Raw genomic sequence first — 60,948 nt, 5'->3', positions numbered from 1 at the left:
GCATATTTGTGTAATATAACTTTTTTTTCTTTCCTACCCCATTAATGATTTCGCGACCCCTCAGGTTTGTCTTGTGACCCTTTGGAGAGACCTGACTGCTTACTAACTGATCAATCGATATAATAATTTATTAATATAAAAAAAAAAAAATCAGTTGTAGCACATAATGTATGGATCATTTTTATGCAGATACTTTTACTTTTGATACTTGAATGCATTTCGCTGAAAATACTTTATACTTTTACGCAGTTTTAAAAGCAGAGTATTTTCACATTGATATATTGGTTCAATACATAAAAAACAATAATATGATTCTTTTAACACAAATTTTTATTATGGGTTTGAATCTTTAGCTCATTTGGTGCTCTGTGTGCCACGAAAAATAAATAACTTTTCATTACAAACAGGAACTTCTTAACTTATTTTTGTAACTTATTTTACTTAATGGAAAAAACAAAAAAACATTTTATTACAACGTGTATGATTGTGATCGATATGGACAAACAGCGTGGTGCCAGATTGAACAATGAAGGCTGTTCATTACAAAGCTTTGAATGGATTTTTAACAAAAATACTGTTTATATAAACACTTTGAACACGTGGCAGCCCTTTCCATGCACTTCACAACAATTCAAATGGTGCATATGGTGGGTTAACTTAAAGACAGTGGATATAAAAAGACTGATGACAAGTGAGAAATAGGTGAGTGTGTGTGTAAACAATATGTCTGCCGATGTTTTTCACTCAGATGGCGAAGGCCGACCCTTAGCAAAGGGAGCTGATCTCGCTCTTGCTGCAGCCCCACTTGCAGCAGGCGTTGGACAGGCCCACCACCACGTCCCGGCCCTTGCGGTCGGCCTTGCGGAGGGCCTCCAGGATCTCCTCGGTGATGAAGGAGCGGGCCGGCCTGCTGAACACTCCCTCCTGGTTGTCTCTGGGCGTGAAGCTCAGATCTCTGTTCCTCTGGAGGATGCTCTCCACCACAGAGCTGTGACTCAAGCCCTCTGAGGACTCCTCCTGATGGGAGCTGAACGGGTCTTCTGAAACATCTGATGCAGTAAAATCGAGCATTAGAGAACAGGCATGTCTTTTTTCTTACACCCAGAGATGGAAAACGTTTGTCCCAGTCCATAATCTGTATTTTCATTAAAAAATAATTACTGAAGATGGCATGGTGGAAGATATTCAAGGGAAAAATGCCTAATTTACATGTTTTACTACCAATAGGATGAATAGGCTCAAAATAAACATTACTTACTCACATTTTTACAGGTAGCTCAACATAATACATCTAATGACATTGTAAATGAGAATTATAGCTCTCTGGTTGCAGCACAGATTATCGTTACTCTAAACTTGAGGTTCTCAGTTTTTTCCCAGCTAAAGAGCACTTACAAGAAAATACACCATGGATCCCCTCTTCTATGCCCCGTGGAATTATTTGATGTAGCCTATTTTTTAGACTTATACTTAGGAGAGTTGTCACAATACCAACATTTTAAAATGCCATACAATACTACTATTAAAAAAAAGATACGTGATGCCTCTTTCGATACCACGGCAAAAAGACGAAAAAGTCCTGGTAACACAGAATACAACAGTCCTGATCGGAGGTATTGAATGAGCACTAAGTTATTATTTTTTTTCACAGTAATGGTACTTTTATACTATCAAATCTTAGTATTTTATTGTTTTCAAATATGTGCCATTGAAAAAGTATTGATACTTTAATACTTTTGACAATTTTGCTGCTTGGTTATGTGAAAGAACACCAAAAGAGTCATGTATTAGAAAGATATTAGACATGTATTAAAATATTTGTACCATGTCAGTGCAGAATATCCATGCAGAGAGAGCCACCCTTAAAGGGATAGTCCACCAAAAAATTAAATTACAGTCATTATCTACTCAACCTCATGCTGATTGAAGGTCAGGTTTAATTTTTTTTAGGTCAAAAAACACTGCACACTGAAAAAACGTTGCAGAATCATCCAAAGAATTTAGGTGAATGGTGACCAGTTTTTAAACAGGAAAAGCAACTGGAAAAAAACATAAAATGTCTCCATAATGCTCATCTGGTGTAATCCAAGTCTCCTTAAGTCCCAACATGCCAGGTTGACTTGAAAGACGTCATCTACACCATGTTTTTAGCCTAAAACTTCACCAAAAAAATCTTCATGGACCCCTATTTGAGAACCACTACTCTAAACAATCATAAAGCCAACTATATCAAACACCATTACCATTCAATAAAAATGTAATTACTGATATTCTGTGTCAATCTGTGCGTAAAATTACATATGATTTCCTTCTTACATTGAAGTTATCGTTGGCATATGCTTTTCAGCACAATTGCACACAATCACGAATGAGCAGAATAAACTTCTTCATGGACATACAACTAATTCACAGGGATCCAGAGAAATCACACATAGTATTTGAAATTGAGTGTCCATGTGGCGCCCTCAGCCTCTCACCTGCACTCCTGACTGACCGTCTCCATCGTGAGCCTCCGCAAGTGAAGATGACTGCCCGGATGAACTCACGCCCACACAGCTTCACCCCATATGTTGGGTCATCCATGGGCTGAACCCCGGCCACCAGCAGACACACGGCCAGCACCACAGCCTTCCACATAGTACCCCGAGGAAAAACAGCAAATCAGAAGAGTGGTTAAAATGACAGGAGATTCTTTGCTTTGAGCAGCACTTGGCTTTCTGTCCCACTGTTTGCAAGAGCTATGACTTATGGGTTTATAAAGGGGTATGGAGCCCTGCAAGGGAGACACGCACACTGCGCATGCAGGCCTTTTCCGAGAGACAGATTCGAAAGAGAGATAGAGTCAGAGACCTTTATGGAGACAAAAAGCGGACCAAAGGTGGCATAATTAACGGATATGTCAGAGGCCTGGATGATCTAATTGTGTTTCAGCATCAGAAGCACTTTCGTCACCTTTAATGTTCCAGGATATTATGATGTCATCCAATCCCACTTAATATGTAAAACGTTCCATGATCACGGGCCACGTGACGAGTGTGAATATGAGGACCATATTACACATGAATAATATTTTAAAAAGGCAAAAAGTATGAAACTATGTCACACAATAAACTTTTAAATCATGTCGAACCATTACTACTTTTTCTCTATTTATAATCTTTTTTATTTTATTTATTTATTTGCTGGCACAATTAAAAAGAGCAGTACATATATGCAAGAAAGAAAAGGAGCAAATTGTGCAGGTGAGATTTTAAAAAGAGCCCTTGAGGTTTTTGGAAGGAATCTCACCTCAGTAAGCATTATACATGAGCAAATACAAAAGACATGCAATATGCAAAAGCTAGCAAACAACCAGCCATAGTGTCAAAGAGCAAACAAAGAGTAAGCTACATAAAAGAGAAAAAAAGTCTCCTACAGGACAGTCAACCCCAAGGTGGTCACAAGATCATTTCTGAGGGTTGCCAGATGGTTGTGGAGAACAAAAAAAAAATTGTGGCAAGAAGCAGAGAATGAGTAACCTGACAGACTAGATTGTTTGTTTAACAGGACCATCTGGGAAGTTGTCTTCAGAAACTGTTTGGAAAAGGGCAGGCACTTAAAAAAAACACTTGGCAGGTGATTGGATGAAGCGTCTGACTATCATGTCTAAGACAGGCTAACTTCAGCCAACCAGATCAGCGCTTCTGTGGGTGTTTCTTGCTGTCGTCACACTTCAAACCACACCTGTAGCCGCCACCGCTGCACCACTTTCTGTGCGGACACAAATAGATAACTTGAATGCTGGCAAGATGGGTTCTCTTGGTGGGTGATCTTGCGAATCCAGCTGCCTCGCAGGGTAACGGAATGAGAACCAGGAAGCAGCTCTTGGCGACATCAGCCCCTTAAGGAAATGCAGCATAAAGTTAAAGCACTCAAAATTATGCAAAATACAGCTGGCCTCAGGAAACGTAACAGCTCCTCCCCAATGGTTAAAACTACAAACCAGCATGAAAATTACAATTATTAACATAAATAACTATGTTATGGCCCGGTTAATCTTGTGTGTTGATCAACGTTGTGGGCCCCAAAAGATTTTCAGCTCTTCTATGACTTATCAAGGTCTCCTGTCCCTACTGATACTCTTGATTGTTGTGTCAGATGCATGAATATTCTACAAGCTAAATAAATTAGTCAAACAAATCAAAGCAAGTGCAATTATAATTGTAGAATGTATCTTTGAGATGGCAGTTGACATCAATGAATAGCATAGGGATACTCAACACATAGAGGTGCGTTTCATGATACTTCCTTTCAAAAATAGAAATGTTAAAAACATATGGTGAACTGACATTGCCTGAACACATGAAATTAACCTTTCAGGCCCGATTATGCATGTTAGCATCCAAACAGCGTGGTGCAAGATTGTTGTGTTAGCACTGCTCTGATAAGATTTAATATTTGCTGACACCACTACAGGGATATATTTAGACCACTGTGACCGATACCACAATTATTTACATCAGCTTTGCCACATTTAATCCACACAAGACCCTGTACTGCTTCCATATGTATAATTTCCCCTTTCTCTTGAAAATTGCGTATTTCTGTCATCTCTTTGTCAAAAGGTGAACTGGGAGAACTGAGACAGAACCAGTGACATTTTCAAAGTCAGATAACACAGAGGTCTTATTATGAGTCACACAAAAATAAAACACATTTTTATCTGTATCATAGTCAAAGGTCGCTCATTTAGGAAATTACAATGGGGGTGATGAATTTGTAATTAATGGGATGATAACAAGCAAACAAAATGGCATTTTCAGAGGGTGTCCACCCTGACATTCAACAGGACACAGAAGTGACCTGTGGAGGTCACAGGTGCAATATGAAAATTCAATTGCCTGTACTTTTTGTAAATGTGTTTACATGCGCATTAGTGGCCCTCTCCATGGAACATGAAAAACCGGTTTATTCATATCCCTGTATACTGTACATGATCATAACAGTATCCAGGTTTCTTCTGCCTGCAGGTGTGTTTTGATTTCTCACCATCAACCACTATGAGATGGTTCAGAAACTTGGATAAGGTGTGCCACAGTATTGTGTTTTCTATCGGAGTACTCCGGGTCGTATCCAGGTTTCTCAAAACCAGGATAAGGTTTTATCCAGGCATCATGGGATAATCCGCAAACGCAAAACATAACCAGGAAACTTCAAAAACCTTATCATTACCTGGACCTTACCCCTGGCTCCTTAATCAGGAAATGTCAGGGAACTAACCCTAACGCCTTGATAAAATTCCTCCTTTCAGAACACCCTGTCTCTGATGCACCATTCCTCCATCATTTAGCTTGTTAATGTGAAACAATTGGATACCTTTTGCTGCGACTGTGAAAAATTTTTACATTCTTGAAATGAAATATTGAAAAAAAAAACTGGTACATCACAAAATATATTGGAATGAACTGACTACTATTACCTAATATCTAGATAATGTTGCCCTTGATAATGACTGATATAATAAATATATATTATATATATTTATAATATATAATATAATATATACTTTATATATAATAATATACAAAGTACATAAAAATATTAATATATTAAATCCATTATTTAATTAAACACAATATTATATATTTTAAATATTAAATTAAAATGTATTTAATTGATTGCATTAATATTTTTTTTTATTAAAAAGAAGTATAAAATATAAAAAAAATTCTGAGACATTAAATTCCATTTTTATATTTTTAGCACAATGACTGATGGGTAATCTTGCAAAGGATACAAAATATACAGGGGACCCCCTCATGCATATTCTTTGGAATAATTTAATGTTGTTTTTTTTACATGTCTGTGAAAGGACAGTAAAAGAGACATGTTTTAGAAAAGTTATTAAACGTGTTACAAATATTTGCACCATGTCAACACAGAATACCCATAACAGAGACATCAAGAGTGTGTTTCACTCTTAGAGCATACACAAAATAAATGCAGCAGATTCTGATTTGCTAAAAGTGCAAATCAATAAAAATAAATACAGAAATGAGAGAAAATGGGCTTCTTTGCAATATTAGCACTGTATCTAGGATACATGTATGAGACGACTGTGTGTCCAATTTAGTTGTAGTAGTCAGAGTAACTATGACACTATCAAATCACTAACTGCAAAATTTTGACAAGCACTAAGATGAACCTATTACTTTCACAGGCATAGCACCCGCCTTAGTTGTAAAAATTTGATGTCTATGATAGACAGGGATGTTCCACAAATGGGCGTGGAAGGCTTTGTAGTAAAAATTCGCTGCCCCTGTGACTTTAAGACAATTTGGCAGTGCTCAGCCAATGGGAGCGAGGAAGGGGGAGGGAAGGGAGCGGGTGGGTAGCAACAGTTGCCCTGGTGAGGACGAAGCGCCATAGCCACGGTAGCCCTGGCGACAAGAGCCCAGCAACGAGAATCAACAACAACAACAACTGAATCCGCCATAAAAATAAAAGAAGATATTTTACCGGTGGGAAACACACACGTGGAACCAGAGGTGAAGCTCTTTACATATAGGAAATATATTTATGTCCAATTATGCTTCAGCGGAATTGTGCTATTGCTCTTTTCCCTTGTTGTTTCAGTAGCCATAACTGCCTTCCAGTGTTAGCAGAGGTTAGCCTGCAAGCTAGCCGTCGTACTGATAATCAGTCGAGTCCGTTTCTTGAATGGGCTAGTTTGTGGCCGCTGCTCGTTCTAGTGACGGCGAATTGTGCCTGCCATGACGACGCAGCCACAGATGCATACTCAAACAGGCCGTTGTTATGGCGATGTCAAAATGCAAAAGGTACAAAATGGCGGTTGTTGTAGAGACCAGTTAGCCTGCTGCCCGTGTTACCTTGCTAGACGGCTAGCTTCTGTGCTGTCACGACAGGCGTGTGCTCGTTACTGCTCACAGCTAACGAAACGAGGTTTAACATATTTTGTCTTTTTTTTCGGCTCAACGTAGAAACAACTCCATGAGTGCATAACGTGAGCCCCCGCAAAAGGAGAGCACATTAGGGTAGTTGAATTAAAAGTGTAACTATTTAGACAGTTGTTAGGTTGGTGTTTAGGCAAGGGTGGAGTTGGAACATTCACAGCCAACTGAAATATCGTTTTCTCAGTAATGGAAAGTTGAAGAAGCTGGGGCAGGTGGCAGACATTTAACATGTAATGGGCGTGGCGAAGGAGGGCGTTTTGCAGGTGCTTTGCAAGTCCGAGTTCCTGTATGAGCGAAGTCGTAGGTCTGTAATAAGGTTTCTGATTGCCAGTTAATCATTAACATCTATGTGTGGGTTTGAAAATACAGATGTAGCTAGGTTAGCTACATGAGAGGCTTTCAAAGTGGGAGGGGGAATCCCCAGGGGGGCTCTACTCAGTTTCAGGGAAGGTTCTGCATGCAAGTGAAAAAAAATTACAATAATTATTGCATTAGTTATCAAAAGAACATCGCATATAAACCGACATGTGTGTGATATGGTTGAAGAGGTGGTTCAGAGATACAGTAGCTACTTGTCTAGAGTCAGAAACTATCAAATGCTTTAGGACAGATCTTTTTTTTTATTTGGCAGAGTTCAACACTTGTGTTTTTCTCACTTGTCCAGTTAGGCAAGTGAATCAGAGATCTACTTGCCCGAAATCAAGTTTTACTTGCCCCTGTACAAATACTTTTATTTATTTGAGGTAATCAAATAACAACAAAGACTAAAGTTAATTTTCATGTTTAATCCAGAGCTGCAATGTCTATAAAATGTCAAAAAATAGTAAGAAATGTTCATCACAGTTTTTCAAAGTCCAATGTGATTTCTTTTAGGGCTGCAAATAATGACACACTGCACATAATAATGATTATTTTTGTAGTTGATTGTTCCGTCGATTATTTTCTCAATTAATCAATTAGTAGTTGCTTTCCTATAAAATGTAGAAAAATGTTGATCACTGTTTCTCAATATGATGGCCTCAAACGTCTGATGTTGCCCTCAGCCCAAAAAATTCAGTTTACTGTTATAGAGGACAAACAAAACCAGAAAATATTCACATTTAAGAAACTGTAATTGGAGAATCTGGGCTTTTCTTAAAAAAAAAAAAATACTCAAGATGATTAATTGATTATCGTAATAGGTTGCACTAAATTGAATAATCACACTAATGTCTTTAAATATCTTGTTTTTCGGTCCAAAAAGTTTAATGTGAATATATGATAATAAATAAAGAAAAGCTTGAAATCTCCATGTTTGTGAGTCTCAAAACACCATTTTCTGCCATGTTGCATGAAAAATGACTTCATCTTTGCAGTTAATGTATTTTTATTGAGAGAATTTCACAAATCATTCATCATTCTGACTTACAAAATGACTCTCAGTTGAAAAATTACTTTAATGATTAATTGATTATCAAAATAGTTTAACACTTTAATTGTTTTTTTGCCACTTGCCCAGATGGGTAATTGAGTTGTGAGATTCCCTTGCCCGACATGGCGCTTTATTAGCCTGGGGCAAGTGCGCAATCCTAATTGTTAAGCTCTGTTTGGTGTAGTCTCAAGTTATGCCAAATGAGGCTATTTTGGCTCAGTTGTTGAGTGTCTGTGGCAGTGATACTTAACTTACGGCCTGGCTGTCAAAACAAATTGATTCACAGTGTTTTTCCCATGAAGGAGGTGCAGATGTGTCAGTTTTGTGTGGTAGGATAAATGAGACTGTTGGTAACAGAGAAGGCTGACCTTTGTGCGGTGGCTTTTCAGGCTGAGCAGAGGGCAGTGGGATCAGATGGGAAGACAGCTTTTACCTGAAGAGGAGCCAAAGCAAATTCTTATCCCAATCCCAGCGGGAGCTGTTTCATATATAATCTGCTTTTCATCCTGTCCCTGTTAGGAGCAGTTTTTATTTCTGAATCATTCCAATATTTCAGTGAACGCATGATGGAACAGGTTCCAGCTATGTTTAATGTTGTATAAACTCTTTCAAATGTTACTTGAACATTTACAACAATGAAACTGCAATAAAATGCAGTTAATGCAGTGAAATATCTGCTTTATCTGTCAATCCCCATCCCAAGTTAATTTAAGCAATAAGTTAACTTAATAAGTCAGTTAATCAAAGGAAGATGAGTTATAGGCCTTTTAATGTTTATTCATTTTATCTGATTAATGACATTATTATTAATGTTTTTTATTAACTGGCCCCTGGACTCAATCATCATGATCCCATAGGCATCCAGGAATTGAGCAAAACTAAGCAAGTAAATTTAGGGGGCTGCCCTTTTTCATGCTTTGTTAGAGGTGAGACCCACAGTCTCAGACTCTGAAAACCCCTCAGCTAGATCATAACAGTCTGTCCTGTCCGTTTCAGTTATTACACAAAGATGAACAAAAGCATAAAGTTTATAGGTTAGTATCTAGGATATGCAAAAATACCACATGAAGGACAAGGAGTACATTTTATCTATTTTGTGTCATATTGTACATAACAACAGCCTGCATTGCAATATCAATGCTGGCTGGTAAGGGATTTTCCCAACTTGTGCTACAGGCATAACTGTATATGTGAATGGCCATAGGATGTGTGATCACATTACAGGTAATAAGACACTGAAATGCTTGTTCCCGTCAATGCTCCTCCCCCACATCTCCACATTAGTGGCATCGCCAACAGGTCAGCCACAGTAGTACTCTCAGAAACAGCCCTCTTACTCATTCAGTTAAATCAAGGCAGCAAATGTAGAAATATTCATAGTGCCTCCAGGATATTAACTAATGATCAGAGATTACTGTTACTAGGGAAAATACTGATCAGATCAGCACCTGATGTTGATCACTGTTCAGCTAACGTTTTTAGGAGATCATGCAGCAAACATCACTTGCCTCATGTCCCAAGTGTTGCTCATGTCATTGTACAACTTGGACTCCTTACTCCAAAATATTATTGAATTACTCATTCATTAGGCTGTATTTTGTTATCGGGGTTGTTCATGGTTTGGAAGTCCTTGATAGCACTTATATTATAATGTAGTGTTTTCAAGGTTTAAAAAGTGCATGGATTTTAAACTGCTTGAAACTGTAATTACATTACTTTAATAATGAATCGCTAGGCTACCTGACAAAATAGTGGGCCTTTTAGATAGAGACATAAAGTATGGCTCAGCAAGGTTATAAAGGATGCCAAGTCTACTTAAAGACAGGTTTTAAGCACTTTGCTGTTTTCCTTCAAATTGTCACCCTTCTGTAGGATGCTATCACAAACATTATTTTGGTTGTTTACAGCACAGTAACATCTAATTTAATGTGATGAGAGAAGTGAAATAATCATTTTCTGCGTATGTATATAAATATTTTATTTACCACAGCTAAAATGTGCTGGAAAAGTTTCTATTCAGTGGCATGAATGAGCAGTTGACATTTGGCTCCTCTAATCAAATAGAAACAGGAAACAGACAGTTCCAGGATGCATCTCAGGATGACAGATTAAGAGCATCCCTAATATTTGCTAATATGTATAACCAGTAGGCCTACACAATATAAGGAAAATCTGCAATGCATGATAACATTTTTTATATTGCAACGATAGATTGACTTATGATAAATAATATATAATATTGAAGTGTGCATATTAGCTTGCTTCCTCCAGAAATTGCCACAACTTGGTCTGCAATTAATGATTACTTTCACTGTCTATGATTTTCTTGAATAACTGACTGGTTGTTTGGCCTATACAATTTCAGAAAATTATAAAAAAGGCAACCACTGTTTCCCAAAACCCAAGATAATATGCTCAAGCCAAAGATCTTCAGTTAACAGACATAAAGGAGTAAAGACACCAGAAAGTATTCACATTTGAGAAGCTGGAATGAGATAATTTTGACTTCTTTCTCTTAAAAATACTCAGATTCTTCAATTATCAAAATGGTTAATTAATTTAATAATTAAAAAAATAACTAAATGAATTATGGATCATCATATTGTGATGATGATGAAAGTCTTATTAACTGTCAACCCTAGTAACCAACCTCTTGTTTTCTTTCTCCTAGGGTGATTCCTAGCTCTTGTAATGGCCACCTCAGGCTACGTAGGCGAGATCCAGCCGGCAGCCCAACCCCAGGGAGCCGGTGTTACCGTCACACCGGGGCAACCCGACGCCAGCTCCACCCCTCCAACTGCTCCTCAGTTTCTGGCTGAGATTCAGACCACAGTGGTCACTCCCACTGTAGTCACATCCACAGGCCAAACTACTCCTACTGATCAAGCCACCTCCATCGCCACTCAGAAGCCTGCAGCTGGTAGTCAGGCTCAGTCCACAGCACAGGCGCCGCCAGCTCAGACACAATATGTGACCGCAGAGATCCAGGGCTCCCCCACGCAGTCTGGAAATGCTCAGAGCACTCCTCAGTACATCGTTGTCACAGTCACAGGTAAGGACTGAACATGACATGTACAGAAGCAGCACATGAGTCTATCAATCCATATTTAACTGCTTACTTCTTAAATTGGGACTTCATAAAGACTTGCAAAGTTTTTTGTTTAAATATCTACAAACCTATTCGTTTAAAAAACCCAGGTCTGTCTTTATCAAATGTAATGACACTGTATGTTCTTAAGGGCAGTCAGTTAAATGAGACATCTGTAACACATTTACTGTACTAAATCATAAAATGACCATGATATATCATAAGAGAGTAGGGAAATGTTATAGGTTGAAATACCAGCATTACAGTCAGCATGTTAACCTTTGAAATTTGAAAACTGTAACTTTGAGGTTGAGACTTTGCCTGAATGGTGTAATGGACGAGTGCTCCTCAAAAATGACAGCACATCAACAACTTCATGACAGTAAAGTAATGAATGTACTTACATTCCCTCTTTGTCCTTCAGAGGGCTCCCTGCACTCAAGTGACAGTGTGTCAGACTCAAGCCCCCCACCCGCTGTGGTGCAGACAGGAGTACCCACGCAGGTTGTTCAGCAGGTACAGACGGCTCAACAGGTAAAATCTGCACACAAACACAGCATAAAATGAATGTTTCCTTGACTTAAGCAGTATCTTTATCTCGGCAGAGGTCCGTGGTGCAGGCCACCTCTCAGATAGCCAAAACTGAGCCAGGAACCCAGCTCAGTGTCACCACTCTACAGCCTGTTCATATCAGCCCAGAGGTAAGCCAGACTCACAAGGTAACACAGTGCATCATCAGTGGTCAAACATGTGATCCCTGACAATTACTTGTGTCATCACTGACCAACTCACATTTCACCACCTTGGAATTATAAGCACATTCTGAACAGTTTTCAGATACTGAGCTTCAAAGTTTTTGCATTCCAAACAGCAAAAATGACATGTGAAACAAGTCTCGTCCATGCCTGAAAATGACAGACACCCCAAATGTGTTCTAAATATACAATATCAAAATCCTATCAAATTTGTAAATGGATTTTTTGGACAGAACAAATGCTGAAAGAACCTTCCAATCCTAGTCTTGGTCCCGTACTGCAGGAGTTTTGGGTCATGCCTCCTGGGAATCGGAGGAGTAATGGACCGGACATTGTTACAGATCGAGGTCCAGCCCTGGTTATCTGGTAATGTGAGGGGTTTACTGATCCAATCTGAATGCCCCTAACTGCTCCTAGAATAACTGTGACTGCCCAGATAATTATTAAACATGTTTGATATTTCCGACTTAAAATCGAGAGGTGATTATGTCAGTATGAAAATGAAGGGGAGGTGTTGCCCAGCAATGGTAAACTTTCTAGCCCTTAAGGCTAACATTAGCTTGCATGCTACTGCTGACAGATACTAAAACTGACAGTTACAATCTCACCTCCAGTTCTCCCTGAAGAATAGTCACCCTGTGTTGACTGTTTCTCCTTAAGTATTTTCTCATCCGGACTTCTTTCACTTCTCACTTTGTTTTTTCCTCACAACAAAGCATTAATTTTGAGATCACTCAAAATCATGTTCCCCTTGAAGTCACATGAGATAACATGAGGTTGTGCTATCTGCTCTGGCATAATTATCTTGATAATATCCTGTAGTGTGTGGTGTGCCATTGCTTTCAAATCTTGTGATGTTTGCGTGTTTGAGATGAAAGATAATCTGTTAGGTGTCACCTCGTGTGTGATGCAACGAGAGTTCAAACTTGGTTAGGATTTTAAAACTCTTGTACTATGGGGCCAGCATAAGAAAAAAAATGGATGGATACATCCATGACTGAAATTGGGGTATGTTGGAATTAAGACCCCATCAATTCAAATCTAGACTATTTAATAACCTTTAAGACTCAATGTTAATAAAATTTAAGACATTTAAGACTTTTCAAAGAACTGAAAGGAGACAGATGCATCAGTTCACATGTTTCACAGAGTTTTACAAACTTTTTAAAACTCAGCTGTTGAATTATGAACTTTCATATCTTTGTAAAGGATATCAGTACAAATTCCAGAAAAGTTCACTCTTTTTAAAAAGAAATCTTTTTAGATTTAGTTTATCTTTATTGTTATCTACCACCGTAGCCAGCTTACGCTAACCTCATAATGTTAATGTGGCAGTCAGGGTGGGAAATTAACTTTTTTAAATGTGAACATCTACCAGCCTCTGACATATATGTTCAAATCCACCAGTCATTCAATAATGAATAATCATTTTATACTATTTTGAAATCTACCAGCTAATGTTAGTGCTTACTAGGCAAAGACTAAAGTGACTCACTGAGCTATGTGGCAACAGGAAATATCCTTTTGTGTGCCTTTGAAGTTCTGATTGGCTCACAGTTAGAATCTTAAAGAGCCAAGTCAGAGTTTGACTTTGCAGATACAACTTTTTTCTTCTAAATCAGAAATGTAAAAAACACCTCACATAACAATAGGGTAGCAGGCTATGAAAGAATAAAAATATGTGAATAAGAGTTTAGACAAAATTGTCACATAGAAGCTTATAATTCCAAGCTGATGATTTGTAGAATACCAACAGCAAGCTTCCAACACTAAAGGGCATCACAACTTCCTTACCTTTTGGTTCAGTATTAGTCAGCTAATCATATCTTTGGTCGAACCTGCCTCTGCTGGCTTCCAGGTCCTCCCTTGCACAGAGGTGACACTGTTAGTCAGAGATAACAATGTAGAAGAAAGCCAGCTGTGTCATGAGATAGGACAGCCCGCGAGCCTGGCCTTTGCATCAGGGGCTTGCGCTCAGAACTGCTACTTCTCCCTCCCCCTGGACCCCCTTCAGTACTGGCACCCTGTGCTGCCACTCCTGCAGGCTGCCACTGCCACTTTCCAAGTAGGTCAGGGACACAAGGGTGACTACTGCTGAAAAGTTAAGGGAACAGAGAATCTGTATCTAGCTACGAAATGTATATAAGCAAGAGAGGCTGTACATGAGGGATGTCCACAGTCGGTCCACCAGGCGGGCATGGATTTATTTAATTTGTGTGTGTGTGTGTGTGTGTGTGTGCGCGCGCACGTGTGCCCACTCCTCAGGTCCAGCAGCAGCTCACCCCAGTGCCAGTGCAACATGTGTACACCAATCAAGTGCAGTATGTGGAAGGAACGGACACCAACTACACCACCAGCACCATGTTAGAATCAAACTCTGTCTGTCTTTTTCAAACACGTCCAGACTAGGGTCACATATTTTGTGCATTTTCCTTAACTGATAGTTCAAAACAATAACAATCAATTAATTACTGATAATTAATATTATATAAAACACATGTTTTTTGGTTATCTTAAGTATACAGGGACACTTACCCCAAAATCAAAAAAAGATCATTTCCCCTGGTCTGTAGTGCTCTTTATACATCTAGATTTTTTTGGTGTGAGTTGCAGAGTTTTGGAGATATTGGATGTAGAGTTGTCTGCGTTCTCTCCAATATAATGGGGTTAAATGGGACTAAAAAGCACCAAAAAGAGGCATCTGAAAAATTCAAAACCATTCTAAGAATCATGCGCTGGTTACCCAAGATAATCCACCGACCTTGTTGTGAGCAGTTTCATCTAGGAACTACTTTCTGTCTGAAGTAGAGTCTACTGGAACCACATTCGAATCTACTAGAACCATTTTCTCTTCTACTAGAAAGGAAGTCATAACGAGGTTTGTGGATTATCTTGTGAAACCGGGTCATGCTTTTTAAAGAGACACTTGTTTTAAAGTTTTCAAATGTATTTTTTGGTGCTTTGAACACCACGCGTCAAGTGCCATTTTGTCTCATTATATTGGAGAGAAGGCAGGCATGTCTACTTCCGATAACTCTAAAACTCAGCAACTCAAACTAAAAAAGTCTAGATGGATAAATAGGACTACAGGCCCTTTAAGTTAAAGTTTCCTTATTCAACAAATGGCTCCACTTGACGAAACAATCAAATGGGGCACAGTTACTGCCATTTCTGCACTAACAAGGCAGACCAAACCGAACTGTGAGCAAACCTTTCTGCTGTGGAGAGATGTTACACTGTAGTGTGCATTGTGTGCATACAGTTTAGTATTTTTAATCAGTTAAAATCTTGACGGTGATTAATCAGTTAATGATTAATTATTAACATCCCTATTCCAGACAGAATGTTTTTGTTTTTACAGTTTAATTTCTCAAACCAGCTTCCTGTGTTTCTAACACATCTTTTCATGTCTGTCATCCAGTCGTTCCAGCACCTTCCCATACACCGACACACCCCTGTACACCCAGACCACAGCTGCCCAGTATTATGAAGCTCAGCCAACCTCAGGCTCACAGGCCTCCACCCCTGGCACACCTCTAACTGTCTCAGTGACTGCTGGCACAACAGGGGGCGTGTCCATGTTTGTGGCCCAGCCCACCAGTGCGGCGGGGGGAGGGGCGACAGTGGTGACCACGGGCGGCACCACCAATGGTGCAGGGGAAGGGGCAGGCACCAACGGTGGCACAGCAGGCAGCTATGTGATCCAGGGGGGTTACATGCTGGGCAGCAGCAGCGGAGCGGCAGCTGGCAACAGTCAGAATTACTCACACACCGCCCGCGCCTCTCCAGCCACTGTGAGTATTACAGAGGGCGAGGAGAGTAGCGTGCCGTCGGCAGACAAGAAGGTATGCAGAGGCGCCAAGCGCAGGAATTTCTTCTCGTTTTTGTTCTCATCCACACAACCCTTTGGTGGCACACAATGATGACGTCATAGTTTTGTACAGTGGAAAGCACAATTAAAAATGTGGAGATTTCATATCAGTATTGATCGTAATTAAACTTACATCACACGATATTTTTAACTGTGATTTCCTCCTCAAAAAAACAACAAAAACAAAAACAAAAAACAACAAAACAAAGTCATGACCTCATCATTTTCATATCATTACAGTGCATGTGATAAGGGGCATTTTTAATTTGTCTGAAATGCTCCAACACTACAACACTTGTTCATCCCAAATTCATCATATTGAACCCCATATGATAATAGTAACCAACCTATGTTTGGCAAACATCCCATATTCCAGATCATTAATTCATTGCATACCAAAGTTGTATGCCACGGCACGCAAGCAAACGTATTTGTGTTTTCATTCCCAAATTATCAACAGATTGTAAATGTGAATGGATTTGTTCATATTTGTATAATTTATTGATTAGAAGTGTGCGCATGTACTGTTTATCAAGCTGAAAAATGTGCGTAATGTGTTTGCAAAGCGTGTGTATATTTGCGTGCACATTAGGGGTGTCATGATTCCATTTGACTTAGATTTTTCAATTCAAATGTTTTTTTTTTTATTTTACTCTGATGTTGATGCCATTGTTAGACTATTCTAAAAGTTTTAATTTGTAAAGATCAACAGATAATTTGTTTTATGCCCTGACAGCTGTCATTTACATGTTCCAAGTTCTTCTTTAAAAAGATCTATATGATGTCAGGTGTGATATAACAGCTGGTAAGCTACGCTGTGTCGTCTTTGAAGTGTTCTTCTTCGGATATGTGCTGGTTACCACAAGTAGGCGAGGGTGAAGAAAAAAACATTACAAGGAGAATCGCAGTTTCTGCCTTTGATTTGATTCTTGAAATTCAAAGCTCTTTTTGTTCGATTTGATTGAATTCATTGATTGAATTTTTAAATTCTGAAACCCCTAGTGCACTTGTGTATGTTGAGGTGTGTTTTCCTGTTTGTATCTACTGGCTTTGCTAACTGCTCCAGTTATTTTCTTGTTTTCATTGCCTGCGTGTCAGGTACAGTGGTTGCTGGACAACTATGAGACAGCTGAAGGAGTGAGTCTGCCACGTTCCACCCTCTACTGCCACTATCTGCTGCACTGCCAGGAGCAGAAACTAGAACCCGTTAATGCCGCCTCTTTCGGGAAGCTCATTAGATCTGTGTTCATGGGGCTACGCACGCGACGCCTTGGCACACGGTAGGTTGGGTCAGACTCATGTATAGAAGATGTGGACATGGATTATGCAGTATACACACAACCCATTTATACCCCTTTATATTCAGCTTCACTGTATCACAATACAGGCTTGTATAAATTACATAATTACTTATGCATGTGATTATTTTTAAATGTATTTTTCTCTTGAATGTGTTGCTGCTGATGGAAACAAATTAAAAATGTTAGATATCAACCTGGCATCACAGAGAGAGTGAGAGAGGAATGCAGTATCTCCCACAATCTCCCTGCCACAGCGATGCACGTCAGCATCACAGACGTCCTCTTTACTGTACGATCCACATGCATATACATCTCAATTAGTGGACACCCATGCAAAGCTTGCTGCATGAGATCTACATTATAATCTATAAAGCTCTTTGGAGAATTGCAAAATGTTCGCCTGGTGTAGGAAGACGTGTGGGTAGAGATGAAGACAGACAGCATGTGTGTGGGTGAGTGAGTTTGACAAAGGAGGGGAGGGAGAGCAAGTGAGATTGACTTTTCTGAGATGTTGGTAATACGGGTTTAGTTAAACAAAACAGTATGTTTGGTTGTTGTGTCTTATGAAATTAAAGATGCATGTTTTAAAATCAGTGTGTTTTGAGAATGTTGTTTTTGGGGGAGACAACATAAACCCTCTCCTCTCACATCCTCTTGTCTTCTCCTGCTATAGATTTTCTATGGGAGACAGATTCACTAACTCAGGTCCAATCTGATGTCAAAACATGTTTTATCTGTTCTTGACAGGGGCAATTCAAAATACCACTACTACGGACTGAGGATCAAGGCAGGTTCTTCTCTTCTCCGTCTGATGGAAGACCAGCAACATCTGGCCATGAGGCAGCAGCCCTTCTCACAGAAACAGAGGTACACACATAAACATCCCTAAACACACTCACACATCTGTGGTATTATTACACCACAGAAAGATTTTATTCCTTTTTTTTTTTAAATTTCCACCTAAATCTATTTTCTTGATACAGTTGTATCAATTTCTGTCTCTGACACATTTATTTTTATTTTCAATAAAGAGTTCTCCCCAAAATCAATCAAACAAAATTTTCCTTTAGTGCTGTTTATCCCTTTAGATAGTTTAGCCATGAGTTTTGGAGATAGAGATAGTAGAAAGAAAACCGTTCTGGTAGATTTTACTGCAGAAAGAAACTAGGTCTGTTTATTATCTTGATCAACCAGGTCATGATTTCTGGAAGTTTTCCAAATGTATTTTCTTTGGAGCTTTGAACGCCATAAGCAGAGTGCCATTTAGTTCCACTGTATTCGAGAGAAGCCAGACATGTCTACACCTGATATCTCCAAAACTCTGCAACACATTTATGTAAACGATAAAAGAGAGAAATATACTCATTAACTTGGGAAAAGGAAGTGCAGAGATTTGATCAGTGCAGTGACCTTGATATGGTCACCCAGCCAGACTAGCTGGACCACAATCACCACAAGAACAAAGCTGGTATAAGAGCTAAGCTAACCCAGCTTAGACCTCAGAGAGTGAACTGGAGAAATGCATCGTCATCAGGCCACTTTGACTCAGCACCAGCCCACATCCTTCTTAGACCTTCCACATAACAAATGCAGATAGAGTGGTATCTAACACGTTTGCCTGGAGATAATGTACTGAAGCTAGTAAGGTAGCTTTAGTTAGCTGGATATGCTAACATTCAAAGCTTGCACTAGAGCAGATAAAGTTTAATCCTTTCCCCACACATGTTCATATCTTTCATGATTTTGAAAGACTACAAAAAAGATGCTAGTGTTCAAACTCATGAGACACAGAGTAACGCTCCTCTTATAGCCCCATGCAGCCCACTTCCACATTTAGAGGAATGCAAAGCTTGACAGGCCTGTGGCTCCCTAGTTACAGTCGCTAACCTATGATTGGACAGTTGCTATTTGCAGGATGGGCTTAGCGAAGGGTCAACTGCCATTTCACTGTAATAGTCATCATGTTCGTGCAGGTCTGAGTGTTTTATCTACATTGTCTTCTGCACTTTAACCCCCTTTCTGTCAGGTTGAAGCCTGTGCATAAAGTAGAGGGGATGACCAATGGCACAGCAGCAGGAGCAGGCCAGCAGCAGCAACAGCAGCAGGGGTCAGGGCAGGTGGACATCAGCACCCAGGTTCAGCAGTACCAACAGTTCCTTGGTGAGTTCAGTTACTAAATACCTAGAGGGATTAAGAAGGTTACAGATTTGGCTAAATGAAGATGAATGAGTCTGATGTGCAAATACAACAAATAATACAACATTATTTACAGTTAATACTGATTATCCTCTGCAGTTTATGTGATTTCTCTTTGAGCATTAAGTGTTCTTGTGTCGTGTGTTCCAGATGCATCCAGAGCTCTCCCAGAGTTCCCAGACATCGACCTCCAGGGGAAGTCTCTGCCAGAGGGCATCGAGCTGGAGCACATAAAGAGCTTCCAGCTGCTGTACAGAGAACACTGTGAGGTAACCGACTGAGCTTGTCCTTCTATTTAATTGTCAATGGAATGTAATTACCCAGTATGACTTCTAGAGTAGTACAATATTATCTGAAAAATTACTGGAAAAGGGAAAAGTCATGTGTCAGCACCAATTGATCTTCTAATAATCTATATTTGCTCACTGTTCAGTCATAGATGTTCTGTCTGTGTTCTGTCAGGCTATACTAGATGTGATGGTCAACCTGCAGTTTACCCTGGTGGAAACTCTGTGGAAGACCTTCTGGAGGTTCAGCCAGAGTCAAACTGGAGATGCCACATTGGCTGTGTGAGTGGTTTAAAACTTCTAGACAAACATTCAAAATCCAGTTTTTCCCTCTTAAACACAGTAAGAAATGTCCCCAGTTGAAGTAGCAGTGACATTTCATACAAAATGCAGGGAATTAAAACATTGTGTGTTTTGGCAGGCATGATGAGTCAGAGAAGCGTCTCCCCAAGTCCTGCCTGGTGCTGCTGTGCAAATATGACCCTGTGCTTCGCTGGAGCCGTGACTGTGACCACAGCCTGTACCAGGGCCTGGTGGAAATCCTCATCCCTGATGTCCTCAGGCCCATCCCCAGTAAGACTCTACAAATGTAGATTAGATAAGCTTTATTGATCCCACACCAGGGAAATTCACACATAACAGTATCTTAAGGACCAAAAGTTCAAAAGAAAAAGGAGTAAGTGAGTCATAGAATACATATAAAATCAAAATAGAATCCAGGATAATGAGCAGGATTATTGCACACATGTTGTAATACACACAAGGCCTCATCTAATCATTAATGAGTGACCTCCCCTTCTGCAATGCAGCACAAATGAGGGTTTCATCAGGAACACTGTCAAAAAGAAAGTTAAAACTTATAACTTCAAGGCAACTGTCTTCACTAAATTTTGAGTTCTTTATCAAACTCAATCTCTAATCTTTTTAAATAAACTTAAAAAATACAAAAAAAATATAATATGTTTTTTTCCAACCTGTGACCTTTTGTTGACATAATTTCCTTTTGTTCTTAGATCAACATGGATCTCTGAGTTTTTTAAACAGCATTTTTTGTAATTTTCAAGCACCCAAATAATAATTTGGGTGAACAGTTTTTTTTAAATACAGAATTATTTGGGTTTCTAGAACTCAAACTTGGAACTAGAAGAAAAGTAAATTATTAAATCAATAAACAGTTGTAGGTTGGGCAAAACTTTTTTGAGCTCATTTCAAACCTTTAAAGTTCAAGTTGTTACAGTGAATAGCCATGGACCTAAGGAGAAAAGTGAACTGTTTGGAAGAGGAGGTCACAGTGATGGTAGAGGAGACTGAAGCCAGCTAACATGCATCATTCAGTGGGATAAATAATGTGGTGATGACAAAGCCAAACATGAAGCTTGGGAGTGTGTTGCTATTAATTCCTTGTTCATAAAGCCAATGTGAATGTCACCACAGGCTTGGGCGTGTATCTTCCCACGCTGCAGTACCCTGACATAACCAGCCAGAAAATTACTGAAGTCAAGTCTACACTTTGTTTAGAGATGAGATAATTTCCACATCAAAGTAAAGTTTTATTAATATCTATTTATACTTGGGTTTTTACTTAAGTTATACTTTAGATTAAAAGTGATAAATTAGGCTTGTGGTGTGTAGTATTATACTAAGATAAAAATAAGTAAAAAATATTGCCTTGTAAAATGGATAATAGGAAGAAATAAGTGTTCTTGTTACATTAGAATGAGCCCTTCATATTTACAGAGGGCATGAGTCCTCTTTCATGGAGGCTGCCATGTTTCACCACCATCTCTCTACAGTAGCCCGGAACAGACAAACCAAACACTGGCTCTAGATACGGCCTTTGGCATTTTGCAACTGCAGGTTCTTCTACATGCTTGGGAGGGAAGAGTAAGATGACGTGTTTGCAGTCTGTTCACAGCTAGATGCCACTAAATTTTGCACACTGGTCCTTTACAGCATATTTGTCCATACCAACAGTATGTGCCTATACACATTAAAAAGCTATCATTCATTATTGATTAATCTGACTTCATCTGTCTTTTCACAACTAATGGATTATTCGTTTAGTCTATAAACTTTCAAAAAATTGTAAAATGCTCATCACAATTTCCCAGAACCCAAAGGGACATCTTCAGATGTCAAACACCCAGTTCTCTTCAAGCTGGAACCAGCAAATATTTGACATATTTGATTGAGAAATGACTGAAACCATTTATCAGTTATCAAAGAATTTGGCAGTTAATTTTCTTCCAATTGATTAATTGACTGTTGTTACAGCTCCAGAACAATTTAGACCTATGAGAGAACGAAGGGCATCCTGACATTTCACTTTCAGAAGGAACTGGACATTCCTCCAACAGTTTTCTCTGCCTTGGCTGGAACATCTGGACTGATGGACTGGTTCTGAAGAAGGAGAACAGACAGTCTCCTGTACTTTGTGCCTGCTGCTCTGCTGTGGAAACTTACTGGGATTGTTTCTCACTCGTTTCAGTTTCAGTGTTAGTCAGATGTTGATCCTGTCTTTCATCCAGCTGCACTGCTGCCGCAGAACATTTTCCATGTCCTGGGTCCTTGTTTTCCAAGTAAATTAGAAATCTGGAAATTCATATATGGCAAAGAAATCTGTTAGCTATGTGCCCCATGTGTTTGATAATCCTTTATTCTGGGATTAGAAAATGACAGCCTACTTTGAAATGACCAGTATTAAGTCTCTCATCCCTTTTTTTTTCTCACCGCTCCCAGGTGCCTTAACTCAAGCCATCCGCAACTTTGCCAAGAGCCTGGAGAGCTGGTTGACCAATGCCATGATGAACATCCCGGAGGAAATGGTCCGCATCAAGGTACACTCCCCTTGCGCTGGCTTGCATCTGGTGGGAGGACATGGAGTAATTTGTTTTTTAGGCCTGCTGGATCAGCCATCACAAACCCATACTTTGCTTGAGACAGACTGCAAGCCTAGAAAATTGTGAGCTGTGATACTTTGAACTTGCAGAACTAAAAACCCATTTTCTGTGTGGGAGTTTTCCTTGTTGTGGTTGTGTGAACACGAGCTAGAGCTGATTTTACATAAAATTCAGTCCTATTATTCGCCAGCTCTGTGGTGCAGCTTTTAGGAAGATAAATGCAGCAACACTTCAAGCTCAGTCATGCAAATCATGATGTGAAGAAAATACCATATTGTGAGCAATTATTTCTTAAGGAAATGGTGTCATTGTGAAGTTTTGTCACCACATAAATAAACCACTTCATTTGGATTAATGATCCATTCAATTTAATGTTGAATATAGGCCTGTAATACTTGATCAATGACATGCTTTTCTCACAAGCCCCTTCTACTCATTAAGGCCCAGGCCAGAGCTGAGCAGACAACCCCCAGTTCCAAAAAAGGTGGGACAACGGTTTAAGAACAACACAGGAATTTAGGGATTTCACTATCAACAATCCATAATATCATGAAAGACCCACTGATGCTGAAAGGTACATAGAGGTTTTGGAGCAACATAGAGCAAGACATTTTCAGCAAGACACGGCACACATTCTGCACATTTCAAGAGTTCAGGTACTAGACTGACCCACCTGCAGTCCAGACCTGTCTCCCATTGAAAATGTGTGGTGCATTATGAAGCGCAAAATACAACAACAGAGACCCTGGACTGTTGAGCACCTTTCAAGCAAGAATGTGAAAGAATTTCATGCTCAAAAACTTCAGCAATTAGTGTCCTCAGTTCCCACATATGTTGTTAATAGAAAAGGTGATGTAACACAAAGGTAAACATGCTGCTGTCCCAACTTTTTTGGAACATGCTGCAGGCAAGAAAAGACTGTTATTAAATTAGGTTATTTGTAGAGGTAATTGTAAGTATGTGCGCCTTTATTAAAAAACATCTATTTTACATGTCCTTTCATCTTTTTCTCCTTGCGTTCTCACAGGTAACGTCAGCCAATGCCTTTGCCCAGACACTGCGGCGCTACACCAGTCTGAACCATCTCGCCCAGGCAGCCCGCGCTGTCCTCCAGAACACGGCGCAGATTAATCAGATGCTCTCCGACCTCAACCGTGTTGACTTCGCTAACGTCCAGGTTGGCTTGGTCTCTGCGTCACCTCGCATGGATTTCAGTGTTTGTAGCTAAATCTTTCGTTGGTTCAGGTGTTGTGCATATGCAACTCTTTCTGCTGAGGCTTGTGGTTGTGATGCAGTTTCTCAGCTCCTGTGTCATTCTGTCTATTCTGCTACCTTCCTATCCAGGAAATGCATGCCAAGCTGTCTTGGGTTTTCTCAGAAACTCATTGGGCCTTATCCAAAAACACTTTCGTGTACTCATCTAACTTTCTGTTACTTTTTTCGTATGGTGGGTTTGTACCAACACAGCATGTCAGATTCAGCAAACCTCAGGTAACTGTGTAAATGATCACTCTGTGCGTATTTGAATGCACATACATGAGGCTTGTAAACTAGCAAAATTACCCCCCAATAATACCATTCATGAAAATGACATCAAAGAGTAAAAGAACCTGATAAGTTTGGAGTTTGAAGTCCTGCTTTCAGAGATCCATAAAGGAGAGTTTGTCATTTTTATAGTGTCACTGTCAGCAGTGGAATTAAGGGACCTGATAAAACCAAGAAACAGGAAAAACCAGCGTGTTAGTGCCGTATTACCTGAAGGTTATACTATTACTGAAAAAGGGTTGTAAATTTTGTGCATTTTCCTTAACTAATAGATGAAAATGCTGACAATCGATTAATGTAGTCATCAATCATAATTTATAAGATACAAACACGTTTTCTTCCATTTTCATTTTTTTCTTTTTTCCTTTTTTCTCCTCAGTTTAAGTTTCTTTATTCAAAGATTACCTCCACTGGGTAAAATGATTCACCCCGAGATTAATCTCTTAAATTTTTAACAGCAATTAGTCAATTAATGATCAATCATTAACATATCAACACTGAAAATAAAGAGGAAACGGTACAATATGAAAGTGCTTTAACAAAAAAATCTTGGTAGGCGATAGATGACTGCAGTAGGATGATGGGGGACGAGGGGAATCTCCATCACAGAGATGGAGGACAGACTAAGTGCTGTAACAGGTGATGTTGCACTGTTGGGCATTTCAACTAAGGATGTAAAAAGTGAGTTAATTTGAGTTACTGATGACAGACTTCGTGAGGATGTCATGAAACTAATGAAATGTACAGTCATTAGTGAAAAACTTAAACTGCTCGACTGCTACGACAGGCCTGGACCACTTGTGAATTGTGTTTGTAACGAGAAGAAAATTCAAAATATGAGAAAATTGGTGAATGGGACAAGTTTTCCTAAATCACTCAAACAAACCATTGCAGAACAAACCTGTTCATGTGAGTGATTATTGCATGAGGCCCAGTCTACATTGTGAGTTGACCTCAGTCTTCTGTCCGAGGCTTAGTCACCCTGCTGCCCCCTACTGGTGCAACTAATGCAATTTACTGACACGTTGCCCTCCGTCTCTCCACATTTCACAGGAGCAGGCTTCATGGGTGTGCCGCTGTGAAGACCGCGTCGTCCAGCGGCTGGAGCAGGACTTCAAGCTGACCCTCCAGCAGCAGAACTCCCTGGAGCAGTGGGCTGCGTGGCTGGATGGCGTGGTCTCCCAGGTCCTAAAGCCCTACCAGCACAGCCCTGCGTTCCCCAAGGCCGCCAAGCTCTTCTTGCTCAAGTGGTCCTTTTACAGGTGTGATGGGAAACATTTGGGCATTTCCATGCTGTGTCGCTGTCTTCGTCACTGCGGTGACATTTAGCTCCAAGCTTTTGTTACACAGTAAATAAGCACATTCTGCTCTCACAGCCACTAACAGTAAAGCACTGCTGAGTATGTGCTGGTATGAATTTGTTATCTCGGGATGTCAGTGTGACGAAGTCCTGAGCAGATAGCATCCACAGCTGCTCATGGGAGTTTTAGTTTAACATGTTGATCTTGGACAAAGTAACATTTCTGTAGTTTGGATCAAATGTCGTCAGATTAACAGAAACGTAGAAGTACGAAGTAGGACATGCACAGAAAGACAAAGAGAGGAATACAGCTCTTCTAACACCTTAAAATATCACTGTAATTAATATACTATCTCACCCTTAAACAAAGTGAAATGATTTTGATAAACTAGAAAGCAAAGGGGAAAAAAAACACAAAAACAGGGTTCAATGTTAGCAAATAGGTCAGAAATCTACTTAAGCAAATTCTGTTTTTACTTGCCCTTGCACAAATTGTTTTATCTATTAGAGGTGATCAAGTAACAACAAAGACTAAAGTTCATTTTCAAGTTTAATTTAGGACTGCAAAAGGGGAAATGGTGACGTCTTTAAATTTCTTGTTTTGTCAGCCTAAAACCCAAAGATGCTCAGTTTAATGAGATAATAAGCAAAGAAAAGCAGGAAGTCTCCTTATCTGAGAGGCTGAAAACTGCTATCATTTTGGAAATAACATAAATGATTTACTGATTATGAAAATAGTTTAGTTCCCCTAGTTTCCCTTTCCCTGGGCAGCAGGCTGTCTTTATTGTTGAGCCCTCATACAGCATGTGAGCAGGTGAATCTCAAGTTAACATCCTGTTAACATCCTGTCATTCATGCTTGTTCACTTCCGGACATTGTATAGATATAGATAACAGGCGACAGAATTCACTTTCTATTGACAGAAATTAATCTAAACTTATTAGTGGATTAGGGCTGCAGCTAATGCTTATTTTTTAATGGGAAGATTTTTTTTTACTCGATTAATATAACAGCTCTTTTACCCCACATAAATATCTTAATAAAAATTACTTGATAAAAAATATCCTCATGATCACATGTGCTATCAGTTGACTGATTAAAGTGGGTCAAAGCAGTGGCTGGCAAACAAGTTTAGTCAGTGTAAGAGCAGGACAGGCTGTGAACTTTGTAAAACGAGTCTCAAAATCACCACAAACCACAAAACTAACTGATGGACGAGGAGCAGAGTGATAGAAACAGAGAGCAGCGTGACACACTGTCAGGCACCTCGTCCAGGCGCACATGCAAAGCGTGCAGAGCAGGTGACACTTGCTCGTCTTCTTGTTGTTTGTGCTTGTTTTTCCTCACTGACACGCTCAGAGAGTGTTAGTGTCTGACAACATTACGGAAAGGGTCATGACAGTCAGAGACCTTATTTTAATTTTTTTTAAATAGACTTCAGACTGTTTAATTGCTCCAGATTCACCAGAATCCTTTTGCATCACCATCTTTACAAAACTTTACAAAAACTAAATAAAACTCACCAAATGTGTCTCGGTTCATCTTTCTACTGTCCCAGCTATCACCAACTCTGGTTTGGTCCAAATAAATCCTTAATTCACAGTGTAAAGGAGCGTGAAGCGTGGAGCAGTGGCGACATAAAGACATTAAAACTAACTAGTAGAACATACTCATGTAGGCTCGTATAAGAATTTAGTGTGGCACACTGCACTGTAAGGAAAAAAAGGACAAATTGTTGAAAATCTTCGTCAGGGACAGCCCTAATTTATGTCATGACTGGGGTAATATTCAGTTTAGATCATCACTGGCAAATGTATTTTTACGTCAGTGTGGGGCGAAGAAAATATTGAAACAATGTACAGATGGTAATAACAGAGTGTAACTTAAGTTTATGTCATTTTCTCACTCGTTCATAACTGTTAAACAGAAAAACATAGCGGCCGTATAACAAATACACGTGGGGTAATGTTACGCTAACAAGCAGCAGTGCAGGAATTACGTTAAACATGGGGTGATGATGGAACATTCAGAAAAGCAATTTTAAGTAACTGTACTAACAGAAACACGTTCTGCCTGTTGATAATCGTCATATATCGTGCTTTGGTGCTGACAGAAAGTAAATAGGACAGTGTGGCTTGCTGACAGAGCCCTCCTGTACACCACTTAATGAGCTTGTGCAGAGCAGTTTGTCCTGCTGTGTGTGTTCACTGGCTGCAGCTTGTTCTCTGGGGTAATCCATGCTCTGACTGGGTGCAGCAGTTGATTGTCACATGTCAACGAATTACTGTAATCCGTGATGTCAGTTATGTCCATTTATTGCCCCAGCACCAGTGGTTTCACTGTGAGAAGTGAGGTCTCTCACTAATTATTGAGAAATCATCCTCGAGTTGACTCAAACATAAAACTTCCTCGTATTGGAAAACACTGAGAAATACTTCCTATCTGTGGTTAGACAAGAAGTGATATGGTTATATAATACTTGTCTAGCAGTAGTTTAATTCCTGCTGTATCTGCTCTCCAGTTCCATGGTGATCAGGGACCTGACTCTGAGGAGTGCAGCCAGTTTTGGTTCCTTTCACCTGATCCGCCTGCTGTACGATGAGTACATGTACTACCTGATAGAGCACAGAGTGGCCCAGGCTAAAGGAGAGACCCCCATTGCTGTCATGGGAGAGGTACCAACACACACACACACACACACACACACACACACACACACACACACACACAAATGAACTAAGACTGGGTTGCACCAACAGTGATTCATTTAATGTAAGAGAAGTTCTAATCAGAGTTGAGCAAAACTAGGTTCAAAATGAGTAAATCCACATTTAATATTACGCAGAGCTGAACTTCTCTGTTCAGTGAATCCAGGTGTAGTGATTTTAACTGAAATTGAACAGATTAATCAATATGGAGATACTCATCCAAATTAAAATAAATGACTACAAAATACATTTGAGTCCTGTCAGGAGTATAAAAGGGGGGGGGGGCTTTCCCTGATCTGTATTTCTTAACAAAGCATTGCATTGTTTGCTAACTGGCTAAGAAGTTAATGTTACTTTGTTGCCAACTAGCTAAAACAAACTAGTTAAAACAAAAAATGTGATGTTTGCTAGCTAGCTAAAAAGTTAGTTAACCTACACTCATGATGGCTCAACAGAGAAGTACATACGTAACAAAATGTTACGTTGTTTGCTGGCTGGCTAAAAAGTCAAAAAAGAAACAAACAAAACATTGCACTGTTTGCTAGCTAAAAAAAAGAAAAATATTTTTACATTGTTTCTCCTGCTTAGTATTTCTAAATAAAACGTCATTGTTTGCTAGCTAGGTAAACAATAAAAAGTTATGTTTGCTAGCTAGCTAAAAAGTGAACATGTTACTTAGGTTGCTATATAAAAAAAAGTTAAAAAAAAACAAAACGTTTGCTAGCTAGCTAAAAAGTAAGTTAACCTAGGCATGATGGCTGGACAGAGAAGTTCTATTTTATCCTGTGAGAAAAACTTGTAGGCCTGATTATTAAACAGGGTGAAAATTCGTCACAAAACTGGGTTTTGAGTCTGTCCCTTAACTGTCTTTGAGAAATTTGATTATTTTCCTCAATCCATCTGAAAATGCAGCTTTTCTTAAAGTTAAATGTCTTTGTGTGTACATTTAAAGGTAGTACTGGATCACGTTTTAAATTGGAGTTTAAACCACTGTTTAGTTTTTACTCTAAACCTCAATTAAATTTAAATCAATTCCACCAAACCTTAAAGGGGTTCAAATTTAATCTTTATTTATTTAAAACTATTTTAAATGTTTGGTGAAACATAATTTAAAATTAAGCCTTGATTTAATCATGTTTAAAAATATTCCTTGTTGGTGTAACCCAGTCTAAACAATGTAAACCATACTTCCAGTACTAACACTTCCCCCTCTTACCGTTAGTTTGCCAGTTTAGGCCGAGGTCTGAGCCAGCTGGATCCCGACAAAGGTAACTTGTTTCTGCTGCATCTCAGACTAGCTGCAGTCCTGTTTCAAGCATTGTTTGTATCTAACTCATTAACCCGTGTCTATCCCAGAAGAGGAAGAGGAGGAGGAGGAGGAGAGCGACGAGGAAGGACAGGAGCTGTCCCTTCCCTCAGACGGGGCCGTGCTGGGGGAGGAGTCTCTGGAGCCGCCCGCTAAGCTGGCCAGAACAGACCAGAGAGTCCTGTTCACAACCGGATCAGCCGACAACTAATCAGAGTAACACTACTAGACGTGGGTTGATTACATCGGTTACACACATACACACAGATGTACAAAGAACGCTAATTTATACACTTGACACATGTATATAGATCTTGTAAATGTGTGTGCACTCGCTGCATACTGTAACTTTCCCACTTGTTTACGCGCACACAATGAAAACCCACACTCGATCAGTACTGCTGCTGCCTGGATGACACAACCACCTGTTGACGCCATCGATTCAATAACACAATCGCTGGTACTGCGACAGGATGTGGCTTCAAACACCCGACTCTCTCAATGCAAAGAGGAACAGAGAGCATTATTACCCTCAGTTGTGTTGATCTGTAAAAATGAACTAAAGCCAGGCATGTTTTCTTTTGTTTTGTTTTTTTTGTCTCTCTCATTGCATTGCAACCTGTAGCCTCGCTGAGAAACTTCTGCTCACCTTCGATCCTCCTCAAACTGTCACTGCCGTATCAAAGTGGTCTTGAAAATACTGTGATGTGTGTGTGTAAAAGTATATACAGGAGGAGGGAACAAAGCCGACCTTCAACAGCAAATCGTTGCTGAATTTAGTTGTTACTAATACATTAAAGGGATAGTTCAGACTATTTGAAGTGGGGTTAGATGAGGTCAGTGTACAGTAGACGGCTAATGAGTCAAAATCGATATCAATTGAAACATATGCATCGTATTTTCACAGTTTTATTTTGTTGTCAGACAGCCTTTTCTCACAGGAAACAACCATTATATAAGCCAAATATCACTCTCTCCAAACCAACCAAACTCCATAGACAAAATCAGCAATTTTACCTTGCAGAACACGGGACTCGCTAATCTGCTGCTGCCTCAATCTTTTAGTTTGTTTATGTTATTTTTTGACTATGGTGTTTTAAAAAGATAGTTCAGATTCACCAAAGTCATACAGTAACACAAACAAACTACCAAATCGAGGCAGCAGTAGACTAGCAACTCATATGCTCTGTGTGGTAAAATGACTGATTTTGCCTATGGAATTTGGTTGGTTTGGAGAGAACAATATTTGAGAAAAGTATGGCTGATGGCAAAGTTAAGCTGTGAAAATATTCTAAATATAGCATACACTTAAACTGATACATTTTTTTAAGTGGACCTTTGGTTTAAATGGCTAATTTATGTACATCGCTGGTGCCTCTTGTGCCGACCACCATCTACTGTAGCTAATACACAAGTACCTCATTCAACCCTGCTTCAAATAATCCAAACTACCCCTTTAAACGCTGTGGGGAAGCTGTGTTGTTCAGAAGGGAAGAGACGTTTGCAGGCGGTTGGGATTTCTGGTTGGGTTTGTCTCGTTTGTGTGTGCGTGTCTGTTTTCTTGTGGGTTGCGCCGCTCTGCTGTTACTTCTGGAGGCTTTTCCACGACGGGGGGGGTGGTGATGGGGGGGATGTACATAGGCGCGTGTGCGTCTCATTACGTGATCTCGGGTCACGCCGAGTGTGGACCGTTTCTTCTGTAGATATTTTCCAAAGGCGTTCAGGTTTTGATTTGGGAGACACATGTAGATTTACTGTTTGATTTTACTCGCCTGTAAAGTAAAAAAAAAAAGTTTCCGTGTTCTTGGAGTGCCTGTCGCAGCTGCTACACACACACTTGTAAAGATAAAGCTACGGCTGTGGAATTGGGGCTCCCATTATAGTTGCTGCAAAAAATCCTCTCTCTTTTATTGAACACCTGGTTCCACGAGAGAGGTACTTTATCTGTATGTGTCATACTTTTATGTTCAAAGTGCTCCATTCCTGTCCAGCCAACACATTGTTCCTCTGTGGCCTCATTTTCCTTTAACATATCATTTTCTTGCCTTATTTCGATAGATTTTTCCACGTGTGCGTGCCAAACCTGTTTGCTTTTATCTAGGGGTGTCACAAGTCTCCAAATCCATGATTCAATTTGACTTTTGCCATTAAGGTCACAATTTGATTTGATTTTGATTTGATGTGTGAAGATAAACAGATCATTGGTTTTATCCTGCAGCTGTCATTCACATTTTCCAGTTCTTTAAAGAGACAGTTCACTGCCAAATCAAAAATATATATTTTTCCTCTGGTGCTGTTAATCCATCTAGAGTAGTAGACATGTCTGCCTTCTTTCAAATGTAACGGAACTAGATGGAACAAAAGAAATAAAAAACAGAACCTCTTTTCAAGAAATCATGCCCCACTTATTCAAGATAACCCACAGACCTTGTGTGCAGTTTCATGTAGGAAGTACTTTGTTTCTGTAGTAGGGGGGAACTACGTTCTTTTCTTCTAAAGAGAAAGTAGTTCACAACAAGGTTTGCGCATCATCTTGAGTAACAGGGTCATGATTTCTGCTAAGAGACGCTGGTTTAGAATTTTTTTAAACTTACTGTTTTTTATGCTTTGTGTGCCACAAGCCCAGTGCCAGGTGGAGTGAAGGCAGAGATCTCTGCAGCTGATGCCTCCAAAACTCTGCATAAATCAGTCTGGAGCCACTATTAAATTCTCTTTTTCCCTCAGAGACTTCATGTTTTGGGATTTGGCCAAGGGAGACTCAAGTTTAAGTACCAGCAAAATTTAGAGGAAAAGGCGCCAAGCCATGCAGGCTATGACACGTTTTAGCTGACAAAATATTATTCGGTGTGTAAGCTGCACATTTTTACAATTGGAGAATGTAAGCATCTATTCGGGCCTACGACAACAAGAAATAAGAAATAAGAAATAAAATACTTGTTTCAATCTAAGTTTTTGTCAAAGCCACAGGGGGCCACTTGAGAGGAGCAAAAAGAGCAGCATGTAACACCGAAGACCCCTGATCTAGATGAATAAAGAGCACTACACGCCATGGGGAAAATACAGAGTTTTAATTTAGGGTGAACTGCCCCTTTAAAGAGCCTACATGGTATCACACCTGTAAGTGTTAGGTTTTACTTCGGTCACGCAGGTGGGGTGGTGAGGAAAATAAAAAACCGTGTCTGCCTTTCGATTCGATTGCTGAAACTGAAAACTCATTTCTCCAGATTTTTGATTTCAAATGAAAATTGTGACACCCCTTCTTTTATCCTCATTCTCTGATCCTGTTGTTTTTGAACTCTTTCCATGTTTTAAGGAGGACTGTGCCTGAGTAAGAACGGTGATATACTTATATTCTACTGTATATTTATCCACTATTTTGAATTTTGTTGTCACTAAGTGAACCTCTTGTGCAGTGTATGGTGCTGTGTTGTCACACATTGTAAGCAACCTTTGTGTGCATTATTGATTTGTGATTGTACGTTCAGTTATCGATCCTCTATCATATCTTCTGACTTTTCCACACACAGGCTAAGGCCCTGCCTCTTTGCACATACTGACTATTGTCTTTAAAAAACTCAGACAGAGTTACGTGAAATGTTTCTCATTTTCTTTGAAGTCTGAGGTGTGTTCTCAACGGTGGTGGTGGTGGTGGGGGAGGAGTGGCGTTGCGGGAGTCAGATTTCGTACCAGTCGACGCGTTCGGGAGAATTTGTTGAGAAGTGAGAGATCTGATGACTCTTTTCCTGCGCAGTCCTCCACCGACACTCATCTCCCTCCACCGTGCTTTCATCTCGCTGCGTTTCCGCCCTCCTGCCACTGGCTTTGTTTTGCTTCAAACATCCATATTCTTAAACACTGTTCGTCACGATTGGTTGTTGTAAACATGTCATTTTTTTGGATTTTTTTAAATACGACGTCTTTAAATAGCTGCAGTGCACATGTTTTAGACAGGCACCGGCAGCCTCAAACCAGCACATCATCCTTTATATGCTACCACAGCTGAGTACATATCACTCCAGTCTTTTAATGATCTACAGCATATAGAATGGCCATTGTTTACCCAGTAAGAAAGATGTTAAGTCATTTTTATAGTGCATTGTTTCTTATGTACAAAACAAATTGAGAAAAAAGATGTTAAGTGGCAGTGTTTTATGAATTTGGTCTGCTGTAAGTATGACTGTGCCTTTGGAGGTGGTAGAATGCAATTCAGATGTTTTTAATTTTAAAGATATAAATTAAAGAATTTTTAAAATTGCATCGTGTTCCCTCTTGTTCTTTTACTTTCCTTGAAGTTTGATAATAAGTGTCTGTTTGAACAGGAAATGCAGTCCGTCACATCTCAGTATTTATATTCTTTGTGGTTAACCAGCAGAGTTTAATCAAGGCATCAGTTTGATCAGTAGACTGACTTCCTGGCTCGTGCTCCCATATGCAACCTGTGCTCACATACTGTCTGAAATACAAACCACAGATACATTCAGTCGGTGTTAGAAGAGTTTAGAGATATGAGATCAAAATGTCTGGTTGGAAATAACATCACTGAGTCATCCTCACAGATTTTTGATTTATCTCAACTGTGGATTCAGTTACTCATTTCAAAAGAGATCATCTTTAAAATGATTAATATAGCTGTCAGTAACTGGATTCAGCTTTGCAGCGCTGTCTGCTTAATCTGAGGTAGACTAATAGTGACATCTAGTGGTGATATCTCCTAAGTGCGCTTTTGTTGTGACGGCTGTTTTTTTGTGCAAACCCTATTCCAGAAAAAAAGTTGGGACGTTTAGTAAATAAAAGTAGAATGAGAGTTTGCAAAAACTTTTAAATCCTGCATTTAATTGATTACAGCACAAAAATATTTAATGATCAAACTGATTTACTTTGTTTCCATGAATATACACTCAGTCTTTACCTCTGTGATCCATCAGCTTTTCTTTTAACAGTAAGTGTTTGGGGACTGAAGACAAATTTTTTTTTTAAATCTTGAACATGAAATTCTTTCTCATTCTTGCTTGATATATGACTTCAGGTGGTCAACAATCCGGTGTCTCTGTTGTCCTGATTTGTGCTTCATAATGCACCACGCATTTTCAATGGGACACAGGTCTGGACTGCAGGCGGGTCAGTCTAGTACCTGAACTCTTTTAAGATCAAAGCCACGGTGTTGTTTCATGTGCACATTGTGTCTTGGCATTGCCTCGCTGAAATAAGCAGGGACGTCTCTTAAAAAGACATCATCTGGATCACAGCATGTGCTGCTCCAAAACCTGCTGTATCCTTTACACAGTTTTATTTTGTTTTTAATGTAGTGCCGCCTGGGAGGTCAAAAGTCACAGGCATTCAATGCAGAACATCAGCCTGGCTTCATTGTGGCTTGTGAACAACTGAGCCTTTTGAAGACGTCCCTTTACTACCAAGTCATGATACTGTCACCCAGAAGTGGGAGACTTAAATAACTGACTTAAGTTGCAAATTTGAGGACTTGAGACTTGCTTGACTAAATTTTTTGTAAAGCTTAAACTTTTTTAAAAAAATCAATCTTTGCTTTTTCCTAGGCAGACGAGCAGATGTAAAAGCATGGAGGGAAGTGGTCCAAAAGTCTTAAAATTTAGACTCTGTGCCACAAACTCAAAAATCAGTAAGATTTATCTAAGCAGGCTGCAACAGTTGAAAATAGAACTCAAATTTTCATGGCCACTGTCTTTTAAGGCTGCAACTAATGATTATTTTCATTGTGGATTGATCTATCCATGATTTTCTCCATCAGTCAAATAAATGTTTGGTCCAATAAATGTTGAAAAATGTTGGTCAGTGTTTCTCGAAGACCAAGAGGATGTCCTCAAATGTCTTGTTTTGTCCACAACTAAAAGATATTCAATTTATTGTTATACAGGTGTGAAGAAAACAGAAAATATTCACATTTATGAAGCTAAAAAATCTTTTAAAAAACTGCTCAAATGGATTAACTGATTACCAAAATAGTTTGTGGTTAATTTAATAACCACATTAAATAATAATGATTAACAATCAATGAATTGTTGCAGCTCCACTGTCTTTTAAATGATTTAAATATGGAAACTGTGGGGGATCATCAGACTTGACTTGCTTGATTCTCACCACAGTAACTTGGGACTCGCTCGAGACCTGAAAGTTAAGACATGAGCCTCGCTTGTGACTTGCACAGTTAACCTGTTTACCTTTGGATATTTCCAAAGAGGAGTTTTTTGAACATTCAAAATCAGAATGAATATATATTTACAAAAAACTATGAAGTTAATCAGTTTGAACATCACATATCTTGTATTTCTATTGTATTCAATTGAATACAAGTTGAAAAGTATTTGCAAATCACTGCAGTCTTGTTTTACTTACGTTACATGCTTCACAGTGTCCCTTCTCTTTTGGAATTGGGGTTGTACAGGCTGTCAAAGAACAACAGGACAACAAAATGTTCCAACACACATTTTAAAGTAATTGACTTCTGCCCCTTTTTAATTCAGAGTATTGCTGCTGGTGGTCATCTATTAACAATATCAACACTGCTGCCAAAGGCAGGCTCACAGCTGCCATTCAGAATACAAGAATCATACCTGATACATCTCTGTAAGTCAAAACCAACAGCTGTATATTGCTGAATATATGTACATATACAATATATCTTAAAGTGGGACACATTGGAAGACTAAATTTTAATTGTGTTACACACAAACAATGGCTGTGGGAAGGCAAAAGATCAACAGATTATTGTTGGCATCAAAGTATATAAAGTAAAAAGCAATAACATGCAACCTTGAGAGGAAATAAAAATCGCAGCATGTTGAACTGTCGCCTTACGAGACGCGTTCCCGCTGAAGGAGAACCTGCGGACAGAGGGTGACAAGGCCTTCACATGAAAGTCACAACACTTTAAAGTGACAGGGACTGATATGCAGTTGCCTTGAGGAGAATACCCACGAGCAGTACGTGTGTGTTAGTTATAAAAAGGCCTGACAGTCACATCTGCAGCGTGAGATCATTTGAATTGTTGCACACTCCGACTCCATGTGCTTCTCTTTCATTCTGACAACGCGTCTGCCATCAGGCCGCGATCAACATGTCATTTTGTTTGATGTAATTTGATTGGCTGTAGCTCCGGCCCCTCTTTCTTTCGTCGTTTGATCAGACACAGGGCCTGGATCAGTGTACACTTGACCCCAAAGTCCAGTTGATTTGATTTGTGTGAACACGTGTACTGTTCACATCAAGTGTGAAAACTAGCCATAACAAACAAACAAGGAAGTGGACTGCTCAGTGGATACTCAGGGAAGGTACAAACCAATCGTACCCAACGTGACAACACTCACAAAGTTGTGATTCACATATTTTAGTTGACAACCTGTATTAGTTAAATTTAGACGTGATAAGACAGATGGTTCATCCAATCACCTGCCAAGTGTTTTTTTTTTTTTTTTTTTTTTTTTTGAAAGTGCCTGCCCTTTTCCAAACAGTTTCTAAGGACGACTTTCCAGATGGTTCTATGTAACAAAGCAAACCATCTGGTGTGTCCGGTTAATTTGATAAACCGGAGCTTTTTTGTTTTCACTGACTGGTGATCTTGCAGAAGGCCTGAGGGCCAAAACGTCATGGGAATTAAAGAGAAGCGCACATGAAGCCTGCGTGTGTGAACCTTTTTTCCTACTTTCAAGTCTACCTGCAGTAATCAGCACCTCACCATAACCCACTGGTGTGTGTGTTACTTCTCTGTCAAAACTAGGATTGTTCACACCAAGCTGGCCAAATTTGAAAAAGGCATTTTTTTAAAAAAATCTCAATTTTGACCATCCGTTCACAGTAAGCCGGCGTGTTTCTAGCCCCAAAATGTGAGCTCTGGTGAAAAAAAAAACTCCTGAATGGACATTTCGAGAGGCAAAAGAGGTGCTTGAACAGCGGATGGGTCAGTGACTGCCATACAAAATAAACTGAAGCAAGGAGAAAAGTCTTAAATTATGGCATCATAAATGGGTATTTATGGCAGGCCTGTTTATTGGAAGCCACTTGTATCCAAGGCCAGAACAAAGATGCATAACCTGGTGTAAGGCGCATTAAATCCTGCCACCTGTAAGCCATTTAAAAAACAAAAACTGTCCAAATACCTGTCACAGGATCCTGAATTAAATCATTTGAATAGAAACATTGGAATATCTGAGTGCAAAAGCAGATTCCCGCCTCCATTTCTCAAACAATTCATGGCTTTGCATCGTGGAGAATATTTCTTCCTATTAAATGTTTGATCATCTACCTACCTCCATCAGCTCCCAGCAGTTATTAGACATCCCACATGCATGAATCAACACTGTAGGGTTCCTTTTGTACACCGTAAAACTGGCTCACTCGTACAAAATACTGCAAGTGGACACGTTCGTAAGCAAAAGAAAAACAATCCAAATGTACACCAGTTGACACACCATGCAAATCTCAGCAGAAGGGGAAATGTGACAATTTAATAATAAAAAAAATAAAATCAAATGAGCTTTAAAAGGGATTTCACTGATGTATTACCTGTGCCAGATACACATGACTAGAGTCCTAATAGTTCAGTAAATATAACACAAGGGTATGAAGCTAAGTGTTAAAAATGGGATTTTAAGATTAATAAAAGGAAGATTAGACAGATTTATTGGCGACTCGTGTCTCCTCTGCAATGAAGTAAGCGCTTCGAGGCTTCCATGTTCTTATATAAATGTATGTCGAGGCATTGAGAAGCTGTGTGGTATCTGTCACGACGGGATTATCAGTCTTCTCCCTCCCCTCAGCAGCAAAGCACTAGAACGTTTGTTCAGTTCACATTTTTATTAAAAAGTATCCAGGTGTTGTTTGGTGGTGAGGAAGGGTTTCATTCGTTTTAAAAAAAAAAGAAAGAAAGAAAAGGAACAAAAGATAAATCTTAACAGGCTAGATTCTGGCCTTAAGGTCGGAGTCGTCTTCTTCATCCCGTCTTCCCGATTCTCTCCGGCGTCAGACACCTGCCTTGAACTCTCACTGCGTCTAAAATGCAAGTGTTTGAAAGGAGGCACACAAGTTTGTTAGTGTGGGCAATTATACAGCATGACACCCCCAACACACACGCACACACACACACACACACACACACACACACACACACACACACACACACACACACACACACACACACGCGCCAATCGCAACAGAAACTCCTGAAACTGTTTCAGTCTGAAAAACACGTCTTTTTAAAAAAAAAAAAAATCAAAGTGGAGGAAAGTACTGAAAAACACTGAAATCACACTGAAATCATGTCACAATCACAATGTAAAAAAAAAAAGTAGATTTTTGCTTGGCGTCTGATGTAGGCAGGTTTAGGGAGTAATGGATTACATCTAACATAATCTGAATACAAAAAAAATATAACTGTTTTCCATTACAGATACAGATAAAAAAAGATCTAATCAGATTACAGATACATTTAGTAAAAACTGGGATTATTAGCAGGATTAGAGTTTTAAAATAAAGAACAATACACTACCATGCACAGTGCACACAGCTGCCAATTCATTATCCTGGTGAAAAAATACTTCACTGGGTGGAAATTTCAAACTTTTTTGTCTTAAAATCAATGAGTCAATCAATAAATTGCAACCAACAAAGGAAAGAACAGCTGGACAAACTAATAAATCTAACCACAAACATAAAACACTGCAATGATTAATCTATTATTAATCAACTATTGAATTAATCTGCATTTATTCTGATAATTGGTTAGTCCTTTTGAGTCACTTTTTAAGAAAAAAGTCTAAATTCTCTGATTTCAGCTTCATAAATGTGAATATTTTCTGGTTCCTTTACTCCTCTCTGACAGCAAACTGGATATTTTTGAGTTGTGGACAAAAAAAGACATTTAAGGACGTCAGTTTGGATTATTTTTTTCTTAAACAAGGTTTACAAGTTTATGATCGTCACTGCCAAAATGGACATTAGTGCCAATTTGGCATTGACACATATCTTGAAAGTAATATAAACGTGCTATTATAAGTGATAGTTAAATCATTTTGTTTTCAATTTATGTCAATCAGTGCCAAGATGTATATGGTTTTCCGAACATATTTTTCTGGGACCTACTTTTTAAAAATGACAAACCATTGTGACCCAATTCACAACAGGCCTTATCAATAAATCTTGGGAAGAGTTCATCTGAGCGCAAACAAATGTTCCTGTGTCTTTACTCGCTTTGTGCCACTAACTTAACAAGTGTAATTCTTGTCAACTCTAGTGGGACAATCTTTCACTTATTTGAAGTTTACTGTCTCTCGACTGCACCATCTTCGCCCTGTTGTTGACTGATTTTGCTGTGTGTGTGTGTGTGTGTATGATTGTGCCTGTACATACTTAATGTGCCCTGACACATAATCCTATGAAAGGACAAGAAAAAATTAAGACCTTTGTAAAAGAAATTCAAGGCCCTAATTTTTTAGTTTTTGAATTGAATCATTGTAATACTTTTAAGACCCTGCAGACACCGTGAATAAAATGATGTTAACTTAATTTAATATTTTAGGAAGCACAAATGTAACCAGATTATAGTTAAGGAACACCTTTCAACCACTACATGGATCTCTTAGAATATTTTATGTTATCCAGGAAACTTTCATTAACAATAAACATCTGTCAAATTTTTTGACTTTTCTCTCATTCAGAACACATTGAAGGTACAAAATCTGTTTGTTTGTGTTGCATTTGTGTGAGGTTGACCTACACTTTTGGGTAAAATGCCTGGACTACGTATGAAAACCACTCAAGAATCACCTTCTTACCATAAATGGTAAAGTGTATGATGTTCAGGCGGATAAAAACCTGTGTGTAGCATCTGTACCAACCTGTCCTTGCTGCGGAGTGGCTGGCTGGCCCGGGGCCTGTCCCGTCTGTCCATAGTACGCAGCCTGCTGCCTGTAGTACTCTGCCCAGGCTGCGCTGTAGTCCGGCTGGCCCCCCGTCGTGGATGCCGCTCCGCCTGCTGCTCCCGGGGCTGCAGCTGCTGTCCCAGGGACAGAGCCACCAGCCTGGGCTGGAGGACACGGACAAAGGAGACACGAGTCAGTTCACCGCTACGTTACTGCTAGCTAAAGACCAGAAACAGTTCACCTTAGGAACTTTCTCTGTGTCCAAAATTGGCTTTCAATAGATTTATGCCTGCATCTTAAAAAAAAAGAAATGAAATAAATAAATCCTCAAACAAAAATCAATCCTCCATTCATCAGATTTAATGAGTTAGTTTTAATTAAATAACCTCAATGAATATAACTTTCCAATTTTGTCAATACAAATGTGATTTATAGTGCTGTTCAACTGCTGCTAGACCACCACGTTAAAGGGATAGTTTGAATTATCTGTCGTGAGCCATATGAGGTGCTTATTAATAGTGTATTACCTACAGTAGATGGCGGTCTGAAAGCCTCCTGTCCAGAAGCTAAGCAGCTGCTGTACTGTTGTGGACACGGTCAGCAGCAAAATGTATTTTAGCCACTTAAAAAAAAGTCCACCAAAACAAAGTAATAATAATATCAGTCAATATGATATCAGTCATTGTACCTCACAGAACACAGTTGTTGGTATACAGCTGCCTCGATCTGTTAGTTTGTTTGAGCTGTGGTGTGACTTCAGTGTTGAAAATGGGACAAAAAAGTGTTTGATTTTTCTGTTGATCGACTGTTCAAACCAACAAATCATTTCAGCAGGCAAAGTTACAGATGGTGTTCTCTGGCGGTCTCACCCATCTTCTTGTAGTACTCCTCCCAGGCCTTGGTGTAGTCTGGCTGGCCCCCCGGCGTCTGTGCGGGCTGGGTCTGGTCCCCTGAAGTTTGGGCACCTCCAGCTGGGTTTGTGGGGTACTGGGCCGGCACAGCCCCCGACGGCTGCTGGTAATACTGTGCGTAGTAGGCCGCCCAGGCTGCGTTGGGGTCATTGGCTGCTGCCTTGCCTAGAAAAGATGCAGGGTGGAGGGGGTGAGGTCCTCATAGGGTGAGGGTGAGCCCCTGCTACTGGCCTGGAGACCGGGCTTGGAGACCAGGGGGGAAACAGAGACAGGGTTAGCCAGAACTGCTCACAACTCATCGCAACATTTCCATCAGCACTCCTGTTGACCTTCCCAGATTTAGAAAAAATAAAAAAGTCATTACTCATCTGAAATGACTGGGTGAGTATACAGTAAAACCTACAGCCTGGGATGAAAATACTGAAGTAGGGTTCATGTGTTCTAAAATCAGCAAAAATAAACACTGATCCTTGAAAACCAGGAGAGGCAGTGAAGTCAAAGGTGACTCACTGGGGTCATGGGGTGCTTGGGGCTGCCACTGCTGGTAGGTGTTGCTCCAGCCCTGAGGAGTGTACTGGTGAGGACCAGGGGGACCACCACTGAGGAGGAAACAAATAGTTTATTATTAAAAAGTTTGCATAATTAGTCAATGGCATAAATTGCAAAAGCGTTCTAGGACATTTTAAATTGTAAAATTACAGAGTGAGGCTAACCGGTTGATTCCACCAAGCACGGCATGTCTGCACCACGGTTCTGACCCGTCCTCCGCACGGCTGCAAGCCCCACCAGCAGCATTTTACAAGCATTTTAGCAGCGGAGCATTGTGCCCAGATTTTATTGATTAAGTCCTCTTTTCTTGCTCTATGCGCTTCTACCATGGATAAGCAGGCTACATGGTTAAATAGTTTCTTTTCTGTCTGTCTTTCTGATCTTAAGTCTGTACAGGGTCTTTTATTCTGAAAATTCACTGGATTCTCCCTGCCTTTTCTGTGTCCTTCCTGCCTGTTCGATCCACTTCGTGCTAACTGACACGGCATCTGTCAAAAATAGACTCGGCACATACTTGAAGCGGAGCGGAGAGCCACTTCTGGGACACGCCGAGGTGCTGCTGGTAGAATCAAAATCATTGTGTAGAACGGCTGTGATCAGCTCCGGCTGACGTGGCACAAACATAACGCGATGCAGCCGCACCTGGTGGAATTTAGCCGTGAATAACACAGCACTTATAAGATCAGTTTACTTTTAGAATTTCTGAATTTTATATTTTAGAAAACAAAATAGTACTACTGTGTAGTAACCTTGAACCTAATTGTCTTTAAAGTGTAAATGTTTACAGTTATCAAATGAATAAATAGTTGTTAAACACCTTCTAATGTATTTCAAAAAGTAAATTGGTTTTTCTTCATCATTATTAATATTTCACACAAAATATGATTTGCCATTTGTGTGTACTGCCTTTCGTGTGGTCTAATGCCCAGAGACTGGGTCACAGGAGATTTTATTTGGGCTGCCTAAGTTATAGATAACGGAAAGAGACTATTTTTCACTATTTTTTTAAATTAAATCATTTAAAATGTATATGTACTGATGACAGGAAAAAAATTATTGTTGATTCTGCCAAAATGCACTTATTTTGTTTTACTTGTGAAGCAGGCTTAAATGTCAAATATTGTTTTCTCATGATGAGAAATAAAAGTAATGAAATTGGCTCATAAAATAACACACATCAAGATAATATCAAGTGATTCTAAGATGGCCGTACAAATGATCAGGAATGTTCATTTATACACAAAAGAACTGATAAGACCTATTGTGAATGGGGTCATGACTGCTTGTCATTTTTAAAAAGTGCCCCCCCCCTCCCAAAAAAAAAAAAAAAAAAAAAAGTTTACCTGGACACAAACAGGAATCAAATCTAATTCTATAAACGATTCATGCATTAGGTCCATTCTTCTTAGAAGCTACCACAAAGCTGCACAAACAGCTCCACACGAGCTGTAGCTACTCACTGTGGTGGTCCAGGCGCCCCGGGCGGTCCAGGGTTGTATGGGGTGGGGTTGTAAGGACCCATCGGGCCAGCAGGACCTGGTCCGCCTGGCCCGGGGCCTACAGGACACAGAGGACCCTGGAACACATGGCATAATCACTCATCAAATGGACGTACAAAGGACTAAGACAAACATCAAATCTTCACGTTTGAGGAGCTGGAACCAACAAATGTTTTGCCTTTTCTGCTTTGTTGATCAACTAATTGATTGATCTAGATTTAAGTTCACTGGCATTTTAACATCAAATATCTTGTCTTTGGGCTGTTTTCAATTAAATATAGGTTGAAAAAGATTTGAAAATCATAGCATTCCTTGTTTATTTATATTTTATACAGGGTCCCAACTTTTCTGTAATTGGGGTTTGTTAAAACAAGAATGATATGTACCTCAATCTTCTCTTCAATGAGCTGCTTTGCGTGGTCGATCTGCTGTGGTGAGCCCCGAATGATAAACAGCTTGAAGTTGGGGTCTCCGTTGGGGGGCGGTTGTCGAGAGATTTCCACAAAGGCCCCCGTCTGCTGGTTGATGGACTTGACATTCTCTCCTCCCCGGCCAATCACGAGCCCACACTTGTGGGCAGGAATGGAGAAGGTCATTTCCCCTCCAGGGGGGCCCCAGCCGCCTTGTCCCCCACCTCGGCCCCTGTTGCCCGCAGGCATGCCCGGCGGACCTGGGGGTCCCTGTGGATGGAGGAGACAGAAAGCCTCAGTACTACAAGCATAATATTTTTATGTTATGTCTGTTAGTTTACAAGACAACAAAAGCATGTTGTTGTGTGACACAGGCTGATCCATACCCCCTGTCCCTCCTCTCTGACCCTGATGCTCTGCAGCAGGTCGTTGATGATCTGGGCAGCGTGCTCGCAACGGTCAGGGGGTCCACTGATGTGGGCAATCTTATCTGGACCAGTCCCGTCATCTGTGAGAAAGTTTTTAAAATGCATGAAAGAGTTTTGATATTAACACTGAATCACATTACTAATGAGGAAGGGTCACTTGTAGTGCTGAAACGCTGACATACAGGCCCCAATTCTGATCCGTGACGAGTGTGAGTCTGTGTGCAGCTACACTCGCAGATACAGAGGGTTACTTAAACAAGGGGGAGGGTGTAAATACACCGGCAAGCTTTGGGATGCCCTCGCTATTCTCTGACGGAAATGGGAACACTCATTAAGATGGATACTGTAATTAAATAAATATTGAAATGATAATCTTATAAATAGCATCAACAAAGATGTTAAGTGGAAATGACATGACACACTCATTATATTCATGGCATCCTAAGCTTGTGAAAAGAAAAATGACTAATTAAGATAAGACAGGATTTTCATTTATTAGTCCCGATGGGGAAATTTTCAGTGTTACAAATATATAAAAAATATGAACAATTTAAACATGAGGAAATATAAAATAAGAACAATAAATAAATAAAAACTTGATTCCACGCTTCTTTGGCTGCATCTCAGTTTGTTGAACATTTTCTCATCATTTCATTCTGTTATGTGTGCACAAAAATGTCTACCACGTCTGTTTGAGGCAAGGTGACTTATTACGTATCTTTTAGAAATAAATTCGCTCGTCACACCAGGAGGAGTGTGGTTTCTAAGCCTTATTGTATGTCTTTTAACCCACTCGCCTTTCAGGCTGAGTGGTTTCGAACAGCACTCAATGTGAGAGGACCCTTCACGTGAAAAGCACAAATGGAGTGAGAGCGGGTAGGGGGAGTGTTTAGGGGGCGGACTGCAGTTGGGCCATAGTTTGGACAACATGAGAACCCCCTAAAAGTGAAGCCAAAGCATTGTTTTTCTTACTGCTATTATGTATGCTGGCTTACTGGAAAAAGTCTGCTACACTAAATGGAACAGGGCCTTTATTAGTATGACTGGTAACACCTGTGTTTACACTTTTATTTCATATCAACATGGCCACCCTGAAAAGGGTCTATTATGGAGAATGTACAAGTGCAACCTAAGTCAGCACAGAGTCCTACCTTGTTTGAACTGTATCCTAACTCCAGCATCATTCTGGATTTTCTTGATCATCTCTCCATTGCGTCCAATGACCACACCGACTGAGTGTCGTGGTACCGGGATCTGAGCGGAAAACAGATCTTTTAGTAAACTTGGATTTGTTTCAAAGACAGCTGCTCCCACTTCTGATCTTGCTCCCGAAAATACTCACATCCATGCCTCCGCCCATGCGGGAGCCGAAGTCATTTCTTTCAGTAAAGCCGCCATGGTCTCTCTCCCTCAGAATCTCCTGCACCATCTCCTGTGCTTGCTGAAAAAGGAAAATGTGGTGGTTATGGTGCACCGCAACTCAGTACTGCGCTTTTATCCTGATGAGATGTTTTCATAAAGGTACCTGCACTTTGTAGGGATCTCCGATAATGCGCAGGGGCTTGTCAACGTTGGGTCCCTGAGAGGCATCCTGGATCAGGATCATCTTCACCCCTGCACGCTCCTGGAATATCCCACAATGAAACATTATGGATATGTCTGTCTTTGGTGGCTGTGTCCACCAAAATGTTTTTTTCCCAGCTACAAAGGAAAGGTGCTCTTTCGAAAACAATGCTCTGGCTGCTATGATATGGCACATTCCCAGAAGTAGCCATTACTGAATACTGAATGTACGAGTGTGGGCACAAGGTAGAGCAGCCTTCTTGCTGGATGAAGGGAAGGCTGAGGCATGTAAGGAGCCAGGACAAACCCGTCGGTCTTAATCGATGATTGGTAACATGAACAGTTACCAGTTAATCGATTAATTCATTATCAAAAAACATAAAAATTTTGCTAATACCAAATGCATTTTTCCCCCTCAATCAAAGCTTTATTTCTAGAGCAACATATTGCATCTCTGACAGCAAAACACAGCCTATGAGACATATGATAACATCAAGGCCTACATATTTAACACATATAGGCCTCTTGGATAGCATGTGGAGTGCGCACAGAAAAATAATGTTATATTTCAGATCTTTATTTAGTAGCAGATTGATTAAATTTTGCTTAATCGATCTAATTTTTAACCGCTAATTAATCATTCTTCAATTAATCATTATCATCCCTAGTGAGAAAATATCTTGAAGAGAACCATCGTTTGGTTCAAGAGCTGAGGTTTGACAGAGCCCGATTTAAGGAGTGAGAGCAGCACACAGTTTGTGGTAGTCTATTTGTCCCGCCCCTTCTACAGTTTGATTTAACGGCTGAGTAAAAAGTGACATAGAGCGAACCATTTTACCTAAAGTTGGACAGTTTTCAACTCAGAACACCTAATGTGCAGCACAGAATAGATGCTTATTGTTTTGTCAGGCTGCACGTGTTTTTAGCAAAGTGTAAATATGTGGCGCTTCTATTGAATTCAAGTTGCCATGTCTGCCCAGATGTCCAGACTTGTATAATATATATACTGAAATGGATGATTCCATTGAACAGTTTCCAGTGAAACATGACTATTTTTACAGAGAAAGACAGACGACTGATAGAAGGCTGAACATTATGATGTCATAGTGAAGTTGATCTTTGACCTTTTGTACATAAAATGTCATTACATCATCATTTTATCCTATTAGACATTTGTGTGACATTAAGTCATAATTAGTGGTCACTGTGGTGATCACAGCACACAGTGAGCTTTGACCTTTGATGACCAAATGCAAATCTGTTCATCTTTGAGCCCAAATTGATGTTTTTGGTCGGGCTGAAGCATTTAAGTAAACTTAATCACTGAAGTAAGAGAGGAGAGGAGAGTTGAGGGTTTTTTTTTCTTTTTATTACAAGAGACTAAGTTTAAGTCTGGTGCCTGCTTGTTTACAGCCCTGTCTAATCAGCAAGCATCTCAGATATGTGTTTTTTACTTAAGCATCTAAGAGCGCAATAAATGTTTTTGTTGAAAAAATAAGAATTGTGTCTGTGAGAGATTTTGATCTCATTTCTTAGGGAGAAAAATCATGATTCACATTTTTGCAAGAATCGTGCCAAACTTGAGGAAATCCCCTCCAGGTATTCCTGAGATATTGTGTTCACAAGAATGGGGTGCATGTAGGGACAGACGGAAGGACAACCCTAAAACATAATGCCTCCAGCCATGGCTGTCGACAGTGTGGAGGAATAAAAACGCTTTGGTGGCCTCTAAATCTCTATCTAACACAATATTTTTAAAGTTTGAATTCAGTAAAACTATCTCACCAATCCACACATGTCATGATGATTATACTTTATAAAAATTCAAAATGCAGTAGCTCTGTGATGACTGTACCTGTAGCTGTTTGATGGTCTCTCCTCCCTTGCCAATGACAAGGCCAGCCTTGCCAGCTGGGATCATCATCTCATGCACCGTGCCGTTTTGCCCGTTGGTGGACTCGTGATAAGAAGAAGGGGGCGTGCCCCTCCCTCGAGACACTATCTCATCCAGCAGCATCTTGGCTTTCCTAGCCGGGGAAGAGTTGACCAGTTACTCCACATTCATTTTACAAGAACATGTCAGTGAGTTGACAGCAAATGACGCTGACTGAATATGACATCAAACGAGTCATTAAACCCACTTAAACACACATTGTTCTGAAAAACTTTTGATATACACACTAGGGATGCACCTATTACACGAGCAGAGCTGGACAGGGCTGCAACCCAGCAGCAGGACCGGTATCTGCTCCTTTGTATGAGGAGAAACAGGAGGAGCGCTGCCAGAGTCCTACAAAATGACCTCTAGCAGGATACTGACCAAACTGTCAGAAACTGACTCCATGAGGGTAGCATGAGGGCCTGACATACTCTAGTGCGACCTGCGCTCACAGCCCAGCACCACGTAGTTTGACTGGCATTTGCCAGAGAACACCAGAATTGGCAGGTTCACCATTGGTGCCCCAGTCTCTTCACAGATGAGAGCAGATTCACAATGAGCACATGTGACAGGCATGCAAAAGTCTTGAGATGTCGTGGTGAATGTTATGACTGGTTTGACAATGGGTAAGCGATGGTCTGGGGAGGCATATCCTTTGAGGGTCGCGCAAACCTCCACATGCTCACCAACAGTACCCTGACTGTTGTTAGGTACCAGGATGGAATTGTCAGACACATCGTCAGACCTTACAGTGGGGCAGTGGGCCCTGTGTCCCTCCTGCTGCAGGAAAACATCCAGCCTCAAGTGGCCAGAGTGTGTAGGCAGTTCCTGGATGATGAGGGCACTGGTGCCACTGACTGGCCTTCATGTCCCCTGACCTCAATCCAACTGAGAACCTCTGGGGCATTATGTATTGATGCAGCCGATGCTGCCAATAGTGCCACAGACCGTCCAGGAGCTGATGCCTGACTCAGGGCTGGGAGGAGATCCCCTAGGACAGGAGTATTCAATTAAAATTCAAAGAGGTCCAGTTAGAGAAAATTTCCTAAAGCAAAGGTCTGGAACATCATAATGTCTAACTTTCTCGAGTGGGCCGAACCAGTAAAATTTATGTATAATCTATCGATTATTCTGCCGATTAATCGAGTAATCAGATAAAAAATATTGCGTGTTCTGCATTTTTTTCTTTTACATTACTTTTGCTTTATTTAAGAACCATGGTAATATACAAAAGAAAAGATAAGACAGGTCTATTAAATGAACAACTATAAATTGCTAAAGTAAAAATACTCAGCAAAGTAACTTTACTTTTTACTTTTTTTTCCAAGTACAAAGGTAAAAGTAAAGGTAGTGATGTCTGCAGAAACCACAAACAGAAGAGTGAACTAACTTTTAACTGAAACAGTCACCAGAATGTTTTGTTCACATGTTAAAATCAGAACATTTTTCTTCTGGAGCAGGACAGACACTCCCAGACCCCCAGAGGACAGAGGACTGGTTTACCAACATGCCACCTTTTTCTCCTCTTATCAGTTTGCGGGTCTGTATTTAGTCATCAAAAAATACCAATAAGGATACCATTAAAGTACAACAACAGCAATAAAAATGTTGATTTTTCAAAAAAGGAAACAATAACATGCAGGACTTTCAAATTGTAATTAAGTTAAAACACTAATACCAGAATGTAAAAATACCTAAATAAAGAATGTGAGTATTTTTCCATCACAGCAGGTCAGTGATCAGTGTTTCAGTGACTCTCTGTGGATCAGTGAATAGTGTTTTATTTATGGAGGCCCGCCACATTAAAAACCTCAACACCATGACATGATTTTCTATTTTTGGAGCTGCGCACCTTTTTTGGTCATGTCTAGAAGGTAACTCTTTATTTGCACAACTCTCGCGAGATTTGTTTCCGTTATTTCTACTAAAATAATCAAACTCTCGCGGTCTTTCACAGGTCTAGGGTTCCCTTCTAAACACGACCCGCTGTCTCTGTCAAACTACAGACAGCAGACTGTCTGTAAACAGCACAATGTTAAACTCTGCAGTGTTTTACACAAAGACTTTATTTGTGTGGACACCCAGGTTTGGTTTGTCACCAATTTTGGCATTTTTATTTTTTAATCAGTCCGAGAGGACGACGGTATCAGTGATTGATTAGTGATCAGTCTGCCCTCCTCTCCTCCCTCACCTGTTCACTCTGCTGTGAGAAGGTCTGAAAGTTTCTCACAGAGAAACAGTTGTTTAGTTGTTTAATTTTATAAGTGCATCTGGTTGGTGTCGATGTCATTAACCATCACGTTAGTTTCTGTTGTAATAAACTCCGTCATTAACAACAGTCTCCTCCACACGCAGCTTCTCTGCAGTTGGTCTGTGTGTTTCCTGATCAGCTAAACCAGCGCCGGAAAGAATAGAAAAGTTGTGCCAGTTAAAATAGAAGCATCCCGTCGAAATTTAAAATCTCTTAATAATTTATTGGTTATAGGTCTGGGTCCGTGGGTCCATGTGGGTCCGGACTCGGACCGCGGTCCGCCATTTGGGGACCCCTGCCCTAGGACATCATCTGCCATCTCATCAGATCGCCACATTATGAGTTGTTTGAATTCACGCAAGCTGGATCAGCCTGTGATTTCAATTCTGACCTTACATCATGGATCTTGCACCATTTTGTTCTCAACGAATTACGTAATGAATATGTCAATATAACAGTAGAGATTTTCAACTTGAATATTTTGTTTACCAATATCCGATGTGTGATTTAAGTGTTCCCTTAAGTTTTTGGAGCACTGTATATTTCAGTAGAAATAATTCCACAACAATATTATGGACTTGCAGAACAGGAGTTTACTTTTTCATGTCCCTCTTGCTGAAGAGCTAATTAGTTCATACCTGCCATTGTTTAGGAGGGTCAATATGAGTGTGGTGCCATGTACAACAGTACTGTTTATTCTGCCATGAACCATTAAGAGTGAGGTTGGGTGTACTGTGCTGTCAGGCCGTTTTGGTGAAGATTAACAGCAGAATAAAGCAGATTATAGAAAGAGAAGCTGTAGCATGCCTATTACCCACAGCCCGGACTGGAAAATGCTAACAGTTAGCCAACATTAGCCAAGTCATTCAAAAAGTTTACAGCCGGAGGGACTTATTAGACAGTGGCTGCAGTCTAGAGGTACTGTCTGTGAGTTTGTTTCAGTTTTACATGGACTGAAACAATTTTATGGACAGTTGCTAAAATGAATGATGTTGAGGACAACAAGGTCCTTGTTAATAATAACAGTGCATAAGACGGTAAGCATTAACAAGCCCATTCTTTAAAATTTTTATTAAATGTCATGTCCTGAGCAACTACTTTTTGTAATGTGTCAGCAGGTATGGGATATCAGTTTTATGAGTACATGTATGAGCACATGAGGGCAGTATACCCGATGGTGATATCAGTATTGGTGCATCCCTTATACACACTGCAATCTACATTATCATCATTTTGATACTATCACATAAAATGATAATGAGCCTGTTTGCATTACATCTGAAACTTACTGTATGGAGTCATGGGAACCTGTGAGAGAGACGCTCCTCTCCGGAAGGCCTCCGCTGTCTGCACACACACACACACACACACACACACACACACACACACACACACACACACACACACACACACACACACACACACACAAAGAGCACATATGTAACCAAATTCAACACCAAAAGGAAAATAAAATTGTCAACTATAATAAAAATGGAAAGCTGTGGGTAAGTCTTTAGGTTAACTCTCCACAAGTGCAGACAGTACCTGGAGCTATCTGAACCTTGCAACCTGACTCCTGTTGAATCTTATTGATCTGTTCACCTCCACGGCCGATAACTATGGACAAAGAGAGAGCAAACTGTGAGATGTTGGCTGGTCACACTCTCAATGGTGGCATCTGTTTGTGTCTTGTATGACAAAAAGAGAGGGGCATCAATGTGTGCTAAGACAGAGTTGGTCTGCACTTACTCAGTCCCACCATGCTGTCTGGTACACTGTACTCCTCTGTGGTGGAGGCGGGCCTGACACGATCAGCAAGCAAAGATGACAAAGAGGGAAGAAGAAGCAACAAATCAGGCAATAGTAGACTGTCTAATTCAATTTTGCTACAATCTGAGACATATACAGAGGCCCATACTTCTAGATAATACACAATCAACTGAAAGCAATGAGATCTCACCTTTGTTGTGCAAGAGCAGCTAGCTGTGCACCAATAGCTGAGATGGGACATCAACAGAAGGACAGAGAGTGAGAAAACAGAGCAAGGGAGAGGTTTTGGATTACTGATGGACTATGAGACACAGACAGAGGAGGGGAAGTGTGGACATACAAGGGTAAAGGGGCAATCTGTTGAAACAGGAACACCGTACAACTGGAGGTCTATGTTAAATACTGTCAACTGTGAGTTATTAACACCACAAAGCAAAAAAAAGTAAACACAGCACAAAATAGGGGGATGAACTTACACAGTGCTTTGGCTGAATCCAAGTCACTTTGTGCAGCCAGCTTCTTGCTCTCCGGTTCATCTGTCAGATGGGGAAACAACAGATATCTACTGTGACTGAGTTTGTGTGTGAGGTGTCAGTGAGGATTGAATATGTTGTGTTTCTTTTTTTTTTCATTATAAAGCTGTTTTCTCACATATCATTTTGCAATTTCGATAATTTCGCGATTAATTGTGCAGCCCTAATCTAAAGCCATCATCAGGCGCGGTTATAGACATGTGGTTAATGTTTATATTCTTTCACTTAGCAAACGCTTTTGTCCGCCAAGTGAATAAAAGCCGAGCCACAGTAGATCAAGGAGCCACTGTCACCCTACCTGCATCCTCAAGCTGTCGTTTCTGAGCAGTGAATGGAAAGCCATCTGATGTAGTGTTGTTGTTAAGGGGGGGTCCAGCATCTCCTCCGATCTTGGCTGCAATCTGAAACATAAGTGTAAAATTCAATGGACACATTAGACTTGTGAACGCTGAGTGTACATCTCTGCCACTCAAATGTGCCCACACATAAACAATCATGTTTAAGTAGGGATGTGCCAATCCGATACTCACTATCAGTATAAGTGCAATACTAGCCAAAATCACTGGATTGGAGATCAGGGGTGCGGTATAATCTGATTCAATCCATTGGTCTAAGCTACCATGTAAATGCTTAACTAAACTTTCAGCAACATGCTGTTAAGAGAGAGATGTCGTGAAAAGCAGCCCAAATGTGAATAAGACCTGTCAGTGCTGTTGTCATCATTCAGCTGTGTGAGTTACTATAAGATCAATTTTTTAAAGAAAAAAAGTCAAAGTTTCTGTTCTTAAATGTGTTTTTTGGGGGGGTTCTTTACTCCTCTATGACAGTAAATTGTATGCCTTTGGCTTGTGAGTAAAACAAGCCATTTGAAGAGGTCATTTTAGGCTTTGGGAAACACTGATTAACAATTTTCACCATTTTCTGACATTATAAACTATCAACTGATTAAGAAAATAACCGACCAATCAACTGACGATATTGTTATCTGCAGCGCTAGTTTGAATACTGCTGACCAATTCAAAATGTAGCCAAAAATTCAGCGTGTGTGGAAATAAAAGGAAGCAGCAGTGTTGCATAACCAAGTCATGTTGTGGGCTATGTGTTTTTTTCTTCATGGGAGTAGAATATCTGTGTCACATCTTTGTATTCATTAGATGGCTAGGTTAAGCAAAGTGGATCCATATAAATGTAAAATGAAGAACTTAGTTGTTTGAAGAGAGGAGAAAAATACAGTATCAGATTGGTATTAGTATCTGTAGATACTGGATGTTGCAGACTCATTTCTGTGTACAAGCTACACATTTGACTAAGCATCTCACCACAGTATGGTACAGTCTTAAGCAATGTCTATATAACAGTATATTACAATATTAGTGTTGTGGATGATAATGATTAATCGATAATCGGTTTATAGATTAGATTATTTTTATGAGGGAGCTGCACACATAATCTGATACTCAAGTGTGTTTAATAAGTCTTTATGTGTTTCGTAAACTATGCAATCAATTAAAGGGATAAGTCACCCAAAAATGAAAACTGAGTCATTATCTACTCACCCTCACGCTGATTAAAGGTCTGGTTTAATAATTCAATCAACAAAACACTACTGGAGTTTCACAGGAAAACTGTGTAGCAGAATTTCCCAAATAACAGAAGAGAATGGTGACCAGTTTTCAAACATAAAAAACAACTGTTAAAAAAAATGCCTCCATACTGCTTGTCTGGTGCAATCCAAGTCTCCTTAAGACCCAACAAGCCAAGTTGACTAGAAAGATGTCATTTACACCATGTTTTTAGCCTGTGTCATCACTGTAGATGCTTATTTTAGAGGTACGTTCACATGTGCGTGCAAACTGTCTAACTGGGTGTCTGTCATGTGACAGTGTGCATGCATAAGTGAACGGCATGTTGGGGCTTTAGGAGACTTGGATTACACCAGACGAGCAGTATGGAGGCATCTTCTGGGTTTTTCTCCTGGTTGTTTTTTCTGTTTAAAAACTAATCAAGGGTCACTTATATTGTTTGGGAGATTCTACAGCGCTGTTTTCCTGTGAGACTCCAGCAGTGTTAAATGGACTAAAAAACTAAACCTGACCTTCAATCAGCATGTGAGTAAACAATGACTGAATTTTCATTTCCGGGTGAACTATCCCTTTAATTGATCATTAACGTTATCAATAATCAATTAAGGAAAATGCGTACGATTTGCAATTACTGTCTTTGTGCAGGGTGAATTCATCACACATTTAGGTTAACATCATGGTCATATCATTAGTCTCTATCCTCAGTTCTTTTTGTCTCATTTATTCTATTTTATATTACATTTAGTCAACATCATCAGCTTCATTTTGATTTTGTTGGGTGGCTGCTGCTGTGACTCACTCTATTTTCTCTTTGAGAAGTAATCTATCTATCTATCTATCTATCTATCTATCTGGTCTGGTAGATTCACTAATATAGCATAGACATTAAAAGACTGGAATCGGTAGCTATTACATATACATTGGTTATTATAATACATTGATCTACTGGTGCCTTATTTCTATTTTAACGTTATCTAACGCTAACGAGATGTCGTCCAGTTCACACTGAGGTTTGTTGGGGGACGTAGTATTTTAGCTAGCGAGTGACGTGACGTAACTAGCTTAATTGTGCATTTATAAACCACCATTAACTCGGAAATATATGTGAATTTAACATATTAATCCCCGAGTTGCGTGTCAAGTCCTGTCAACAATGTTAGCTCCCCAGGCTAACTTTTTAGCTAACCCTCCCTCCAAACACGCTCGTGCCCGTCACATCCCTCACCTGCCGGGCCCGCTGCACCGCGTCAGCAAACGCATCTTTTTTGATGCCTCCTGCTCCGTTCCCGAGAGCCGCCTGTCCTCCGAGAGGGGCCCCGGAGCCAGGCGGCGGCACTGCGTTGTACTCCGACATGTTGACCAGCAGACAGGCGTGGGTAAGGGGGCAGAAAACCGGGAGCAGAGCTGCGCAGGAGCGGTAAGGAAAGTCAAGGAACCGACGGGCAAGGAAAGCACTGGAGACACGACGGCGGCCGGGAAGGGTCATACGCGTATAGTAGGGTCCGAGCAACGAGATGCCAGGGTCTACAGAATCTGCCCACATTAGTCACAAATAACATTTAAAATATAGAATAAATCGGTCTCATACAGCACACATATTTAGGTTGTTAATGTGTGAATGTTTAATTTTACATAAATATTTGAGAAGAAAATAATTTCATGTGTTTGAATAGCTCCCGTGTCATGGTGACTCCAAATTAGTGCACTGGCTAAATATGGGACATACTTCTTTTATTGGATACTATTTTATATTTTGTTTTTATGGAAAATATATATAAATATAGGTTTTTCTTTCAATCGCTTCTTATCATGTGACCCATTGACTTCAAATCAATGCGGAATTGTATTGCCTCCTTTTTATTGGAAATGAATGGATATTTTTAAAACAGTTGCTTAATCAATCTTTATTTATTTATTTATTTATTTATTATTTTTTACATTTTTTTTAATGGTGATTAATTTAAGTTTAATTTAGATGTTATTTTGCGTAATTTATTTTATTTCGTGCATTTTTATGTTGTCTGTGTGTTCTGTATCTCTTGTGCTGTCTGTTCTGTTCATCCTTCCTTGATATTTGTCTTAATGTTTGTACATTCTTTGTTTGAACAATTAAAAAAAACCTCTTTTTGCTGCTTTTTCAGTTCTTCTATGACAAAAGACAGGGTGATTGTGCTGTCCTCACCAGAAGTTGTTGCAGGCAATGTTATACAGCCATCTTAACATAATATTTTCCAGCATTGTTTCCTCCAATGAACAGAGAGGAGAGGAGAGAGAGGAGAGATGACTGAGAAAATATTACCGACAAATTAATGTGAATAGCTGCTTAAAAGTATGTCAAAATATGTAATAACTGATGAAAGTACAACAGTAAATATCATTTACAAAATTAAGAATGCTTCAAGCACTAATACATCCATATGTAGTAATAGTAATGGATTTGTAACAGTAAAATAACCATCATCATAAAATACTGTATTCATACACAAGAAAGTGTTGCATAAACATTTTAATGTAACTGTAAACCACAAGGTGGTGCTAAAGAAACCAAAACACAAATTCCAATACACTCCCCACCTGGCACGTTAAAAAATATGCCACCAAATATAAAGTATTTATACATATTAACCCACCAGAGCCAGTCCTGACCTTCTTGGAGGCCTCCTAACTGACCGGAGAGCCATGTAAACCATCTGCCACACAGTCACACCTGACAGCCCCACTACAATCCTCCCTCCTTTAAAACAGTTTGCTCCATCTGTTGGTCAGAGAATAAGCACATCGAGACCAGAATGAGGTCCAGATAAACAATATTTATCCAACAGAATATTTTGTGTGGAATCTTATGAGAAGTAAATATTGACATTAACATAAATAAGAAATTTTAGAACACATAAAATGCTGAAAATAGTAAAACATAACACTGAGCTTTGGTTTTGCTGCTTGGTAGTCAGTCAGTTAACTGATTTTGAATTCAATATTTAATCAATTATCAGTCACTGTGAATTCATTAACTTCCATCTTGCATTAGTTGAAAAGGGGCTGGTTTTTCTGACTTTTAGGAGATACATGATTCTCACAGGACAGTGATGCTACAGACATTTGATGGTCTTATAGGCCATGATGCATTGCTGTAATTAAACTAGCTACAATGGCCACAACATCTACAGCAGAAACATGAATGCATTTGAAGGGATTGCTACCCTATTTTAACCATTCTTTTCATTGTGATTCTTGTACAGGGCTGTTGCTTTCCTCTCCTTTGGGCAATGATTCTGAAATCTGAAGATGATGGACCAATGCAACAAGTGGATTAAGGGACAACGAGGACGGTAATGTGCCTAATATGAGACTTGTGTGATCTGTGCTCAAAGAGAAGAAAGAAGATGGCATCATGAACTTTCTTATTGCGTTTGTGGGAAGAACAGATATAATCTGATATTTTATATCCCATGTTTAATGATTTATGTTTACTTAATCTTTCACTTTTTATCGATTCATGTCATTGTTTTGAAGGGCTGCATCAATGGAAGATTGAAGTAACAGACAAGGATTTGTGCAAGCTGAAGAGCGATCGCCCAAAGTTGGCTGGGTAGTAAATCTGGGGGTCGTAGGGAAATCTTCCTTGGAACATTAACTGTGTTTTTCACCCCTACATGCATTGAGTTATTTTATATGTTTGTGACGTAATGATATGTGTTATTGTTCATGGTTATATTTCTTAGTTACTGATTAGAAGGCAATCAATATGTTAATTTAGTCCCCAAAACAAAAAAAGAGGGGGATGAAAATAAGGGAGCATGGATAGGCATGTATGGTTCTGTTACTTAAAGAAGATTAATGTTTTCTGTTGGAGGATGGTGGCGTCATGATGCTCACAATTAGGTGCCCTCACAGACGCTAAGGTCAAGAGGTCAGGTAGTTAGGAATGCAAGGGTATGGACCAGGATACTGTGTAAGACTCCCGCTTTGCTTTGTCCGATGAGAAAAGCTTGTGTCTCCTGTACCATGCTTTCGTCCTTCATGCATGAATAAACCAGCCGCACTGAAACAGTGACTTGTTGGTCTGATTGTGTTCAACTCTTCACCTCTCGGTCCTGTGGATTCAATTTCCTGAAGCCTCTGCATTTCTTCAGTGAGCGGGGCTTGTTATGCATGGGGCACAGTCTGTAAGGATTTTCTGTTTTGTTTGTCTCCTGTTCTCTTTTGGACGCTGTACCTCTTGGTGATATGCTTGTTTTATGTACAGAGGCAGGTTTTGTTTCGACCTAACTTCTCTTGCTTGCAGGAAAGGCAAATGAACTCTTTAAAGAAGCAGATGGCAGGAAAGCTAACATGATGTTACCTCTTGTATTTGCACCCTTGAGACAGCCACTTGTCTTGGAGATATAAGGGCAGCTTCTCCTCTTGCTGTGTCAAGGAAGGCTAGCCCTGGCAAGTACCCATCTTTCCTGGCAACATCCATTTCTATCAGTAGGTCTGCCAACTCTCTGTTATGAATCTTTGGAAAATTCTTGATTTTACTGAAGAGAGCTCTCTATTGCTTCTGGAGATCCCTATGTTTTGTTCAATCTCTCCCAAATCGTTTTAAGACCCAGGGAAGATTGTCTGACGTTTACAGACCTAATTCTAAGACCTCGATCACTTGAATCCTTACACAGCCATTTGATCAGCAAATCCATTTCTTCACTCACTGACAGCTCAGTTGTGTTGCTGAAGGTCTCCCTCCAGGCTTGGTAATATTCGGAAAACGAATTTGGCAATATCTGCCGTCATAGTGTTGTGATTTGTGTTTGCTGAGGGTGATAGCTTGTTATGGAGAACACTGTTGGAGTAAATCTGTGTGACCCCACTGTGTGTCCCTTTGTTGGTACATAGGTCTCCTTTTGAAGATGTATGACTGGGTCTCATTCTGAGCAGAGTAGTCATGAGGAGGTGTGAGTGTTGAAGGTAAAGGGGCATAAACACCTTTCTAATGAACATTCTTCTGGTGGGTGACATAATCTTCAGTTCTTTTAAGTGTGCTCTCTTAAAGGGGCAAGAACTCCAGTTCTTCACTGTGTTCAGAGCCATGTCTGCTGCTGTTGTCTTCAATACTACAGCTTCTGCTTTGGCAGCTTCAGCTTCTAGCTGTCGAGTTATGTAATCAATTCTGGCTTCCAGCTTGGTTTTCTCATTTTTGAGTTCACTCTTTTTCTGTGTGGTGGAAAATCTGAAAATAAAGACACACACAATGACCGAGATTGTGTTTGTGGTGTTTTAATAGAGCTTTGCAAAGGGATCGGCACGCAATCACACAGAAAGTGTAAAAGGAACTGATAATGAGTCAAGAATGTACATCTGTCTTATAGGGTTAGGAGAAGGAGGTTGGGTCAGGATGGACCTGAAGTGCTTATCAGGAGGGCCAGGATGTGACTGTTATCAGAAGTTGTTCTTCTGAAGGGAGAAAAGCTGTGTGTTCAAGGACGAGTAACCAGTCAGTACCAGACAGAACATGAGGAGTAAATATAAGGAACAAAATACAAGTTCAGCATATAATTTTCCCACTACAATCCCAGCCTTTTGATCATACGGGATCACACATGTCAAGGAAAATTATAAAAGTATTACTTCTTCTTCTTGTCCTTGGGATGTGATGACCTATTCTGTCATAGTTGTCTCTGGTGGAGGTGGGACCCTTTCGCAGTGGCTGGCATGGATTCAGGTGACGCTTTCGGCAACCTTTACTGCCGTCTGTGTGGTCAGCAGCACCTGGAATGGACCCGTCCACCGCTTAGAGCGCCAGGTCTTCCGTCTTAGGTCTCTTGCCACTACCCAGTCACCAGCCTGCAGGTCATGAAGAGGTGGTAGTGCTTCCTTCACCTACTTGTGAATGTTAGATAAAACAGTTGTAGGAGTGGAGGGTGTGTTAGGGTCATCATATAGAAAGAAATTTGGACATAGTTAATTCTTGGCATGCAGCAGCCTTGGCAGCTGCATCTGCTTTGGCATTCCCCTGTGAAACTGGGTTAGTGTTACAAATATGAGCATGACATTTACACACAGGAACCTGTTTTGGGAGCAGAACAGCATCCAGCAGTTGTAACATAAGAGTGTGGTGTATTATACGTTTGCCAGATGATGTTAGAAAACTTCTGTGTTCCCAAATTGTGCCAAAATCATGCACAAAGCCAGAAGCATATCTACTCTCTGTATAGATATTCACTGTTTTGTCTTTTACATGCTTCTATGCTGCTTTTGTGCGGACAGTGAAGCAGGATGTCATTTGGCATTGAGTGTATCATGTGCAGTTACCACAGCGAAATTAACTTGATTTTTTTTTTTCCTGTCTCAGGGTTGTGACAGTTCAAAATCTGGATTTTGCAAAGATATTTCTTGCAAATCTGGTGTGGGGGAACAAGCTTAAGTTATTGTCACAACGTAGTTGTGTTCTCTTCCCTCACTTTCTGTAGAGTTAAGAATCTTTTCACTGTGATGTTTGGCATTTCAAGTAGAACAACATTATAAAGGAGCCATCTTGCTGCTGAAAGAAAAGATGTTTTCTGCTCAAGCAAAATTAATTAAACAACATGTCAGTTTAGAGTTACAATATCAAGTAGGAAGTCTTGCAGCTACAGAGCCAAGTTTAGCTGAAGAGTAGGCTACAGGTCTGTCTGCCTCTGTGGTCCTGGAGTAACACTGAACACTCTTTGTCTACATTCTGAGTACAAGGTCAGTTTGGATCTGGTGAACCGAGAGTCAGATTCGTCAGAGTCTTCCGAATAATAAGTTTTAAGACAGCGAATGTTTTTCCTGCATCAGCAGTCCATGTCACTTTACTATGTGCTTCCAGGCCGCGTTCGTGTGCGACTGCGCTCAGGGGCGCCTCGAGGACAGCATGATTGGGAATGAAGGGCCTGCAATAGGAACACAAAAGATATAACTTGTTTCTTTATGATTGGCTTTGAAAATGTTTTGAAATGCTTTTTTGGGAGAGGGATTTTCCCTCAGTTGTGATCACATGAC

General features: G+C 40.0%; 3 protein-coding genes across 13 annotated transcripts; 1 reads left to right on the top strand and 2 right to left on the bottom strand.

The window, feature by feature from the left end:
* Positions 1–312: 312 nt before the first annotated feature.
* On the bottom strand, positions 313–11,979 carry rln3a (relaxin 3a). 4 transcript variants are annotated; one of them, XM_084743702.1, is made up of 4 exons: positions 6,499–6,997; positions 3,724–3,880; positions 2,478–2,628; positions 313–1,049 (listed from the first exon to the last, which is right to left on the bottom strand). In XM_084743702.1, exons 3-4 carry the CDS (start codon positions 2,581–2,583, stop codon positions 766–768), a joined length of 390 nt encoding a protein of 129 aa, XP_084599828.1. In that variant the 5' UTR covers positions 2,584–2,628; positions 3,724–3,880; positions 6,499–6,997; the 3' UTR covers positions 313–765. The 4 variants fall into 4 exon arrangements, with proteins under 4 accessions (XP_084599828.1, XP_084599829.1, XP_084599830.1 ...); XM_084743703.1 differs by lacking the exons at positions 3,724–3,880; positions 6,499–6,997 and adding an exon at positions 11,857–11,979; XM_084743704.1 differs by lacking the exon at positions 3,724–3,880.
* Positions 5,739–30,197, top strand: rfx1a (regulatory factor X, 1a (influences HLA class II expression)). Of its 7 annotated transcripts, XM_084743700.1 has the most exons (19): positions 5,739–6,527; positions 11,036–11,416; positions 11,877–11,986; positions 12,058–12,153; positions 14,066–14,272; positions 14,473–14,570; positions 15,629–16,052; positions 17,177–17,358; positions 18,127–18,246; positions 19,406–19,539; positions 19,726–19,844; positions 20,038–20,144; positions 20,284–20,435; positions 22,602–22,699; positions 23,790–23,939; positions 25,361–25,569; positions 28,129–28,282; positions 29,538–29,583; positions 29,672–30,197. In XM_084743700.1, the coding sequence occupies exons 2-19, from the start codon at positions 11,056–11,058 to the stop codon at positions 29,830–29,832; spliced, it is 2,928 nt and encodes a 975-aa protein (XP_084599826.1). In that variant the 5' UTR covers positions 5,739–6,527; positions 11,036–11,055; the 3' UTR covers positions 29,833–30,197. The 7 variants fall into 7 exon arrangements, with proteins under 7 accessions (XP_084599826.1, XP_084599822.1, XP_084599821.1 ...); XM_084743696.1 differs by lacking the exon at positions 14,066–14,272 and having other exon boundaries at positions 5,740–6,527; positions 14,473–14,528; XM_084743695.1 differs by lacking the exon at positions 14,066–14,272 and having other exon boundaries at positions 5,741–6,527; positions 11,877–11,968.
* Positions 30,198–36,081: 5,884 nt separating this feature from the next.
* On the bottom strand, positions 36,082–55,420 carry LOC146310045 (far upstream element-binding protein 2-like). Of its 2 annotated transcripts, XM_084743889.1 has the most exons (18): positions 55,172–55,417; positions 52,662–52,764; positions 52,307–52,366; positions 52,021–52,057; positions 51,810–51,862; positions 51,606–51,677; positions 51,350–51,407; positions 47,726–47,897; positions 45,833–45,931; positions 45,650–45,748; positions 45,459–45,561; positions 44,266–44,387; positions 43,856–44,149; positions 43,431–43,546; positions 41,932–42,020; positions 41,380–41,586; positions 40,487–40,674; positions 36,082–38,642 (listed from the first exon to the last, which is right to left on the bottom strand). In XM_084743889.1, the coding sequence occupies exons 1-18, from the start codon at positions 55,298–55,300 to the stop codon at positions 38,634–38,636; spliced, it is 2,010 nt and encodes a 669-aa protein (XP_084600015.1). In that variant the 5' UTR covers positions 55,301–55,417; the 3' UTR covers positions 36,082–38,633. The 2 variants fall into 2 exon arrangements, with proteins under 2 accessions (XP_084600015.1, XP_084600016.1); XM_084743890.1 differs by lacking the exons at positions 36,082–38,642; positions 40,487–40,674 and having other exon boundaries at positions 41,524–41,664; positions 55,172–55,420.
* Positions 55,421–60,948: the final 5,528 nt, after the last annotated feature.

The sequence above is a fragment of the Lutjanus erythropterus genome, chromosome 19 (assembly GCF_056507025.1).
Source record: "Lutjanus erythropterus isolate fLutEry1 chromosome 19, fLutEry1.hap2, whole genome shotgun sequence".
In the NCBI taxonomy this organism is placed as follows: Eukaryota; Metazoa; Chordata; class Actinopteri; order Lutjaniformes; family Lutjanidae; genus Lutjanus; species Lutjanus erythropterus.
The sequence above is the reverse complement of the archived record's forward strand: the minus strand, read 5'-3'. Positions and strand labels throughout refer to the sequence as shown.

Excerpts from the sequence above, each read along its gene's own strand:
- rln3a (XM_084743701.1), bottom strand. The coding sequence starts at position 2,637 with ATGTGGAAGGCTGTGGTGCTGGCCGTGTGTCTGCTGGTGGCCGGGGTT. Across the intron at positions 1,050-2,477 it reads ACGGTCAGTCAGGAGTGCAG|ATGTTTCAGAAGACCCGTTC; the intron begins GTGAGAGGCTGA and ends TTACTGCATCAG.
- rfx1a (XM_084743700.1), top strand. The coding sequence starts at position 11,056 with ATGGCCACCTCAGGCTACGTAGGCGAGATCCAGCCGGCAGCCCAACCC. Across the intron at positions 11,987-12,057 it reads AGGTACAGACGGCTCAACAG|AGGTCCGTGGTGCAGGCCAC; the intron begins GTAAAATCTGCA and ends TTATCTCGGCAG. Across the intron at positions 12,154-14,065 it reads CTGTTCATATCAGCCCAGAG|GTCCTCCCTTGCACAGAGGT; the intron begins GTAAGCCAGACT and ends GCTGGCTTCCAG.
- LOC146310045 (XM_084743889.1), bottom strand. The coding sequence starts at position 55,300 with ATGTCGGAGTACAACGCAGTGCCGCCGCCTGGCTCCGGGGCCCCTCTC. Across the intron at positions 51,678-51,809 it reads AGACAGCATGGTGGGACTGA|TTATCGGCCGTGGAGGTGAA; the intron begins GTAAGTGCAGAC and ends CTTTGTCCATAG. Across the intron at positions 45,749-45,832 it reads GAGATCCCTACAAAGTGCAG|CAAGCACAGGAGATGGTGCA; the intron begins GTACCTTTATGA and ends TTCCTTTTTCAG.